Here is a 72089-nt window from a genome sequence, read left to right on the forward strand (position 1 = left end):
GAGCAGTAGGACGGCGGAGGCTCTGCTGGGGATGGCCTCCCAACGTAGGAGGGGTGCCAGTCGTCAATTGACCCTCCTGATGTCCCGGATCCTGGCGGTGGCCTACCCCGATTTGGATGGGCGCGTGAGGACATCACAGCAGACACAGGGGGGTGAGTACAGTCTCATTCTGGTGACTTTGCGTGCAGTGGAGGTGTCTGGGTGGGGGAGGAGGGCTGTGGGTCTCCCTAGGCCAGGGCGAATTCTGTAGGCTAGGCCCCTCCATAAGGCATGGCCCTGTGCCCCCGCCCCCCACCTCTGTAGGGTGCCAAGTTCAGGTATCCATGGCCCTGTGTCATCTATGTGTGCAGTTGTCGTCGATAGGCTTGTAGGCCATGTCCCACGGATTGCATAGTGGACCCCAAGTGCGCGGCATAGTGCAGGGGGCTTCTGTATCTGTCTTGTCCGCCAACGGTATCGGTAATCCATGCACTCAACATGTCTTTATTTCTCCCCCCCCCCCTTTTTTGTGGTCTTCCTGTTCATGTGTGCATCAGCATCATCAGGCGGAGGAGAAGTGGCATCGGAGCAGGAGGGAGCTGCATCTCACATGGCCATGGCGGGCCATGCAACTGAGTCGGATTTCACCAGTGAGACGGAGGGCGAGGGGAGCTCCACAGCGGGGACTCGTGCTGATATCAGTGGCAGCGACTCGTCCTCTGAAGGGAGCTCCCTTGTGGTGGCGGCAACATCCGTGCCCCCCGCAACAACAGGTACAGCCGCCACCCAGCGCACCAGCACCGCCCTCCCAGCAGCCCCTCAGCCTTCGCCCCGTGCCCGCTCACCCAGGAAGGTGGGCATCTCCTTCGCCCCAGGCACCTCAGGCCCTGCCCCAGTCACCCCTGCTGCCCTCAGTGAGGAGGTCATTGACCTCCTGAGGACCATCATTGTTGGGCAGTCTACCCTTTTGAATGCCATCCAGGGTGTAGAAAGGGAGGTGCACCGGAGTAATGCATACCTGGAGGGCATTCATTCGGGTCAGGCTGCCCATCAGCGATCGTTCAACGCTCTGGCCTCAGCACTGACGGCAGCAATTGTCCCGGTCTCCAGCCTCCCCCCTCCAACTTCCTCCACCCAGACCCAATCCCCAGTACCTCTGCCTATCCCAGACACACCATCAGACCAGCCTGCACACACCTCAACACCCAAGGGAAGCTCATCCAGACATAAGCACCACACATCACACAAGCATTCACACAAGCAACATCCACATGCAGACATACCAACAGCCACTGCCTCCACTGTGTCCCCCTCTCCTCGTCTCCCTCCTCCCTCCCTGTGACGTCTCCACTCACACTTGCATGCACAACATCTTCAGCCACTATGTCCACCACCAGCACACCCACCAGAACACTCCGCACACGTGCAGTCACCACCCCCACTCACATGTACACGTCCCCTGTGTCCTCTCCCAGTGTGTCTGTCACCCCCTCTTCCAAACCACACAAACGCAAGCAGCCACCCACCCAACAGCCATCCACCTCACGACAGCCTCCAGCCCAAGCAGCTGCACCCAAAGACACCAGACTTCACACTCCTACAACCACATCCTCTTCCTCCACTCCCATACCCACTACACCTACCCGTCACTCTCTTTCCAAATTGCTTTTCCTTGCCAACCTTAACCTCTTTCCAACAACTCCCCCACCCCGTCCATCTCATAAGACTGCAATCAGCACCTCAGCCACCACCAAACCAGGACCTATCAGGACTGTTGTCCAAGGACTGTGGCGTCCCCCACCCTCAAGGGCAACAACTCCGGCGAGGAGCCAAGGCACGCCCAGCCCACCCCCGGAAAAGCACCCAAAAGTGAGCAGTGCCCGGCACGAGAGGCCACGGACACCAGGGACCAAAATCCCTACCCTGGCTCCGTCTGGAAGTGGGGTGCCACCTGGCACACCGCCAAAGGTGTCAAAGGGCCACAGACGACCAGGGAAGGGTGGGAAGGGCAGCACGCCCGACAAGTCCGGCAGCAGGCCAGCTGCCCAGGAGTCCCCCACCAGCCCCCTCCCAGGTGTGCAGGAGGACACCCAGAGGCCCGGTACGGTAGCCCAGGAGGGCCCCGCAAGCCAACGGACAGATGGGCAGGAAGGCCCTGCCAGCCACATGCCAGGTGGCGAGTGACACCCATGCCTAGGTCGGAACCGCTCCGCTGGGCCCTTTCAAACAAGCACCTCTGAACTGGGCCCTTTCAATCAAGCACCGCTGAACTGGGCACCGCCGTCTCAAGCACCGCTGAACTGGGCCCTTCATCTCAAGCACCGCTGAACTGGGCCCTTTCAAACAAGCATCACTGAACTGGGCACCGCCATCTCAAGAACTGCTCCGCTGGGCACCGCCGTCTCAAGCACCGCTCCGCTGGGCCCTTCATCTCAAGCTCCGGTGAACTGGGCCCTTTCAAACAAGCACCGCTGAACTGGGCACCGCCATCTCAAGAACCGCTGAACAGGGCACCGCCGTCTCAAGCACCGCTGAACTGGGCACCGCCGTCTCAAGCACCGCTGAACTGGGCCCTTCATCTCAAGCACAGCTGAACTGGGCACCGCCGTCTCAAGCACCGCTGAACTGGGCACCGCCGGCTCAAGCACCGCTGAACAGGGCACCGCCATCTCAAGCACCGCTCCGCTGGGCCCTTCATCTCAAGCACCGCTGAACTGGGCCCTTTCAAACAAGCACCGCTGAACTGGGCACCGCCATCTCAAGAACCGCTCCGCTGGGCACCGCCGTCTCAAGCACCGCTCCGCTGGGCCCTTCATCTCAAGCACCGCTGAACTGGGCCCTTTCAAACAAGCACCGCTGAACTGGGCAACGCCATCTCAAGAACCTCTCCGCTGGGCCCTTCATCTCAAGCACCGCTCCGCTGGGCCCTTCATCTCAAGCACCGCTGAACTGGGCACCGCCGTCTCAAGCACCGCTGAACTGGGCACCGCCGTCTCAAGCACCGCTGAACTGGGCACTGCCGTCTCAAGCACCGCTGAACAGGGCACCGCCGTCTCAAGCACCGCTGAACTGGGCACCGCCGTCTCAAGCACCGCTGAACTGGGCACCGCCGTCTCAAGCACCGCTGAACTGGGCACCGCCGTCTCAAGCACCGCTGAACTGGGCACCGCCGTCTCAAGCACCGCTGAACTGGTCACCGCCATCTCAAGAACCGCTCCGCTGGGCACCGCCGTCTCAAGCACCGCTCCGCTGGGCCCTTCATCTCAAGCACCGCTGAACTGGACCCTTTCAAACAAGCACCGCTGAACTGGGCACCGCCATCTCAAGAACCGCTCCGCTGGGCCCTTCATCTCAAGCACCGCTCCGCTGGGCCCTTCATCTCAAGCACAGCTGAACTGGGCACCGCCGTCTCAAGCACCGCTAAACTGGGCACCGCCGTCTCAAGCACCGCTGAACAGGGCACCGCCGTCTCAAGCACCGCTGAACTGGGCACCGCTGTCTCAAGCACCGCTGAACTGGGCACCGCCATCTCAAGCACCGCTGAACTGGGCACGGCCATCTCAAGCACCGCTCCGCTGGGCCCTTCATCTCAAGCACCGCTCCGCTGGGCCCTTCATCTCAAGCACCGCTCCGCTGGGCACCGCCGTCTCAAGCACCGTCTCAAGCACCGCTGAACTGGGCCCTTCATCTCAAGCACCGCTGGCCCATTGGCGGAAGGGGCAGGCCCGCATCTGTGTCGGGCAGGGCTGCACGAGGCACTCTGGGCACTAGTCCCCCTCCAGTACCAGTGGAGACTGTTATCCACTTGTGAGACTGTGGCTTTGCACTCCCCAGGATGGCACAGTGGGCAACCTACCCACTGTAGAGACTTGTGAGACTGTGGCTTTGCACTCCCCAGCATGGGACAGTGGCCATGGAGGACCCTCGTGGATCTGGCGTCGTGTACTCATGTGGCTGAGGTGCCCCCCCTTCCCTTCCCCCTGAGGTGCCTGTAGTTTTTCTATCTGATGCCCCTGTAGTGTTCTCTCCGTTGGTGTCAGGTATCTTGTGTGGGCCTTGCCCATGTGATTTGGGCCCAGTGGTCCACAGACAATGACAGTTAGAATTATCGGACTTTTAATATTTATGGATATATTAGTTTTAAATGTGTGATATTTTTATAAGGCAATAATACAATATATTCGACTGTTTATGATCTATTCCTTTTGTCTTTGCATTCTTTCGGGGGGTTTGGGGGTTGTAACAGTGATGTATTGCTATGCATTGATGTGTGTGTTGTAGTGGGTGGGGGTGGGGGTGTCGCGTATGTGTGTCCCCGTAATATTTTCTCCTCCCCCCTCCCCTGTGTCGTAGGTGCAGTACTCACCGTTGTCTTCTGCGCCGGCGTTCGTGCTCCTGGTAGAGGAGCAGGAATACAATAGCTGGTAGGATGTGTAATTCGGGTTCCATGCTGTCCAGATTCCTCGTGGGGTGTATGGAGGTGAGCGTTTTCGGTTTGAAATGTCTGTTTCCGCCGTGTTTTTATCGGCGGGGCTACCGCCCCGGAAAAGGTGGCGGATTGGTGGGTTGTGATAGGGTGGGCGGTACATTGTCTCCCGCCTGTCTGTTGGCGGTGACCGCCGCGCTGTTTGTTAGTCCCGCCGTGGCGATCGGAGTGTTAAAGTGGCGGTCTCTGTTAGCGGTTTTAGCCAGGGTCAGAATTCCATTTTTTTAACCGCCAGCCTGTTGGCGGGTTAGCCACCGCTTTAACACCGACCGCCAGGGTTGGAATGACCACCTAAGTCTCTTCCTACAACTAGTTGTAACTGTTGTCCAAACCTTACCGGCTTACTAGCAGTACCTCACCAAAAACATAATAGTAAAAGGTGATTTGTAGCAGTCGCTTACGCATGGACTCAAAGTACAATATCTCAGGGTTGTCGTGGTTAAACGGAAATTACCCTTTTCTCACAGATTTATTATGTCTCATACAAACAAAGACAATAACACGGATGGAGTGAAGTTTATAATAGTTTTTATTCAACATAACTGCAATTTGTGATAAGTTGCATGAACTGCAATGATTATGATAATGAATATACCAAGCAACAGTATTGTGAAGAAGAGAGTCATTGTTATAAAGACTCCCACCATTGTGTAATATATGAAAGAAATATATGTATATGTATAAGATGGAATAAGCCCTAATACCCTAAGGAGAATAGGTCTAACCTCCTACCTAAAAGGAGAGCTTGGTTCGTTTAACCTAATCTGCCAAAGCCGTGTCCATGAGAGGAGCCCCCAACCCTCGTTACCTTGGAATGAGGTCTCTATCTCAGACTCCGCAGGGACACGAAGACTGGGTCAGCGTCAAGATGACTGCAGCATCGGTATCAGCGATGGTGGCGATGCCCTCTGGTCGGAATCCCTCTGATTATCTGTCTAAAGTGTGTTGTATTTATACAGATCTACAAGGTCCCCTGATATAAGTGTTATTCATAACAATAGATAACAGGCATGCTTGGGACGGCAATTAATATCAACAATCCCTCGAAAGTATAGAGAGGGAAAATCCCTAAGTGTGAATACCTACTGTATGTTTGTCTTTCGTGCTTGATCTTGACACCTTGGCGCAGTGACACTGATAATAGAACCCATAACAAGTGGCCTAACTATAAACAAGGCCGCCATCTTAAAGGAAATAAATAATTAAGTGGACTAAGACAGAGCAAGCTAAGTAGGTTAAAAGTCACTGGGTGACGGGGGCACGAGTTTACAAGCCTACGGCTAAGCTAACTCCTGTTATCCCGTTAAAACAAACTAGGATTCGCTACACTAGCGTGCTATCCATCAGCAATGCAATTTAGCATCTCATCCATGGTAGTAAGCCCTGTATCAGAGCCAGCTTTAGCAGTGGTGAACCCGGTGAGAATCTTTTTTGCGGCAAGCCCCCCCTACAACAGTGCCCCTGATGTCTCAATATCCCATCTCGCTAATGCATTTCATTTCTTTTTCAGGGCTATTCATGCCAGTGCAGGTTGTTAGAGCGCTTACCATTACAAATAAACTACACAGAGACAATTAATCATACTTGCTTAAATCAGTCTGGAGGAAATGACACATTAAACAATGAGTATTACAATGTGTAGGAATCACATAATCCATAATAGTAGGCAGCATATTTTCAGAGTATTTGGAGTACAAATTTAGGAATTAAAAAACATACCACAGAGGCTGCACTAGGCTTTACTAATAAGAATGCATTTCCTTCCAAACCAGCCCTTTTTGATCAAAAGTAGAGTAATCAAACACCGGGAAAAAACATAACTTTCCAAGCTATACCATGCAGATGGCATGCAGCTGTTTGTCAGTGCATAGGCATTGTGCTCTATTAGTATTTTATTACAAGACCCGAGGCTCATATTATGCCTTACTTTTCTTACTTTATTAAATAGCAGCCAAGAACTACAAATCCCAGAAACCCTGGGAAAAAAAACCTACAAAACGACTTTACAATGGGGCTGACCAATCCCATGACGAGCCCCTTCATAACAATCTTGACTGAGAGCACCAAGTCCTCTTTTCTTGCTGCTCGCAGTCAAGATAAGTACTCTGCTCGCCATTTTCTTTACATTTTATCTAGTTTATGGTTATCATTCATATGTATGTTTTTAGTGTTTATGTATTTTGCGCTTTGTTCTATTGCGCTTTTGTCTGCTCACCTTTACAATGCGCTCTCGTTATGCGTGCGTCCGGCCTCACTCGAACGTTCATTAACGTTTGTTTTCATTCTGCCTGAGGTATTCTTACCTCCTTTTTTTCCTCGCTCCTCCATGCCTTGTCAGGAGTGTCACAGAGCGGACCGGTGTCACCTGGCTGCTTCCTTCCTTTTATGCTGCTGATTTAATCAGTGAGGGCTTTCCTGTTTGCCCTTTGTTTCTCTGGGTTCCACCCAGAACACGCCCCCAGCCAGCCCCTCTCCTTTAGGCCCTCCCTTCCCTCATTCAGGCTGCATTTAACCCTATAGGTCAGGGGTTTTGCTTGTTGGCAGGTTTTTTTTCCTGTTTATTGTTATTTTAAACATCATATTTCCTTTTTTTCACATTCTAGCCTGATGTTATGTCTGGGGATGAACAGACACAGTCCATGAAGGACAATTTAAAATCCTTCATCAAGGATTCGGTGCAACATGCAGTTTCTGTATCCATGTTAGATATTTAAAAAAACTTAGAAGCCTCCATATCAGAATGCTGCAGAACTCCAAGGATAATCCTCCTAAGAGAGGAACGAAACGTGCGGCACCCACATGTGTACCTCCCAAAGGCGTTTCTGTCAAATTTGGGAATCCCTCTTGAGAGGCAAATTCTTCGGGGCTCCCTTCCACCCCCCTTAACATCTTACATATTAGAGACATGGACAGTGATGGGAATTATGTCTTGCAAGACTCCATGAATGACGATATCTATGATAATGGGCCTTTGGAGAAAAGGTGTAAAGTTTCTCCTTCTGTGAGTTCCCCTCACTTAGTGTCTGATGATCTGGTGGATCATGATGGTGAACCCATGTACGACCCTACGTCGATTCACCATCCTAATTCGTCGGAATGGTTTCCTTCCGATCATGTTTCGGACTACATCTCCTTTTATTTGAGGCATGTGCTTGATAAAGCATCTAGAAACAAGTTGAAGTCCGAACGTCCTAGAGTTTCCCTTCCCTTTAAGGTGGCCGATACCCCCTCTATTGATCCCAATATGTTATTGTTTTTTACTAAATTTGGGAAAGACCCCAAGAAAGGGGTTGATCGAGCCTGGTCAAATAGCCAGGACAGACTTCTTGACCTAGTCGAACCTCTGACTAGGATTTTTGATTTGGCCGAGGAGGCAAAGATGGAAGGCACTCTGGTGGATCCTGAGGTACTTTCAAATGGGGCTCAAAGAGTGATATGCATGTTAAGCAATGCCAATGCCTATATTTCCCAGGAGCGACGCAAAAGTCTTCTGCTCAGAATTGATCCCAAACTCAGTTCTTTGGCATCCAAAGAGGAAGGTCCCAATGCGGATGGCTTTCTCTTTGGTGATTCCTTTATAAAGGAAATGAGCAGATATGTCTTCGCATTTGCTTCGTTGGACAAGGCACATTTGACGATTAAAAGGATTTATTCCCCAACGTGTTTTTGGGGGGGCCGGCAAACAAAGGGGTTGATTTGCCGGCCGTTATTCTTCAAGACGGCAATCCCTCGGCAGAGCCTCCTCCATCCAAAGCATCCAACAAGACTTCTACCAGGCGTACAAGCCCTAATTCTGTCCCCGCCGGTTCTGCGGAGGCCGTGACAGGGGATACAGATCCAAAGGTGACCAGCTTGCAGGTAAGAACTTCCAGTTCTGGCCTTCCTCCAGTAGGAGGCAGACTGGGCTTGTGTTTAAACGCAACCTCAGATCCTTGGGTAATCCAGGCAGTTCACGGCTATTGCATAGAGTTGTACCAGGTACTTTGTCAGTCCCATCTGCCTCATCCTCTTCTTTTTTCCCCAAGACCAATTGTGTATGGTTCACGATGAAGTATAATCCTTACTAACAAAACAGGCCATCGAAGAAGTCGTTTGCGACCCCTCCTGGTTTCTCAGTACCATTTTTCTAGTTCAGAAGAAGAACAAAAAGCATCGCCCGGTTAGAAATCTCAAAGATTTCAACAACTTCGTAGTATACCATCATTTCAAGATGGAGACTATTTTCCATCTCAGAGATCTCCTTCTTCACTATGATTGGTTGGTCCGAATAGATCTTCAAGACGTCTATCTTTCAGTGCCTGTTCATCCCTCCTTCAGAAAGTTTCTTCATTTCCAGTGGGAGACTTCTTTCTTCCAGTTCAAAACTCTTCCCTTCAGCCTTTCATCGGCCCCTTGGTGTTTCACCAAGATCCTCAAACCAGTAGTGGCCTGTGACGGGCTGGTGACACTAGTCCCGTCCATTGCGGCGGCCTGTGCTGACGCTGCCACTTCTGACCCGGAAGGGGATGGACCGGGAGCCAATCCCCTTCAACTTCCGGGGTCAGGTGAGGAGCGACAGAAACGCCGTGCTTTCCATCCATTTAAACAATGGATAGTGCGGGCATCAGGGGAAAGAGGAGAAAGAGGAGCCGGCGAGAGGAGTGGTGTCAACAGAGGACGTGAGGAGCAACAGCGGAACAAAATAGAGACTAACGGAGTTGAGGTGCGAGAGGAAAGCGGCCCGGAGAAGTCCCAGGTGGTGTTGGTGGACTGCGGAATTCCCAGCTACACTTCAGGAGAAGCGTGGCCACTCCAGGTGCGTCCTCTTTGCGGAGTCAGGGAAGACAAGAGGGGCTGGGAGGAGGGTGCTGGCAGGACTGTAGGGAGGACTAGAGGGAGGAGGAGGGGGGAAAAAAAGAAGGGAGAAACGCTGTAAACCCAAGCCACAGAAGGGGTAGTCCCCAGAGTAAGGGACACAAACAAACATAAAGATAGGCAGAGGCCACTTAAAAGAAGGCTAACAGAAAGGAAAAACCAAACAACAATAGGGACCAGAGAAATGTAATCACGAAGGTCACCCAGGGCAGTACAGGAAAAGACATAACAGAAGCACAGGAAGACTAGGAAAATGAGTGAGGATAAAGAAGGGTAAACCAGAAAACAGGCAACTAGAAAAGAAGAAAGGAAAACAGGGGAAAGAAGGGTGGGAAAGAAAGAAAACAAAATCCCCAAGGAAGCAGGGAAAGGAAAAGGAAGAGAAAAGAGGAAGACAGACAAAAAGGGACAAAGGAAGACAGAAAGAGGGAGAAATGAGATAAAATAGGATAAGCAACTTACCGGTGCTTTATCTTGTGTTTTCTCCCATGCGCTTCCCGGGAGCCCTGGAAGAAACAAGAGACGGAAAGGAGAACTAAAGCGTAGCGGTTACCAAGAACCGAGCGGTATACCATCCAATACTCACCTTACGCACCAAGAACAAAAGAAAAATAAAACTCACCTGGACCAGCAATCCTCTGTCTGCATGTCCTCATTGAACCAACCCGGTCACATGGCCTTCCTCAGAGGTCAAGGGATAAGGCTCATCGTCTATCTCAACGACTTCCTTATGGCACAGGACAAGTCTTCCCTTATAGATCAATTAAATCTTTGTCGGGATCTCCTGTCACGACTGGGGTTTCTCATAAAATGTCAAAAGTCTGTCCTAATCCCTTCCCAACGTCTCAAGTTTCTCGGTTTCATAGTCAACGCTGTGGAGTCAGTACTTCAATTTCCTCAACACAAGGTGTCTTTGATAAAAAAAGTGACTCCTCACGCCTTATCTCTCCCTTGCTGTTCCCTCAGATCCCTAGCACATCTGGTAGGCCTTCTTTCTTCCTCCATTCAGGCAATCTTTCCCGGCCCTCTTCATTACAGGCCTCGTCAGAGGTTGAAAATCTGTCATCTTCACAAAGGCCTGGCCTGCTCAGATCCGGTCATTCTAGATTCAGAGTCCAGGGAAGAACTCTCATGGTGGATGAGTCATTTAGACACCTGGAATGGGAGAACACTTTTCTCTGCCGCCCCAGATCTTGTCTTAGGGCCAGATGCAAATCTGACATGTTGGGGCTCAAGATGTGGTCTACTCTCGACGGGGCGTCCATGGTCCGTTCAGGAGTCCTCACTGCACATCAACTGTTTAGAGATGCTTGCAGGTTCCTTTGCCATCCAATCCTTTACAAAAGACAGGGTCAATCAATCAATCAATCAATCAAAAAATGTATAGAGCACGCTACTCACCCGTAAGGGTCTCAAGGCCCTGGGTGGGGGGGAGCAGTAATTGGGGGGGAATGCCGTTTTACTGTTCAAAAAGCCATGTCTTGAGGTGTTTATTGAAGGACAGGAGGTCCTGGGTCTTGCGAAGGTTGGTGGGGAGGGAGTTCCAGATTTTGGGGGCGAGGTAGGAGAAGGATCGGCCTCCGGAGGTGGTGCGTTGGATGCGGGGGACTGTGGTGAGGGCGACGTCTGCAGAGCGGAGGTGACGATTGGGGGTGTGGAAGTTCACTCTTTCGTTGAGGTAGGCTGGTCCAGTGTGGTGGAGGGATTTGTGTGCGTGGATGAGGACTTTGAAGATGATCCTTTTGTTGATAGGAAGCCAATAAAGGGATCTGAGGTGGGAGGAGATGTGTTCATGGCGTGGAAGGTTCAGGATGAGGCGTGCGGCTGCGTTCTGGATCCTCTGGAGTTTCTGCTGAAGCTTGACAGTGGTGCCAGCATAGAGGGTGTTTCCGTAGTCTAGTCTGCTGCGGATGAGTGCATGGGTGACGGTCTTTCTGGTTTCTATGGGTATCCATTTCAAGGTTTTTCGAAGCATGCGGAGGGTGTTGAAACAGGAGGAGGTCATAGAGTTGATTTGCTGGGTCATGGAGAGAGAAGAATCTAAGATGACGCTGAGGTTACATGCGTGGGTGGCGGGTGTTAGGGGTGGTCCTAGGGTGGTGGGCCACCAGGAGTCGTCCCATATTGTTTTCTTGGGCCGAAGATTATGATTTCGGTTTTGTTGAAGTTTGGTTTGAGTTGGCTTGCTGTCATCCATTTGGCGGTGTCTAGAAGTCCGGCATGGTGGTTGGTCTTGGCTGTGGTGGGGTTCCTGGTGAGGGAGATGACGAGCTGGGTGTCGTCTGCATAGGATATGATGGTGATTCCGTGTGGGCGGAGGATGTTGGTGAGCGGGCCATATACATGTTGAAAAGGGTAGGGCTGAGGGAGGACCGTTGGGGAATTCCGCAGATGATCTTGGTTGCTGGGGACTGGAAGGGAGGGAGGCAAACTTTCTGGGTTCTTTCGGCGCGGAAGGAGGCGAGCCAGTCCAGGGCCTTGTGTCAGATTCCTGCGTTGTAGCGGCGTGTACGGTGTAGTTGGTGGCAGACAGTGTTGAAGGCTGCGGAGAGGTCCAGGAGGCTGAGTGCGATGGTCTCGCCCTTGTCGACTCTGGTTCTGATGTCGTCAGTGCAGGCGATGAGGGCGGTCACAGTGCTGTGGTTCTTGCTGAATCCAGACTGGGAGGCGTTGAGTGCGTTGTTTTCATCTAGGAAGTGAGACAGGTGGGCGTTCACTAACTTCTCAGCGACCTTGGCGGGGAAGGGGAGAAGAGAAATGGGGCGGTAGTTTGTGAGGTCATCAGGGTCTGCTTTGGTTTTTTTTAGGAGTGCGGTTACTTCTGCGTGCTTCCAGGGGTCTGGGAAGGTGGCGTTGTCGAAGGAGCTGTTGAAAACGGCGCGAAGCTTGGGAGCAATGGTTGGGCTGGCCTTGTTGAAGATGTGGTGGGGCGGGGATCCGAGGGGGAGCCTGAGTGGATGGAATTCATGTTTTTTTCAGTTTCGTCATCGTTGGTAGGGGCCAGGTGTGTAGTTGGTTGGGGAGGGGGGGTGTTGTTGTTGGTCGTGTCGGTGGTGGAGATGGTGGGTGCTGGTGGTTTGAAGCTGTTGTGTATGTCTAAAATTTTGAGGTGGAAGTGGTTGGAGAGGGAGTTGCAGAGGCTTTGTGTGTGAGTGGGGTCGATGTTGCAGGACTTGGGTTTGGTGAGCTGTTTGATGATGGTAAAGAGTTCCTTGCTGTTATATGAGTTACTGTCTATGCGTTCCTTGTAGTATGCCGTTTTGGTGGGCCGTATGAGTTGGTGATGTTTGCGTATGGTGGTTTTGAGGGTGGAGAAGTTGGTCATTGAGGGTTCCTTTCGCCAAGCTTTCTCGGTTTTGCGGCATTCCCGCTTGGAGGCTTGGAGTTCAGTGGTGAACCAGGGGGCGTTGTTGATGTTGCGGGAGGTGATGTTTCTTCTCAGAGGGGTGAGTGAGTCAGCGCAAGTTGTAATCCATTGTGTGAGGTTATGGGCAGCAATGTTGGGGTCGTTGGTGTGGGGGGTTTATGTGCGAGCTGGGCGTTCAGGTGTTCTGTGGGGATCTTGTGGGGCGTGTTAGTGTTGTTGTGGGGCGTGTTAGTGTTGTTGTGTGTTGCGTTAGTGTTGTTGTAAAACGTGCTAGTGTTGTTGTGGGGCGTGTTGGTGTTGGAGTAGGGCGTGTTGGGGTTGGCATGGAGCGTGTGGGTGTTTTTGGTGTTTGTGGGGGTGCTGGGGAACCGGCATGCATAGCATGTCAAGGGCCCATGTGTGTGCTTGGGGTCGCTTGGGCGCAGGCGGGGTGCAGACCTGGGTTGAGGGCATGTAGCGTGGTGGCGGAGTAGTGCAATAAGAGGGGGGGTGGGAGGGAGGAGCAGCTGAGAGGCGGGAGGCAAGGGACCAATGGGTGCGCGAGGGGGACGGGGATGCAGGGGACGCAGCGGCAGGGGCTGGGAGACCGGCGAGAGCCTTCTGAGCCGGGCGGGCTCTAAAAACAGGCACAGAAAACGAAACGGGCAAAAACAAAGGCACAAAGGCAATTCAAAACGGTACAGTAAACGAAATAACAATTCTAAACAACAAAAAAAGCTAAATGCAACGGTAGAGCACAACGACACAGTAAGCCTACCACTAGGCACCGGGGAAGAGGCGCAGGCGGGTGCCTGCGGGTGGTGGAGGGCCTCGATCTCAAATCCTGGTGGCAGACGGGGATCAGGGGCACGGAGGCGGCTGGTGGAGCCAAGTTGACTCCTGGCCAGAAACAGGTCAGGGGGTCACACCAGGGTAAAGTGTTCAAGTCTTCTGAGAATGGACAATCTGTCTGCAGTCAGGTACATGAACAAGTTAGGCGGAACTAGATCCAAACCTGTGGACCTTCTGGCCAAATGTTTGTGGGAGTTTTGTCTCCCCAGAAATATTTCGGTCAAGGCAGAATGCCTCCCAGGCAAGCTGAATGTAGTGGCAGATTGGTTTTCCAGACATACCCATGACTCAAGCGATTGGCATCTTCACCCTTCCATATTCAAGCTCCTTTCTTCACTCTTCAGAGCTATGTCTATAGACCTCTTCGCTTCAAGGATCAACTCTCAACTTCCTGCCTTCTTCAGGTTGGAATCCAGATCTGTTAGCTTTAGCCACAGACGCTTTCCTACAAGTATGGCCTCCCTCTCTCCTGTGCTCCTTTTCTCCCTTATTGTTTATTGCTCAAGTTCTAGCGCAGGCCCGCAGACAACATTCTTCCTTAGTTCTTATCACTCTATTCTGGCAATCTCAGCCTTGGTATCCAACCCTCTTGGAACTTTCCTCAGACCTTCCAGTATTGATACCTCTGTTTCCTGAGCTTCTCTTGAACCCTCAGGGCCAATCCCACAATCTCATTCTAGAGGGCTCACTTCATCTCATAGTGTGGAGAATTTCGGGGCTTCCTGGAGAACCCCAGGAATTTCGGAGGAGGCTGCCCAGTTCATTCAACAATCCTGGGCTCCGGGTACTTCAAGAGTCTACCGCTCCGCTTCGTCAGTGTGGTGTAGCTGGTGTGTGGACAGGAATTCCGATCCTGTTTCAGCAGATGTTACCTTAGTGGTAAATTTTTTGGCTTCCCTAGCTTCTCAAGGTAAAACGTACCGTATGGTGAATACTTATCGATCTGCAATCTCTTCAGAGCTTATCAGGGTGGATGGAAGACTGGTTGGGGAATACCCATTGGTTTGCCGACTTTTAAAGGGAGTACATTTTGCTAAAACTCCTGCCCCAAAATACAATGTCATGTGGGATGTTGACTCCATTCTTCGAATACTTCTCTCATGGCCGGATAATGCTGATTTATCCTTAAAACATTTGTCTGCTAAATTGACTATGCTCCTGTGTTTAGTCTCTATCAAACGTGTTTCAGATGTTAAAGCCCTGGATGTTTTCTCCTTTCATTTTTCTGCATAAGGTATTTGTTTCCAAGTGTTTAGACGTACCAAGACTAATTTGTCTTCTGTCCTTTATCCCTTTTTTCCTTCACAACCTAAATTATGTGTAAGTAATTGTTTGAAAACGTACGTTTCTCGAAGTGCAGATCTCAGGATTCCCTCCTTGTCTCAATTGCTTATTTCCTTTCAAAAGCCACACAAACCTGTCTCAGCTCCCACCTACCTTGGCTCGTTGGGTGAAATGGCTCATGTCCTTGGCTGGTGTTTCTACCCTGTCTTATGGTGCTCATTCGGTGAGAGGAGCTACAGCTTCTCGGGCCTTTTGGGCAGGGGCTAGTTTACAAGATATCCTCAGATCTGCAGATTGGTCAAACGTTAGTATGTTTAGATCCTTTTATTGTAAGCCTGTTGATTATCCACTGGACACTGTTATTTCATTGCTTTAAACAAGCATAATATGAGCCTTTGGTCTTGTAATACAATTTAGAATTTCCTAGCCTTGGTGTCAGAAAGGTTAGATTTTATTAAAGACACAGGAGGCAAGTATTATCCCATCACATTTCTTTAACCCTCCCTGTTGTTTTCCACAGTGGCCACGTCTGCAACCAATGCCACTGCTTCCGGTTGATCTGCTCCCAGTTTCTCCTGGTCTGGAAACTTTGTGTGGAAGTTCTTACTCTCCAGTTGGTTCCTCTCAGTTCTTCATGGGTCTCTGCAAGGATTTCCTCTCTGCTATCATGACTTTATATGTGGTTTTGTGGTTCCTCTTGGATTCTACTTTGGACTGACTTTGACAAGAAAAGAGGAATTGGTGCTCTCAGTCAAGATTGTTACGAGGGGGCTCATCATGGGATTGGTCAGCCCCATTGTGATGTTGTTTTTTAGTTTTTTCACAGGGTTTCTGGGATTTGTAGTTCATGGCTGCTTTTTCATAAAGTAAGAAAAGTGTCTTTAACTAAATCTAGCCTTTCTAACACCAAGGCTAGGAAAGTCTCAATTGTAACGTAGGCACTGCAAGTAACAAAAGGATCTCTGTTACAAACACAGTAACACACTGAGCTATCCACATGAATAGAGTCCTGCGATCTGCAAGGCACACCTTCTTTGCAGCAGGTGCATTAACTATCCTGTTACTTTATGGGGACTCAAAACTGCCACTAAACAAAACTCCACTCTCTCTCTAGCAGGAACGTTACTCACCAGTGTGATCTTGACATTTTTATTGCTGCCTGAAAACTGCTGTTACACAAGGCACGAATCAATATAAAAGCATATTCTGCAGATTTCCTGTCACTCTTCCCCTCTCCCACCTCATCGTCAAGCGCAGTTGCACCTATTGCACCGCCCTAAAGCCGGTCCTGCACAGTATAAATGCAATTGGACCTAACAACGAAGAGTTATGTGAACGCTGGTTTGAGGCCATGATTATACAGCGCTGTGCCCTTCTTATTCGTGTATTTGTTTATACAAAAATCAGTAGCCCTGCGGCTAAATAATATATAGAAAATAGCTCTTAAAGCCCTATAGTAACAAACGAGATACATGAGCAATCAATCTCCTTGAGCAAAGTAATTTGCAGAAGTGTGATCACTCGGGGACGCGCGTAGATCCATTAGTTCATATGTTTATACATTTGAAAATAACGTTCCGCTTGAATCAAAAAACACTTCAAGAATTTGCCATAAACCAACATCAGTTAAATTATAATCAGCCAGAAAAGCCATGAAATACAAACAGAAATTAATACCAATTAGCAGAGGATGGTTTCGATCCATCGACCTCTGGGTTATGGGCCCAGCACGCTTCCGCTGCGCCACTCTGCTGTGATACTCCTTCATGGTTAGCATTCTAAAAAACCCTGCTCTCTAGTGGTGACGTGATCTGTGGATATTTTTCTGCCAATGAAATTTAGAGAGGCACAACGTCATAGTCGAAAAGGGTGGGCGCTCAGATCTACAGAGAGTGTATCCAGCTCAGCTACAGATCTGCAATGCTTTCTAGGGGATGTGTGTGTCTTGACTTTCCTGTTAGGCTGTTGCCGAAGGTAACTATAAAGTTACAATAAGCCGATACTAGTTTGTAATTGAACGTAATTAATAACAATCATACCGTTTCCATTTTCCGCGAACGAATAAATAGGAAACGTTGTACTTAGTGTACGGATCTTTCACCCATTAAAGGTTTGCCAAAATATATTTAAAGTTATCAAAACAGCCGACGAGGGTGGGATTCGAACCCACGCGTGCAGAGCACAATGGATTAGCAGTCCATCGCCTTAACCACTCGGCCACCTCGTCTTCGGAGACTCCATTGGCATGATTCTGCTCCTAGAGGAGTTTTGTAGGGGTAGTGGTTTCCACAGAGGGAAAATATTTTTTAAAGAAAGAGAACAAACACAAAAGTTTGTAAATACACCTAATTTTTAAGTGTACTTCCCCAATGCTTGAAGACAACTCTCCTACACTGTCCCCTGGAGAAAATACCAGAGATTGTTGTGCACACATTTGTAAAACGCTGAAATGGTCCATAGGAAAGAAGGGTTTTGTTTCTGTGACTGAGTAGATGGGGTGGCAAGGTGGTTATCTGTAAAGTTGGCCATGGAAGCTGTGCTGGAGGTGGTAGATGGAGCACCAACAGCAATATATTTTGCTGCCGAGTTTCATTGTATTCCAACACGCCAATTGTCCCGATTCAGTCCGGAAACTCACGATTTTTAAAGCCAAAAAATAGATTTATTTTATCTACCCCCGAAACTGCTTCTGCAGAAATAAATAGAGGAAACATATTCTCCCGATTTTTTTTTTTAATCTCCCACTTTTCCCTTCTAAAATGTTGCCCTGTGTGTATTGGTCCCTGCTCCTGTGAGACGCATTGTCAGTCACAGTGGTCTCAAGGTTCCCAGCCTGTGTTTGACTGGCCTATCACAGGTGACCCGAGGGTTCATTTAAATGGCACTCCACTTTTTTGTTCCACAACATGGTTTATATGTGTTATTGTTAGCAGGTTTGCTACTCCAATTGTCAGAAATTGCTACTCAAATTGTCCGAAATTACAAACATGTGAAATGTGATGAAGGCATGCTTGCAAGTAGTCTATTCCCTGGCAATCGCTCAGGGTAGTATTCCAACTTACTGTATGTTTTTGCCCACCAAGCCTCTGCAGATTAGACCCAATCACATACAAATCAGCCTTGGTACTAGCCCAATAGAAAGAGTTGAGCCTAAATGGTCAGGTTAGGCCCTTCCTAAACCAGAAAACAAGCAACCCACACTTTTTTGTTTATGTCAGTGCAATGTCGTAAGTGCGACGAGTACGCCAGACGTGGGTTTCGTACTTACTGTGGCTACGGAAATAAGCAGCACCAGAACACAGTGGCCCAAATAGGATGAAACCAGTCTTGGGTTGCTTGTCAGTTCAGGCTGCAGTGTTCCTATTATAGCAGTTCAGGCTGGAATCTACCTATTGGAGGGGGACCGAGGCTGATTTGCAAACGGTTGAGTCTAATCTGAGGTGACATGGTGGGCAAAAAACGATGAACTAGCTTGCAACCCCGAATAATTACCAGCAGCTGAGATTATTTCAAGCATTCCACCCATCACATTTTGTTTTACTTCAGTGTGACACAGACGTGGTTCTTGGGCTCACTGTGTTACTGGAACAAAAACTGCACCTGCCTTTTGAGGCTTAAATAGTCTGAAACTAGTCTTGGGTTGCATGTTTTTTGGTTAAAAAAGGAACTGGCTTCGAAGTGCTGACTGAATTGTTCCCATTGGAGCAAGACCAAGGCTGATTTGCATATGGCTTGGCCTAATCTAGGGTGCATGGTGAGCAAAAATATGACAGACCAGGGTGCAGTCCAAGTAATTACCATTGCTGAGGTTAATGCGAACATCCCACCCATCACTTTGTTGTTTACTTCAATTATAATGAACCAAGACTAGTACGGTGTGCCCTGATATGTAAAAGCAGTCACTGTACAGAAAAGTGGTTTTCCGGAGACTTGGAACCATCAGATCACCATAGGACTGCCAGATGAGCTATCCTGAAAGGGCAAGCGTGTGGATCATTTTTTGATCCTGTCACAGGCCACAGAACAAAAAATATGTCACACATACGGATTCTTTCATGCTTGCCCTTCTGACAGTGCCAGAGTAACAGACTGCCAAAAAGGCCAGTCCAGCACTGGTCTAAGGTCCATCTTTGAGTTTCTTATCCAGTCCATTTTGTTTTCTCTGCATGCTGTAATGTGTAGTCCTGTAAATATAATTGTATAACCAGGACTACAAGTACCAGAAGGCAAGGGCCACAAACTACTAATGCATGGACTTGACACTGCTTCAGTCATGGTATTTCGCAAGCTGCTCTTTGCGTTCTTGGAAATGGAGGATCACGTTTGTAATGAGAGAGCAAAACTACTGGTTCCAGCACAAAAACAAGTATTGGCAACACCAATAGGAATTACTTTAGAAAGCCGTTTAACAAACCTTTAACATTGCCAGTGCTTTTTCCTAAACAGTATCAGAAAAAAGAACAAAAAAGTGGTTGCTGCTGATGCTGAACAAAAAAAGCTTAAAAATGGCTGCTCAAGTGTGAAAACATATATGAGTATTTATATCTCCACACATGCGCACATATGCATCATTATGCTATAGTGGGCATTCAATTTTACTTTTAATTTACTGTTCCAAAATGATGTACATCCATCTTGCAATGGTAAATTAAAAAATATAAAAAAAAGTGTGTAAAAAAGAAAGGAGAATCCCTCTAGTACATGGAAACTGATGGTCCCTTTAAAAAAAGAAAAATCATAGTAATAAAAAACAAACATTGACAAAGTCAATAGTTAACTCTTTTTCAAGGTATTACCGATGCATTTGCGATGCTATTCAGCCTCAGCAACATGAAGAGATCAATGAATTTTATGTCAAGACCGGAGGCTCCTATTATGCATTCTTTTCATGCTTTAATAATGTAGCAGCAGTCAAGAAACTACACTTCTCAAGAGGCTCAGCAACATGCTAACCAATGGGAACAAAAACATAGGCACAAACAGCACCAATAGCACAACACCAATGACCATAGAGTACCCTTTGGACTGAAAGCAGCCCTCTTTTCTTGCTGCTCGCAGTCAAGATAAGTACTCATATTTTGGTTGCTTCATTCATATTTTACTGTTTTATGGTATTTTTTTAGTTATGTCGATGTTGTTATTATAAGCGCTCGCTCCGTTTTTGGTTTTCAACCTTTACATATATACAGCTTCCAACCCGTCTCCTTCTCCCCCCACCCCCTCTTTTTCACAGCTTCGGCTTCCTCCTCGCACGAGCGCTGCAACGGTTATTCTAACCGTCATTCCAACTCGCATCTTCTCACCACATTGTGAGCGTGACCCTGCTCTCTACCTGAAGCGTTTCCTCTCACTTATTTGGACGGCTTCTCAGTTTTTTCACCCGACGCGCCATTCAAGCCGCTTCCACGACTTGCTGCTTTGTGGTTTCCAAGGGGCGCAGACCCAATCTCCGCCCCCAACTTCGTCTGAATCTCCTTTTACACGCCTCAGGGGAGTGTCAATTTTTCTCTTGTGCTCAAATTTAACTGTTTCCTACCAGTTTTTCCGTTCAGCACTGCTCTTATAATTTACCTAATTTTCTACCATGGAGTCTGATAGCTCCCCTTTGATGCCTGACATCAATGATGATGGAGAGACTTTTAAACAGGGTTTAAATGTTTTCATTCAGTCATCTGTTGAACAAGCCTTACAAGCTTCTATGGCTAAGATATAAAAAAATATCGAAAGTTCTGTTAAAAACATGACGTCCAATACCTTACTGGCCCATTCTGCGGGGCAAAAACAGAAAAAGGAAATTAACTCCTTTAATTATAAAGAAAACTCTTTCTTCTGGCGCACAAATGACAAGGGAGTCTTCCTCACACCAGACGGAGGACTTAGTTCCTCCCAGGCTTCCATGTAAGGAGGGGAATTCCTCAAAAAATGTAATTGATTCCTTGCCTTCTAAATGTAAATCAAAAACAAAAAATACAAAGGTTGCGCCACAACAGATTTTAAAATCTAATATATTGGACACTGATAATGATGAAGACAATGATGATGACATGGATGACTCACTTCAATATGAGTTGACTGGTGATAATTTTTCCTACTCTTCTCCTCCTCCCAAGAAGAGCAAACTTTCCTCTTTTGATTTAGCCACCACCATTGTGAATGCAGATGGAGTTTCCCTCCTTCTCCAAAGTTTTCTGCAGAAATTTCCGCTCTCATTACAACAGAAGTACAGTCTCTTATTCAGAAAAACACTATCCAACCTTCTCTTCCCGATCCTTTGGGATTCATAAATTCTTTATTCCTAGTCCAAAAGAAAAACAAAAAGGTAAGACCGGTAATCAATCTCAAATTGTTCAATCAATTCGTGACTTATTGCCATTTCAAAATGGAAACTATTATTCATCTCAGGGATATTTTACTTCAAAACGATTGGTTAGTAAGGCTGGATCTTCAGGACGCTTACCTTACCTTTCCTATCCACCCTTCCCACAGGAAATGTTTACAATTTCAATGGCTCTGAAAAACCTATCTCTTTTCTTCTCTTCAGTTCCGGCTTTCTTCAGAACCCTGGTGCTTTACAAAGGTAATGAAACCAATTGTTGCCCATCTCAGTTCTCTAGGTATCAGACTGACAATCTATCTCAACGATATCCTACTTATGCGCCAAAATGTAGATTCTCTCCACTCCCATCTTCAGTTAACAAGCTCTCTTCTTTCAGATCTTGGTTTTACCATAAACCTGGAAAAATCTGTGGTGATTCCCACCCAACAAATAGAATTCTTGGGTTTCCTCATAAATTCCACCACAGCTACTCTCCACCTTCCACCTTCAAAGGTGGCTTCGATCAAAAGAGAACTCATTCACACTCTCCACAAAGAGTGCATTTCCCTCAGATCCCTAGCAAGAGTGGTAGGTCTTCTTTCTTTCTCCATTCAGGCGATATTCCCAGGACCTCTTCATTACCGAGCTCTTCAACGTTTAAAAATTCTTCATCTTCGCAAAGGTCTTGCCTTCTCCGATCTTATTTCTCTAGATTCAGAATCTCGTCTAGCGATTCAATGGTGGATGCATCATTTAGACACTTGGAACAGCAGGACTATCTTCCCCTCTGCGTCCGATCTTGTATTAGAATCAGATGAAAGTCTCACATGCTGGGGCGCCCGTTGTGGACCAATATCGACTGGCGGTACATGATCCGCAGAGGAGTCCAAATTGCACATGAACTGTTTGGAGATGCTTGTAGGCTCCTTTGCGATCAAAAGTTTCTCAAAAGACAAGGTCCAATGTTCTTTCCTCCTTCGCATGGACAATGTTTTGGCGGTTCAATACATAAACCATCTTGGAGAACCAAATCAAAACCTCTGGCCCTTCTAGCAAAAAGTCTTTGGGAGTTCTGCCTCGTCCACAAGTTTTCTCTTCTAGCAGAATATTTCCCAGGATCCCAGAATTCCATTGCAGACTGGCACTCCCGCCATCTCAAGGATTACAGCGACTGGAAACTCCATCCTTTGGTATTTCAGATACTTCTGAACAAATGGGGTCCTTTCCATATTGATCTGTTTGCTTCACATCTCAATTCTCAATTAGCCTTCTTTTTCAGCTGGCGTCCAGATCCACTGGCGATGGCAACAGACGCGTTTCAGCAAGATTGGTCCCGACAACCAACTATGCTTTACCTCCTTTCATTTTAATCAACAGAGTATTAACTCAAGCCAGACGCCAGAAAGCCTCCTTAGTCACTGTCACCCCCTTCTGGCAGTCTCAGGTCTGGTTCCCCCCCTTCTCGAGTTATCCACAGATTTTCCTCTGCTTCTACCTTCGTTCCCTTCTCTTCTTTTAGACCCTTTGGGATCTCCTCACAACCTAATTCTCAACAAATCCCTAACTCTCTCAGCTTGGAGGGTCTAGGGCTGTCCCAACAAACCGCTTCTATTTCGACAGAAGCTACAGAATTCATTAACAACGCTTCGGCTCCCGGCACAAGAAAAGCGTATAAATCAGCTTGGTCTCTTTGGGCAAGCTGGTGTGTGTGAAAATGTATCAATCCCTTTTCAACAGATCTAAATTTTATTAATTTCTTGGCGGCTGAAGCCAGTGCGGGTAAATCGTATAGAACTATAAACCTCTATAGATCTGATATCTCTATGCATCATCAACATATCAATGGCAAGCCTGTTGGAAAGCATCCCCTAATCTAGATCAGCTACTTCTTTGGTGGTTGATATGCTTTAAACTAGCATAACAGGAGCCTCCGGTCTTGACATAAAATGTAGATTTTCCTAGTAATTTATGAAGGAAAGTCCTAATTTTATTAAAGACACGGAGGCGAGTATTATCCCACTGCTCTCTACTAATATGTTTCTTTTTCCCTCCCACCCAATCCAGCACTACCTCCTGCCTCTGGATGATGCCAGACTTTCTTAATTCACTTCTCCCTTTTCTGGACCACTGGCCTCCCGGAATTCTTTCCTCCACGACCCTAGGATTTCCTCAAGTTATGCCTGAATTGTTTCCTGTTGCCAAGACTTGTTATCCTTTATCCTCGTAATTGCTATTATTGGCTCTATTTTTCCTTTGTTTCATGACTCTATCTGAACTGCTCACTCAAGAAAAGAGGGCTGCTTGCAGTCAAGAGGGTACTCTATGGTCCTTGGTGTCGTGCTATTGGTGCTGTTTGTGCCTACTTTTTCATTCCCATTGGTTAGGAAAGTGCTAAGCCTCTTTGGAAGTGTAGTTTCTTGAATGCTGCTATATTATTAAAGCATGAAAAGAATGCATAATACTCACCTCTGTGTCTTTAATAAAATTAAAACTTTCCTTCATAAATTACTAGGAAAATCTACATTGTCCACGTGTATGCATTATCATGCATAAGTGCATATGTATAAAGTTGCAACAACATCCAAGCATGATAAGGCATGTTTACGCGCATGACATAGCCTTCGTTTTGGTTTATTTATTTTTGTATCTATCATTCTAAATGTCAGAAGGTAATCTTGGAGAAGTAAATAAACAATATATGTGCGCCAAATGTCCTTTTAAGAATGGAGTCGCCGGGCTGCAAATTGCAGCTGCCGTGCACCCCCAACCAATTTAAAAAGAAGATTGCTATTTTTTAAAAGACCATGACACGAGGCCTGGAGCGTCGTGAATAATAGAAGTCAACCTTAGGGGGAACAGCAGGGAGTGAGCAGAGCGGTGGGGGAGCTACAAAGGAGCTCCAGCTGGCTGGGTGGGAAAGTAAATTAGAAACCAAAAAGGCCAGGGAGGGACAAGCTAGTTGGGTGGGAGGGAGCAACACAGAGCATTCGGTATGCCTGGTGTTTTTGAGGGAAGCAGCACACAAGGGACACTGCGTTAAAACACAATCCCATTGATTGGAAGGATACAGGTTATCCAATCAAAAATACAGTAAAGAAGCTACAATCCAGTGGAGGGACAAAAACAAGAAAAGGAAGGAAAGCATTAATATGAAGCAAGCAGAGCATATTAACCAGGAAGCAGGGGCGTGGCCCAAAGCGGACTGTAATTTCACGTATTTTCCACAAAAGGTCTCTATTGCAACAGACAGTGAATAGCTGTTTCCAGGCTAATAGCTGGTTCTTGGTGGGACCTAAATCCAGGTGAGGATGGACGCGGAGCAACAATGGAGAGTGGAGATGTGGGGAGGTGCTCAATACCATTAATCATCAAGGTGCGCCTGTGAGCTGGGAGGATTGTGGTAGAACAACAAAAAAGAAAAAAAAAGAAAAGAAATCCGAAAAATACCATGGGTGGGGGAAACAATGAGTGAGCTCGGAGGGAGGGACAACTTAGAAAGCGTGGGGTGTAAGAGGTGTGAGGAGCGAAGCAGCGCATTGGCAAGAGAACAATAAAGCCATGACCTGCTCAAAACAGCCATGGAAGGAAAGAAGTTATCCAAGTAAAAGGATGGTAAATAAGAAAACTATGCTCTAGGGGATGGACATATCTTAGAAGGTGAACAAAAGCCATATTATAAGAGTCAAGCAAACAAAACTAATAAGAAAGCCAAGGGAATATGCAATGGGCTGACCCAAAACCACTTTAAATATTGATATTGCATGCAACAGTTCTGTAGATGAGACATAAAAGTACCATTGGTTAAAAAGTTAGCAGTGATAAAGCTGTTGTCCTTGATATGAAGCTCTCATTATATCATGTATGCCTTCATGTTTGATGTAAACATTTCTGAAAAAAGGTTTACTGTAAAGAAAAGGCACAAAGTGAGCCATACAGTGGTTTTGGATCCAAAATCCACATATTTGCTGTGAGTTCTCATTACTGGGTGCAAAGGACTAAGTTATCATACCTCATATGCAGGGACACTTGAATGATGCAATTTTGCGGTTGCTGCATTGCCACATAGGGCCATATGTACGAACACTTTTTCCCATAGACACAGAATGGGTAAAAACCTTTGCTACATCTGACCCATAATTATGATTTTCCTGCATCTGCCACTTCATCTGCTGCATAATGTGGAGACATTAACATAAAAAATAATGCTATCACAAAATATGTTGCATTACGCCTCATAATTTGCCTTTTCTTGCTGCATAATTTAGTAAACCCTGTTGCATAATTTGGTTCCTTCCCCCTCATAATTCAAATGGCAATGCTCATATGCATGAATTTCGGCTAGTCCTGGCTTTTAAAAGATCAGCATTTTAGTTGTGGTGTTTATTCCAGTTCACGTTATGGGTTTCTAAATTCCAGAATTGAAACATATTAGTTTTAAAGTCTAGGCCTGCTAAAGGTGTCACACATGACATGGGTAAATTGACACCAGGCCACTGGAATTACGCAATTGTGCAGCCGCTGCCATTTCCTCATAGCTATAGATTTGTCGCATTTGTCACATAATCCATCATCTACTGCATTCTCTGCAGATATTAACAAAAAAATAGTTTCTAGCTCAAATGTTGAAAAGTTACTAAAACCCAGTGGCGCATGTTTCCCGACAGTGAAAGGACGTTTGAAAGGCCTTTCACTGTCAGTCAACTTTCTGTTGCTTATTGCTGAATTTGGGTGTTGAACTGGTACTAATGAGATGCACCCAATGCCCAACAGTGTTAACAAGTTTAACAAGCATTTGCAATGCAATGGGTCTCGCATTTGCTCGACGTAGACCTATTAGCTTTGTAAAGTACTAATCAAACTTTTTTTGCCACATAAATTGAAAATGAAAAGTAATAAGCGAGACGATTTAAAGCGCATGGCATGAGCATGAAGGAATACACAAAAGGAAACAGAAGTTCGCTCGTCATCAAACGTATCAGCAAATGTGCAATTATCCATGTAACAAGGTTGATGTAATTCAAAGAGTTCGACTACTGCCCAGCGAGATCGCACTGCATAGGAAATGAAAAAAAAGTAGTCCAGAAGCCATACGGAAAACATGGAGGCTAGTATGTTTTCAGTAGTTGGTCGGTGCGCTCGAGGAGCGCTAAACACCAGAAAAGGCATGACGTATGTACGCCTTTCACAAATGAAAGCAAGCGATTGTTAAAAAGCAAGCCCATAAACCAACCAAACTGATGGTCGTGGTTAAAAGAGAGATTACAGCTGGCTAGAGTGCTTGTGTGCTTCACCCTAAAAAGTACAAATTAATGAAGTAATACTATTTAAAAAATGTGCCACATTACGCCACATAATGTACCTTTTCTTGGCACATAATTTACTTAACCCTGCCACATAATTTGGCCTTCTCCTCCCATATCATTTCAACGGCCCTGTTTGACACGTTTGGTGCATAGATGTTTTGCTACAGAAACTCAACTATGGTGAATGGGCTGTGCATAAAGTTGAGGAGTAGGGTATTGAAAGTTATGCATCAAGTAGTCGTGGCCGAGCGGTTAAGGCGATGGACTTGAAATCCATTGGGGTTTCCCCGCGCAGGTTCGAATCCTGCCGACTACGAAATTTATTTTGCTGCGAATTATTTTAGAAAATATGACATGATAATGTGGGAAGTTATTGTGTGAAATAAGCAGCGCTTCCATCCTCTGCACACAAACTGTTGCATCAAAATTTCCTTCCTACGAATGATGACGTGTTATTGCCATATTTCTCCAGTCCCAACTTCTTTACTTCGTTAGGTGTGTGCTTTTTGCCCTTCTGACAATGGTTCTCACCGGACATCCTTTGTTTCGGCCTCCCCTCTCCGTTTCACTACACCCGTGGACCTATATTATGATCTATTTTTGTTCCTATTTCCTTCTTGCCCTACTTATTTGGTAAAATAAATTCATATTCTCTTTCCGAAAACCTGCTGTTCCGAGGCCACGTGCCATGGCTCTTTATACAACACACACTGCACGAAGGGATTCAATAATGATATCATTTTCAGAGAAAATACAAGTCCCAGAATGCAAAGGGCCCGCCAATGGCCAAGACATGGAGCCACTTGCCAATCTATTCTGGCATTTTTATTTTTTACAGCTATTTAAGAATTTAAGAACTCTAAGCCCGTCAGAGGGAAGGGGCTGGCCATGATGATAGAGGCTCCGTCTAGCAGTTGTTAGGGGGAGCCGTGTGCTTGTGCGGGTAACTTTGGTACTGACTGTATGGTATTAAGTTCCGTTTTACTTCATATCTTACTTACACAGACGGGAGTCGAACCTTTGACATGTGTTTACCAAACTAGAACCAGTAAAAGAATAAAATATGTGCGATCAGGTTTTGAGTGTAAAGCACGGTCTCCATTTGTATCTAAGAATATTTCATACATAAAAAATAAAAAGAATGGCAGCGGTGGGATTCGAACCCACGCCTCCAGAGAGACTGGAGCCTAAATCCAGCGCCTTAGACCGCTCGGCCACGCTACCACATAAGTGTATCCTTTCTGTGCACTTGGAAGTGTCGGTGAGCAGTGTGTAAAGCTGTCATTCTGTTAAAAATGTATGGGCGGAACAAAACACTGGCGACAACTATGGAAGACTTGATTAATTAAGAGTGTAGAAACGTAGTTTATGTCAAGACCGAAGACGGAAAGGTATAACCCACTGGTTTGAATCAGAAAATACATCATGTATTAATAGTGGAAGACATTTAAAGGAAATGGTGTATGAAGTGACATATTTCTATTTTGTACTCAAAATTAAGACACTAGTTCTCAAAACAAAAATAGAGGGACTAATTATGGCAAATGATGTATGTAGGCATCACAAAGAGTCACGACACAGAAATTGATGCCACAGTCCTATAAAACCCTTTCTTTTAAAGAGAATCGACATTTTCCCCCTCCTTGTTTGCCACAGCCACTTTCTGTGACAGTCATCCAAGCTTCATTGACGCAAAACTTGTCTAGGTTATGGCTATGGCACACCACCAGGCTGGAATTGCGTGGTCCCGAGGCATTCAAAACCATTTTGAAGATGCTGGCAGGTGAAAGCCTGACTTTAGGCTAGTTGACTTGCAGGTGGCTGAGTTCCTACAAATAATCCCGACCTGATGTAGCAAACGAACACCAGTCTAGTGCTCGTTGCGGTCTGTCATGACCTGGATGCGCAGGGGTGCTTCTGAGGTCATGGCAGAGCGTGCTTATTATATAAAGAGGCGGGTGAAGTGACTTCTTGTACTCAGTACCTGGATGCGCAGACTGCTTATACTCAGTACTTGCACTGTCCAATAAATACTCCACTCAGGAATGTAGTAATCTTTCTTTATTCCAAAGTACAGTGGTACAGTACACAGGGCCACCGCACTCCTCAGGCACCGAGACTCAACTGTCACCTAGGCCAGTATCAATGTGTCATAGAGGAACGTGGAACCTACCATGTCACAATACTCCTTCTAAGTAACACACAACACATCCTTCCCCTTTTTATTGAAATGAAAACAAGTTCAATAACACACAATGAAACATAGAAAAACTAGGAATTAAATAAAAAGAAAATAAAACAAATAGAACATATAACCCAAAATAAAACATAATCAAATTCCTGTAGGTTATCCTTTGAACTACCATCACACTAACACTACCCTCGTGGTCAGTGCCAGCTGCACTATTTCCTGTAGACATATCATTCATGCTACCCTCGAGATTAGTGCCAGGTGCACTACTTTCTGTAGACATATAGGGGGCCGCCGGGGCCGGGGATGCGGGAGCACCGCCAACAGGCTGGCGGTGCTCCTCAGCACATTCTGACCGCGGCGGTTCAGCCGCGGTCAGAACAGGAAAATCGGCGGTCTCCCGCCGGTTTTCCGCTGTCCTGCAGAATCCTCCATGGCGGCGCAGCTTGCTGCGCCGCCATGGGGATTCTGACACCCCATACCGCCATCCTGTTCCTGGCGGGTCGCCCGCCAGGAACAGGATGGCGGTATGGGGTGTTGTGGAGCCCCTGGGGGCCCCTGCAGTGCCCATGCCAATGGCATGGGCACTGCAGGGGCCCCCGTAAGAGGGCCCCACTTTGTATTTCAGTGTCTGCTTTGCAGACACTGAAATACGCGACGGGTGCCACTGCACCCGTCGCACATACCCACTCCGCCGGCTCCATTCGGAGCCGGCTTCCTCGTGGGGAGGGGTTTCCCGCTGGGCTGGCGGGCGGCCTTCTGGCGGTCGCCCGCCAGCCCAGCGGGAAAGCCAGAATGGCCTCCGCGGTCTTTCGACCGCGGAGCGGCCATATGGCGGCTCCCTCCAGGCGGGCGGCTCCCGCCGCCCGCGGGGGTCGGAATGACCCCCATAATGTCTATTCACTGGTTCAACTTCATCCTCTAACCAATCAAAGGTCTTCCCCTCATTTACTGCCTCTACTTGCTCAGGCTCAAAATACTGACTCCCTTCTTGACTCAAATTTCTTTACTCAAACCCAAATACCAACTACAATATTGGCAGGTTTAACACAGTTTTATCATAATACGTTTTTATTTTTTCTTGTGTTCTTTCCAAACTATTCTTTACCAAGTCAGGAGACCAATGTTTTATTTCAGCATTCACTAACCATGCAGAACTAAATTTACTTCTTGGTATCCGCCCTCTCATTATCACAAAAGGACTCAACCCTGTCGCATCATTCTCAGTAATTCTGTATGTCCAGACAGCCTTAAGTACGGCAGTATGCCAATCACTACGTTCCCCCACAGCACCCTGAATAACTCCCTTGATGACTATTAAATATTTTTACTGTGCCATTCCCACTGGGATTACACAGAGATGTGGTTTTGTGTTTGACATCCACTCTCTCAAAATATGTCTTAGCTGCATTAGAGACAAACTGGACACCATTGTCACTCAATAGAACCAAAACGTCCGGTCAAGACATTCTAAAACTGTAGTGGTGTCAGCCTTCTCCACTATCTCAACCACCGGCCACTTAGAATACAAATCCATTAACACAATCACATACTCTTGTGATTCTCCCACAGGACCAAACAAATCCACCACTAGACGTTCCCAAGGCTGTTTGGGCAAACGGTTTTGATCCATAGGTGGTCTTAAGGTATGTAAACTCTTATCAGCCGTAGAACATACTCCACAAGACCTAAAATCTTTCTGCTGCCTTATCAACACCCAGCCACCAAAATAAATCCTTTACAATAGACTTGATCCTGACAATACCTCTTCCAACTCTTTTGCCCAATACTCCTTTACGGAAGGTGTAGGAAACTGGTACATGTTGCAGTTACCCCCCACTTTTTGCCTGATATTGATGCTGACTTGACAGAGTGTGCTGGGATCCTGCTAACCATGCCCCAGCACCAGTGTTCCTTCCCTACAAATGTACCATTGTTTCCACAATTGGCACAACTTTGGCATACAGATAAGTCCCTTGTAAAAGGTACCAGTGGTACCAAGGGCCCTGTGACCAGGGAGGGTCCCTGAGGGCTGCAGCATGTGTTGTGCCACCCAAGTCACCCCTTACCTAACACATGCACACTGCCATTGCGGATTGTGTGTGTTGGTGGGGAGAAAAAGGCAAAGTCGACATGGCATCCCCTCAGGGTGCCATGCCCACAAAATACTGCCTCTGGCAGAGGTAAGTCACCCCTCTAGCAGGTCTTACAGCCCTAAGGCAGGGTGCACTACACCACAGGTGAGGGCATAGCTGCTTGAGCAATATGCCCCTACACTGTAGAACACAATAGAATGCAATAGGAGACAATAGGCCTAGGGGCAACACAAACCACATACCCCAAAAGTGGAATGCAAACCACGAATGGACCCCAGGCCTAGTGTAGTGTGTAGAGGGTCGCTGGGAGTGTAAGAAAACACTAAGGGTGTCCAAGATACCCCACCCCAAGACCCTGTAAAGTAGGAGTAAAGTTACCCTACTACCCCAGAAAGACAGCAAAGTCAAGATAGGGGATTCTGAAAGACAACAACTGACTGCAAAACACTGAAGACGGATTCCTGGACCTGAGTACCGGCAAAGGAAGGGGACCAAGTCCAAGAGTCACGCAAGTGTCCAGGGGGGGCAGGAGTCCACTAAACCTCGGATGAAGGTGAAAAAGGGCTGCCTCCGGGTGGAAGAAGCAGAAGACTCTGCAACAACGGAAGGTACCAGGAACTTCTCCTTTAGTCAGAGGATGTCCCACAGCCTGCTGGAGGATGCAGAGTTGTTTGCACGCAGAAAGACTGCAAACAAGCCTTGCTAGCTGCAAGAGTCACAGTTGAAGATTATGAGTGCTGCCAGAGCCCAGAAAGGACAAGGAGGTCGCCCCTTGGAGGAGGAGACAGTAGGGGCGCTCAGAAACAGAGAGAGCCCACACAGAAGCAGGCAGCACCCGCAGAAGTACTCCACGCATTCAAGATGGCAGAGGTCTGGAACACACTGGAGGAGCTCTGGGCACCACCCCTGGGGTGGTGATGGACAGGGGAGTGGTCACTCTCCTTTCCTTTGTCCAGTTTCACACCAGAGCAGGGGCTGGGGGATCCCTGAACCGGTGTAAACTGGTTTATGCAAGGAGGGCACCATCTGTGCCCTTCAAAGCATTCCCAGAGGCCAGGAGAGGCTACTCCTCTCAGGCCCTTAACACCTATTTCCAAAGGGAGAGGGTGTAACACCCTCTCTCAGAGGAAATCCTTTGTTCTGCCTTCCTGGGACTGGGCTGCCCAGGCCCCAGGGGGGCAGAAACCTGTCTGAGGGTTGGCAGCAGCGGTAGCTGCAGAGAAAACCCCAGCAAGCTAGTTTGGCAGTACCCGGGGTACATGTTGGAGCCCCGGGGATGCATGGGATTGGCACCCCAATACCAAATTTGGCTTGGGGGGTCAATTCCATGATCTTAGACATGCTACATGGCCATGTTTGCAGTTACCATTGTGAAGCTACATATAGGTACTGACCTATAAGTAGTGAACGCGTGTAATGGTGTCCCTGCACTCACAAAGTCTTGGGAAATTGCCCTGAACAATGTGGGGGCACCTTGGCTAGTGCCAGGGTGCCCTCACACTTAGTAACTTTGCACCTAACCTTCACCAAGTGAGGGTTAGACATATAGGTGACTTATAAGTTACTTAGATGCAGTGTAAAATGGCTGTGAAATAACGTGGACATTATTTCACTCAGGCTGCAGTGGCAGTCCTGTGTAGGATTTGTCTGAGCTCCCTATGGGTGGCAAAAGAAATGCTGCAGCCCATAGGGATCTCCTGGAACCCCAATACCCTCGGTATCTAGGTATCATATACTAAGGAATTATAAGGGTGTTCCAGTGTGCCAATCAGAATTGGTGAAAATAGTCACTAGCCTGCAGTGACAATTTTAACCCCTTCGCTGCCAGGCATTACCCCTCCTGTGCCAAGCCTTTTTTTGGCTATTTGGGGCAGTTTGCGCTCAGGCCCTCATAACTTTTTCTCCACATAAGCTACCCATGACAAAGTTACGTCCCTTTTTTCCAACATCCTAGGGATTCTAGAGGTACCCAGACTTTGTGGTTTTCCTGGAAGGAGACCAAGAAATTAGCCAAAATACAGCAAACGTTTCGTTTTTTTCCGTAAAAATGGGAAAAAAGGGCTGCAGAAGAAGGTTTGTGTTTTTTTCCCTGAGAATGGCATAAACAAAGAATTTGTGGTGCTAAAATCACCATCTTTCCAGCTTTCAGTAACAGGCAGACTTGAATCACAAAACCCCATTTTTCAACACAATTTTGGCATTTTTCTGGGACATACCCCATTTTTACTATTTTTTGTGCTTTCAGTCTCCTTCCAGTTAGTGACCGACATTGGGTGTGAAGCCAATGCTGGATCCCAGAAAGCTAAACATTTCTAAAAAGTAGATAAAATTCTGAGTTCAGCAAGGGGTAATTTGTGTAGATCCTACAAGGGTTTCCTACAGAAAATAACAGTTGAAATAAAAAAATACTGAAATTGAGGCGAAAAAAAACAGAAATTTTTCTCCACGTTTTACTCTGTAACTTTTTCCTGCGATGTCAGATTTCTTAAAGCAATATACCGTTACGGCAGCTGAACTCTTCCGGTTGCGGGGATATATAGGGCTTGTAGGTTCATCAAGAACCCTAGGTACCCAGAGCCAATAAATGAGCTGCACCTTGCAATGGGTTTTCATTCTATACCGGGTATACAGCAATTCATTTGCTGAAATATAAAATGTGAAAAATAGGTATCAAGAAAACCTTTGTATTTCCAAAATGGCCACAAGATAAGGTGTGGAGAAGCAGTGGTTATTTGCACATCTCTGAATTCTGGGGTCCCCATACTAGCATGTGAATTACAGGACATTTCTCAAAAAGACGTTTTTTTTACACACTGTCTAACATTTGGAAGGAAAAAATGTAGAGAAAGACAAGGGGCAATAACACTTGTTTTGCTATTCTGTGTTCCCCTAAGTCTCCCGATAAAAATGGTACCTCACTTGCGTGGGTAGGCCTAGCGCCTGCGACAGGAAACACAAAATGGACACATCACATTTTCAGAAAGAAAACAGAGCTGTTTTTTACAAAGTGCCTAGCTGTGGATTTTGGCCTCTAGCTCAGCCGGCACCAGGGGAAACCTAGCAAACCTGTGCATTTTTTAAAACTAGACACCTAGGGGAATCCAAGATAGGGTGACTTGTGGGGCTCTGACCAGGTTCTGTTACCCAGAATCCTTTGCAAACCTCAAAATGTGGCCAAAAAAACACTTTTTCCTGTCATTTCGGTGAAAGAAAGTTCTGGAATCTGAGTGGAGCCACAAATATCCTTCCACCCAGCATTCCCCCAAATCTCCTGATAAAAATGGTACCTCACTTGTGTGAGTAGGCCTAGCGCCCGGGACAGGAAATGCCCCAGAACACAACGTGGACACATCACATTTTTTCACAGAAAACAGTGCTTACCTGTGGATTTTGGCCTCTAGCTCAGCCGGCACCTAGGGAAACCTAGCAAACCTGCGCATTTTTTCAAACTAGACACCTAGGGGAATTCTAAGATAGGGTGACTTGTGGGGCTTTGATCAGGTTCTGTTACCCAGAATCCTTTGCAAACCTCAAAATGTGGCCAAAAAAACACTTTTTCCTCACATTTCGGTGACAGAAAGTTCTGGAATCTGAGAGGAGCCATAAATATCCTTCCACCCAGCGTTCCACCAAGTCTCTTGATAAAAATGGTACCCCACTTGTGTGGGTAGGCCTAGCGTCTGCGACAGGATATGCCCCAAAACACAACGTGGACACATCACATTTTCCAAAAGAAAACAGACCTGTTTATTGCAAAGTGCCTAGCTGTGGATTTTGGCCTCTAGCTCAGCTGGCACCTAGGAAAACCTACCAAACCTGTGCATTTTTTAAACTTAGACACCTAGGGGAATCCAAGATGGGGTGACTTGTGGAGCTCTCACTAGGTTCTGTTGCCCAGAATCCTTTGCAAACCTCACAATTTGGCCAAAAAAGCACCTTTTCCTCACATTTCGGTGACAGAAAGTTCTGGAATCTGAGAGGAGCCACAAATTTCCTTCCACACAGCATTCCGCCAAGTCTCCCGATAAAAATGGTATCTCACTTGTGTAGGTGGGCCAAGTGTTTGTGACAGGGAAGAGCCAAAAGCATGTCAAAATTGAGGAGGGAACCAAAGCGGGTCCAAAAGGGTAGTTTGAGAAAAAAACATTTTTAGGCTCACAAGTGCAGCAGAATTTTTATCAGTATAGATGAGACAATGCTGGGTGGTAGGAATTTTGTGGATTCCTGCAGATTCTGGAAGGTTCCATCACAAAAATGTGTGATTTCCAGCAAAGTTGGAGGTTTGCAGGGCATTGTGGGTAAAAAAATGGTGCGGGTGCCTGTGAAGCACACCACCCTGGAATCACCCAGATGTTTAGTTTTCAGATGTGTCTAGGTCTTGTGGATTTTTCTACATGGCAGCATCCTAAAGTCCATAAAGTGCAGCCCTCACCATTCCAAGTGGGACGATTTTGAGAGTTAGCCAAGCTCTCATGGCCCAAATGTAAAACGAAAACCCAAACTAATCAAATGTCCTCTTGCTTGCCGTGGGATAAGATGTTTTAGTGTGCGGGGGAGAGCTGAAAGACTGTTACCCCCTTCAGTTGGGGTGGGGGCATAACCAGGCCCATACTGGTTGGTAACCACCAGCCCACTATTTTGTGTTTTGTTTAAATTCCGTGGCATCTAGTAGACTTTCTGCCACCCCCAGGGTGTGGATCAGGGGTAATTGCCCTATCAGCCCACTGGTGGGCAGAACAACTTTGTCCCCATTTATTTGGGGTGGGGGTATGGCCAGACCCCCACCATCTTATTTAAAAAATCTTCCCTGGTCTCTGGTGAGCCTTCCAAAAATAAGCTGGCCAACAGCCAACAGTAATGTGCCACCATGGAGAGCGACCCTTGCCCTAGGGGCTACCCCCCCAAACAAAACACACACATACACACACACCAATCCCTGGTGCCTAAGTGGTTTCTGCCCCCCCCGGGGGCAGATCGGCCTAATAGAAATAGGCCGATCTGCCTCCAAGGGGAGGAGAAATGGCCTAAATACAATTTGCCTAAGGGGTCGCTCCCCATCTGTAAAACAAGAACAACAAAAAAAATCCCCAGTGCCTAGTAGTTTCTGCCCCCCTGGGGCTGGCAGAAATGGCCTAAAATAAATTTGTCCCCCAGGGGAGCGACCCTTGCCTAAGGGGTCGCTCCCCTTGCGTGAAATTCACGTAAAAAAAAACAACCTGGTGTCTAGTGGTTTCTGTCCCCCTTGGGGGCAGATTGAAATGGCCTAAATATATTTTGCCCCCTTCGGCAGCGACCCTTGCATAAGGGGTCGCTCCCCACCTCTAAAAAAAATAAAAAAAATAAATGATCCCTGGCGCCTAGAGGTTTCTGCTCCCCCCCCCCCCCACCCGAGGGCCGAAAAGGCCTTAAAAAAAATCCCCCCCTGGGGAGCGACCCTTGCCCAAGGGGTCACTCACTTTATGAACATTTCTTATAAAAAATAAATCCCTGGTGTCTAGTGGGCATTTTAGAAGCTGGATCGCTTCGCAATCCGGCTGCTAAAATGCTCAGAGAGACTTCAACGGGAAGGAAATTCATTTCCTTCCCTTTGAAGCCTCTCAGGCCTCCTCCACCTGATCGGAAGAGAAATGCTGAGCAGAAGTAGAGAAATACAAAGAAAATAAATAAAAATATCAGAACCTCAGAGAGCTAAAATCACACAAGCAGTGAACATCTCACAGGTAGGACATGCTTACCAAACAACCCCCAGCCAACCGCATAAGCTGGCGATCCCACTGGCACCATGGCAGATGACCAGGTGCAGGTGGCTGGGCCCGCTCAAGTGCAGCCACAACCCAACATGGTGGGTGCCCTACCACCGTTCAGTGAGCTGGCGGACCCCGCGACTGCCTCGCCACGGTGGAAGGTCTGGATTGCCAGGCTGGAGAACTACATTATAGCCACCGTAGTCTGTGATGGAGCTGTGAAGTGGTCGTTGTTACTCCATTTTGGTGGTGATGAGGTCTACAAGCTGTTCAAGCACTTGCCCAACACTGAAGCAATGGACGACTATGATGCTGTGATGCGTGCCCTCAATGCGCACTTTGATCAGCAACTCAACCTGTGCGATTCAAGCTTCGACAAGCACGCCAAAGAGAGAGTGAGACGATAGATCAGTTCTACGCGCGACTACGAGAACTTGCAAGCACCTGCACAGCGGACATCCAACACAAAGAAATTTGTGTGCAGATCCTCCAGGAGCAAAGTTCTCAGGGGCCTTAAACTAAGACAACCCAACATCACTCTGGAAGATTTCCTCATTATGGCAAGATCGTATAGTCTGTCAGCAGCCAGGGCAAAGTAGATGGACCTCGCCAACACACAAGCAGATGCAAAACAGGCCATAAAGGTGGAACAGGCTGATCTGGTCAAGACCGAGCAGCTGAGAAAGACTAACCACTATCTCCCTGTGGCGAGGCCAGGTAGATGATGTGCCTACTGTGGCATGGAGGAACACTCCCTGAAGGACTGCCCAGCATGTGGGAGAACATGCTCTAGTTGTGGGCGACCAAACCACTTCATTGCTGTATACAGGGGAGGTTATCGAGGTAGAGGGTCAAGGGGTCAAAAGGAGTGGTGCAAAGCGATCAAGCAACTGACAATAGTATACCCACGACCACACGACAAACGGACCGAGGCCAGCCGGGACTGGGTTGAGGACGCCTCGGAAGAGGACAAGGAGGAAGAAGCATTCATAATATCCTTCACTGAAAACCTAAAGTGACACAGAAGACTGCAGCTGACCTGCGAGATTGACACTGAGGGATCCACAGTGATAGCACTCAGACACCGGTCCCTCGATCAATGTGATGGGAATACAGCAATACCAATGCCTCCGACAATGTCCACTGTTGGCGACATCCAAAACCAAAATCTTCACGTATGGAAGCACACCCCTCCCCAGCCACTGAAAGAGAAAATGTCTGTGGTAGTCAAGGCAGGCTGCCAGGAAATCCGGACCACGTTCCATGTCATAGATGTGAAGCAGACATTTTGCTCGGCAGTCAGTCTGCTGAAGACCTGGGCTTGATTTCTTTTGCACGATGTGTGAGGGACATCCATGTCAACGATCTACTGAAGCAAATTCCGAGCTGACCACCAGCCTGGGCCACTGATGGCCCCTCCAATCAGTCTTCATTTAGATAAAATAGTCAAGCCTATCACCCTCAGACACCGCCTCATCCCATTTCATCTTCACCCACTGGTGAAGCAGGAACTCCAGAAACAGGAAGATCTTGGGGTAAATCGAATGGGTGACGGGACCCACACCATAGGTTTCTCCCCTGGTAATAACTGAGAAACCGAAACAAACGGGGAGGATAAGACTCTGCATTGACATGAGACTTCCTAACGTTGCCATCAAGCATGAGAGGCACATCACACCGGCCATTGAGAACATCATTGTGGCTTTAAACTGGTCAAAGTGATTTTCCAAACTTGATCTCAACGCTGGCTATCACCAGCTGGAGGTGGTGGAAGAAAGCCACTACATAACAACCTTCTCCACATACCTTGGTCTGAGACGATACAAAAGACTCAGCTTTGGCATATCCTCGGCAGCTGAGATCTTTCTAAATGCCATCAGGAAGACCCTATCAGGGCTGCCCGGAGTCATGAATGTGAGTGATGACATTCTGTTCTATTCGGCCATGGCTGAAGATTACCATCGACACCTGGAAGCAACACTCCGGCGGCTGTCAGAGCACTGCCTCATGCCCAGTAGACAAAAGTGGTCATTCTTCAAGTTGACCATTGAATTCTTCAGATATGTATTTAATTAAAAGTGTGTTAACTTGGACCCGGGGAAATCGCTAGCAGTGAAACAAGCTAGGAACGTGACGGAGTTGAGAGGGTTCCTCTGGATGGTCACATACTGTGGAAGGTTCATTCCCAACTTGGCATCTATATAAGAACCCCCTTTAACCCCTCACAAAGACTGACAACCTATGGCAATGGGACGCCTGAGAGGAGAAAGCGTTAAGGGCCATAAAATCGGCACTTCTGGATGACACCACTATGGTCTACTTTGACCAAATGTGGAAGACAAAGTTGATTGTCAACGCCAGCCCAGTGGACTTAGGTTCAGTGCTGACTCAAGAGTCTGACCCCAAATAGTGGGCACCCCTTGCATATGCCAGTAGGGCTCTTGCCGACATAACAGAGGTATGCACAAATTGAAAGAGAAGCCCAGGCGATAAAGCGGGCATGGCAACATTTTCATATGTATTTGTGTGGGAGGCAGTTCGCCGTGGTCACTGACCATCAGCCCCTCGTACCACTGTTCAGAGGTACAGCTCCTCACCCACCCCAAGGATAAAACAATGGGCTGTACAACTGCAGCCATACTGTGTGGAAGTCATACAGGCCAGGAGCAAGGAATCCAGTGGATTTTCTGTCTCGACACCCAGTGAACTCAGATGATGATTGTCTTGAAGCAGACAATGACACCAAGTAGGTCCATATCAGCGCTATTGCAAGCCACAGCTGCCCAAAATATATATGTCTGGAAAATATCACCGAAGCCATTGGAGACAATGTGATGCTGATGAGAGTAAAAGAGGCCCTAAGAAAAGGACCGTGGTCAGACTTCTTGAAAAGAATCAGTAGGTGGACAGAGGCTGAACAAGAGAGACTGAAGAAAATATGGAGAATTCGCAGTGAGCTTAGCTCCACAAAGAAGGGCTGATACTCCGGGGATACCGGCTGGTGATCCCCAAAAGCTTGCAACTCCAGGTTACTCAGCTTGCTTGTGATGGCCACCAAGGTATAGCCAAGATGAAAGCCCGCTTGTGAGAAAAAGTGTGGTTCCCGGATCTTGAGCAAGAAGTGGAGAACCTTGTGAAACAGTGTCCTTGGTGCCCGCTCCCATTGAGACAGTGGATTCCTGTGATCAACCGTGGTTGAAACTCAGTCTCGATTTTGGCAGCTTTCCAGACGGTCGTGTCACCATGGTGTTGATGGATGGGTACTCTAAGTATCCGATAGTAGAGATCATTAACTCCACCACTTATACCAACGTAGCGCATGTGCTTGAAAAAGTCTTTGCCATGTTCGGGCGGCCTGGAGAAATAAAGACGGACAATGGACCCCCCACTTCCAAGGAACTGATTTTCAATCATTGAAGGAGGATATGGGAATACACCATTGGCGTATCACGCCCCAGTGGCCCCAAGCTAATGGGGAAGTGGAGTGGTTCATGCGGACTCTGAACAAAATGTTACAGATATCCATCCTTGAGGTCCATGACCCAGAGACGAGTCTTCACCGCTTCCTTCGAAACACTCCCCACCGCACCACGGAACAAGCACCGTGGATGCTAATGTTTAACTGTGAGAGGCGAGATGTGCTGCCTACACCCCCTGGATGGCAGCCACCCCTGTTTCAATGCGAACAGGCCCAATACCGGCATTGGAGAAGGAATGAGAGCAGAAGTCAAAAGAGGGGCGCCGCAGTCCTACACCTGCTGGTTGGTGACAAGGTGATTCTGAGAGACCTCAAACCGGGCTGAAAGTCTTGTACGCTGTACAAACCTGGAGTCTGGAGAGTCAGCCAAGTACAAATGACAATGATAACCGCCATCAAGGAACATGAAGAATTGACGAAGAACATTTCAGGGTTTCACATGATTAGCATCACCGAAGAGCCAGAGGTACTAGCAGATGTGGACGACTCTGTGGGCAACAGAGATGCAGCCGTACCCCTCCGGTGTGCGCGGATCAGGGTACTGGTGGCAGGGCAAGAGATCGGGATCAGCTGGGGCCCTCGGCAAGCCGTGAACAACCAGAAGCGGTGCCACCTAGGTCTCAGCCATATCACCTGAAACTGAATCTGCAGCCCAGCCAGAAACTGAGGGACTTTGCATGCTGATGGAGTGACTGTAAGTTGTGATCCAGTTGGAGATGGATGTAGTAAACAAACACCGGTCTAGTGTTCATCACAGTCTGTCATGAGGAAATGAAAGAAGAGTTTGAGAGAATGTGTAAGGGGGGGGGGGTGAGGCACGAGCAAAACGCGAGCAGAGGTGAGGCAGAGTAGAGGTTAAAAAGAGTTAAAGTGTGACAACATGTAGAAGGGAGTGATTGAGAGAAATGACAGCAGAGGAAGTGAACACACGAGTGCAATACAATGAAGGAAGAAAAAGAGGAGGCGGCAAGAGTGTTAGAAACACATAGAGAGATGGAAATCAGGAGACGAGGTGGAAGTAATATAAAATAAGGGCGGTACAGAAGCTAATTTTAAATTTTTTACACTTGGAAATATTTTGGCTCGAAATTTCCCGCTATTCTTTCACTGTAGCCCCTTTCATGTTCCCAATATGGAAGGTCTTTCTAAGGGTGTAGCGAAGAGTCCAGCCTGTTGTAGCTTAAGATCATCAAAAATAAGCATTTGCAAGGCCAATAGGTTTCGTACATGTGGGAGACGTGTTTAGACATGTTGTACCAGCGTGGTTGCTGTTCAGCGTGACTCAAAGTTATTGGTGTGACAGAGGAGATTGGTGTAAAGGAGAGTGGGGAGTGGCATAGAATGGTTTATAGTGGCAGAGAGTAGAGTTGGCGCAGAGTAGCGTGGCATAAACTGGAGTAGCATGGAGTGGTGTAGAGTGGACTGCATGGAGTGGCATACAGTGGAGTGGCATAGAGTGGAGTTGCATAGAGTGGAGTTGCATAGAGTGGAGTGGCGTAGAGTGGAGTGGCGTAGAGTGGAGTGGCGTAGAGTAGAGTGGCGTAGAGTGCCATAGAGTGTTGTTAAGTGGAGTGGTGCAGAGTGCCGTAGAGTGGCATATAGTGGAGTGATGTAGAATGGAACAGCAAAGAGTGGAGTGGCATAGGGTAAAGCGGCATAGGTTAGAGTGACATACACTGTTGCAGAGTAAAGTGCTATAGAATACAGTAGGTGAACTGGAGTAGAGCGATGTAGAATAGAGGAGTGACAGTAGAGTGGGGTAAAGTGGTGTAGAGTGGAGTGGACTGGCATAGAGTGGTGTAGAGACAATTGGCGCTGAATAGAGTAGAGTGTCATAGAATAGAATGGAGTAGAGTGGAGTAAAGTGCTGTTGCATAGAGTAGCATAGAGTATAGTGGCATTGTGTGGACTGGGGTAGAGTGGAGTGGGGTAGAGTAGAATGGAGTGAAGCATAGTAAAGTACTGTAAAGTGGAATGGCAGAGTGGCAAGGTATGCAGTGGAGTGGAGTAGAGTGTCATGGAGTGGAGTGACAGAGGTGTACAGTGGAGTAGAGTACAGTGGAATGTGTAAAGTAGAGTGGAGTGGCATAGAGTGAAGTAAAGTGGGTGTAATATTGGTGAAAAGTACAGTGGCACAGAGTGGAGTGGAATGTCGCAAAATGTAGTGGTGTGGATTGGCGTAGAGTAGCACAGTTGTGAGTATAAGTAACAAAAGCGTCAATAGAGATGGCAGATAGGGTCAAAGCAACATAAATAAGAAGACGTATGGCTGTGCTAAAAGTAGGAAAGTGCATTGGCGGTCCAGAAGTAATACCAAAACGCTTCTAAAATATAGTGCATTGCAAAAAGTCAAGGAAGACCAAAGAGGAAAAACACATGTATATGGTGTATGCTCGAGGTAGGAGTAAACACAGGAAGGGAAGGAAAGCCTACAGGAGCTAAGCAATCAAGAGACTGCAAATGAGATTGACAATGGTGTGCTGTGGATGGGTTGTAAGTCCACTGAATTGTAAACAATAGGTGTAGTATTATGAAGGTAAATCGAATTCTATATTTAAAATAATCCTACTATCAGCTGAGCTTGTTTTAGGGAGACACTAAAATTTCTTTTTAAAGGCCGATCTTATTTGATAGAGTTCATTACATAGGCATAGTTTTATTTTTTCAAAACGCTGGCAGTTTTGGTCATGTTTAAGAAGAGACCTACGAAGCCTGCATAGAAAAGTACTATAACTAAAAAAATGCATTGCTTTTAAATAAAGATAGGTATAATACTAGTATTAATAGAAAACTGTTTTTTTAATGCATTGTAATGTTAAATGGCTTGCAAGCCTTTGGCAGAGTCAGTAAATTTAGAAATAGTTTTTTTCTACCTTATACCTACTTCTAGTGACTTAACAAATATAGTAATACCTGCAACCTCATCATAAAGGCCTTCTCTGTGTAAATATTTTTTGTGAAAACTCTGTTGAAATTAACTACCATTGAGTGAAAACCCCCTATGTGCGCTGTTGTTAAGGGAGAGCGCTTAAGTTGCTATGAATTAAAAACATGATGGATTGTATTTCCATTAAACTAAAATAAACGAAAACCAACAAAAAAGAAAAGAGAGCTGTTATGATATTTCTGAAAAAAGTACTAAAGATGATATCACATCGCATATCACATCCACAAGGGCTTTTAAAAATATAACTACAAGTCCACATTTGAAAAAAAAACTCCCATTCTCTAATCGAATTTTAATGTGAAAAGGATGTTAGGGTTAGAGCTGAATCAGTTATTGTTGAAATCAGTAGATGCACATATGGATCACCACTTATACTGAAGCAGCCTGTCTTAGGTCTCATTACAACTTTGGCGGTCCCACCACAGGACCACCAAAGCCGCAGCGAGGATGCCACCATCATGCCGGTGGTGCCCTCCCTCCCTCATTGTATAACAATGTTCCTGCCGGGCTGACCGGAGGGAACATTGTACAACGACGTTCCCGCTGGGCTGACTGGCGAGAACAGTGCTACGGTACTGGCCTCGGCTCTGTTAAGGGAGCCGAGGCCAATAGAGTAGCACCCCAGTACTCTCAGAATGCACACTTTCTGCAAAGCTCATTTCAACAGAGCTGAACAAGGGGCCCCCGGCACTGGTTTACTACCAGCCTTTCCATAGTGGGATTGCGATCAACACGGCGGCACTGACTTTAGTGCCACTGTGAGTGAGCACAATCCCGACCGCCGTAAGCCCATTGGGTACCATGTTCCCGGCAGTGACAGCGGTCCTCTGGTGGTCTGACCACCAGGTTTGTAATGTGGTGGTCAGACCGCCTGGAGTGCCAGACTCGTAATGACCACCTTAGAGTGAATATAGAAGAAAACGTGTTTTTTTTTAAAAGTGTAAAGCGAGAACCTGTAGGGCATCTGACTAACAATTACAACCCAGTGGTCTGTCTGCAGTGGCCCATAGTTCGAAGACTTCAGAGTCATTGTCTTTCCTGGCCGGAGCCGAGTGATTCATATGTAAGCTAAACGGCGTTTCACAAGTACCAGTAAAAAGGAGCAAGCATAAACAATTATGAGAAAAATGATTTTCACATCAGCTGATAAGGCCGAGTCAGACTTGGCAAGTGATATTTCTTTCAAAGACAATTGTTGCTAGTTTGGAAGAAGCGTTTGTTGACAGAGAATTACTTTATTGCTTAACTATTCTTTTTGGGTTCAAACTGGGAAGGCTGCCTTGTTTAGATATTTATGAGGCACGTGATGGAAAGCAGCCAGTGATAGAGTTTGCGGGTAATTGTCTTTAAGAAGACAATTAAACGTATGTTAGATGTTAGTGGAAAACCTATGGCCGATAGCTTTGCTTACGTTGAAATGGTCATACGTGCGACAGCAGCCAAGGAATGTTTTTACTGTAAATATACCTACTGAAAATACTTTGCTGCGATCAACAGAGATTGTGTGAATTCACATATGCGCACTAATGTTCCGAGAGAGCACTCATCCCCTCTCCCCTACCATACACCAAATACCAGTGTTTGGGAAAGACCTATCAGCAATACAATGCTGAAAGGTCCTCATAGAATGTCCAAGGGCAGCCCTGAGTCTATCTTCCCTCATTTCATTGTTTGAGTCTCCACTTTTCAACTTCAGGATGTACCTCTTTAAAGAACACTACATGATAATCCATTAACAATCCACATACCAGCTGCCTACCCTATCATTGATCGACTTTATGCTTTTCTTTGATATTGTACGTTGTTCAAATAAATTTTTGCTAGGTTCACACTATAGAACTACCTATGCATACATACAGGAATGCAGACAATACACTTCCGCTGTCTGCAGACATTGCATTCACCCTCCATCTATTGCCATGCTAAACCAGAGGTAATCCAAAATATATCTCAGTCGTCCCAGCAATCATACTCTCCTCACATATGGAGTCGCACTATCATAATATCACCACACATGCAAAAACACACTCAGAACATCAGTGAAAGATTCTGTGTATTACAACTAAGCAGAACTTTACATGAGTGGACTCGAAAGGCTGCACTCCCCCTGTATAAGAAAGAGATCTATCCTGGACTATTATTCACAAAAATCAGTATTCTCCTATGACTACTTCATGTCTAAAGCCAGGACATAAACATTAATCCCATGTCACTAAAAGGGGGCAATCTTGGTGCGCCCCTCCAGATCACCTAACAGATTTTGGACCTTGGATTTACCCTGGGCAGGCCAATACCTCACCTCACATGTGAGATTAGTGTGTTAGCTAGGCCAACCAAAAGTCAGGGTAACAGAGTCACATACAGTTGGATAGCTCAGGGCAGTCCCCAGAATCTTCCCCAGGAGAGTCTTATAGCAGCGACAGTGCTCTTGAGTGCATTTGGACCCGAAGGCATGGATCAAACTTTTGCCTGGTGCTGTGTACTGCGGCGGGGTGGCACAACCTCCAGAATTCTTCTCTGGAGTCCAGAGGAGGGGATCACAGCAGCGAGAGCGTTGTTAAGCTCATTTGGACCTGCAGGGGTGGGATGCACCTGGATCATCCAAGGATAGGCCCATCTGTGCCTGTCGGAGCCCAGAGGAGGCTGAGCTGGGCCACCTCTCTTGGTTCATCCTGAAGGTATGTTTTGGCCTTTGTTCTTCTGTGTCTGTGTGCCGTGAGTTATGCATTCTGATTTTGCCAAAAGAGGTTATCTATTTTCTTTCAAAATGGGCAAAAGGAAAGCCAACGGTGTCCTTTCTCCTTTGGCTCCCCCCTCCCCTCGTGAAAGGTACCTCCATTGATAGGATGCTGGAAGGGTCCTTGGGAGTCATTAGAACAGAAATTGCTTTCACAGAAAGAAGACTCTCTTTACGTTTGGTTTCCGTGCATCAGTGCACGCTTTGCCCCCTGGAACAACGTTATCCTCTTCCCTTTGCTCCTCTGTTGTGGGTGCCATGCAAATGACTGATGCAGCCATAACTGACACTGCAGTTAACTTTAAAAGTGCAAATTGGAAGAACCACAAACTTAGAGAGGATGCTAGCCAAACATCTCATCCTTGGCCCCAGGGGCAATTTTATACTCCTTCTGCAATCATGGTGGGAACGTAGAGTGTTCCAACTTTAAGTTGTCTTAGCATTGAGCAATTATCGGAGGGCTGTTTCACTAAGTTTATGGAGCTTCTTCAGGCGGAGCTGTCTCCCCTTATGAATTGCATAAATGCTATTGAATCTAAGCTAACTATTATTATATGGCAGCAACCTCCAGTTGCCACTGTTACTAACTTGGCACTTGAGGATAATCAAGCTATAGATGCTGGTCAGCCTAACTCTCTCAGCTCCATTTCTTTTACAGGCACCCATGAGGACATCCCTCTGTAGGAGCTGCCTCAACCCTGTCCCTCACTCTTCTGCTGGGTCCCAATCCTTTCCTCTGAGCAAGGACATGCTTAACACAAGGGGAGCTAACCCCCTAGCAAATACTCATTTGGCTGGCAATGTGTCCAGGGGGCCTGCCCTTGCCCCAAGTTGGTCAGTCATTAACCTTCCCCCTGCTGCTTGCCATTATGTGGCCATTCTTACTGGAATTCCCCCTTTACGCAAGGATCAGATGGAGACACATGAAGAACTTTAAAACAAAGTTTTGGACTTGCTTGTGTACCACAGGGGCTTTCCACTTTAATTTCCCAATGACATTTTATTAACCCGAAGGATTGGATGGATTGGATCTGGCCCTGCTGAAAGCCAGAGGGCTGTATCATTAAAAACTTTAGATCCCCTTATTTGGTGCAAAGTTTGCTGCTTGGGAGCTTGAGTAAAGCTCGTGCCAGGAGCAATATAATTCTAGTTCCGCCAGGCTATTTTTATAAACCTTGCCCTTTCCAGCTGTTGGCTCACAATCATCAGTCATTTAAGATCCATGTCAAGGGCAATAGTACTCAAGTGAATGTAACATCTGAGGATTGTGTTTCTTCTCATGCCTTTCCTTCTCGCAACATGGATGACACTGGGAGACCTTCCTTTTAAGCGCTGCTTATTAAAGATACCCTGAGTTCTTTATACTTCTATTCGGTACATTTTAAAATAATGATTTTACAAATTCTGTATGTGTCTATTCTATGCAGCTGTTTTCCTCCCCCGCTCTTGAAGCCAATTGAGAAGGGTGTTTGTTCTCAAGCGAATTATCTCCTATGTGGGGATTTTGATGCTAAATTAGTGGCCAATCCTGAGAAGCAGGGGATTGAGGACCACGTTTTATTATAGTCAGCCTGACTTTAGAGGAAAGGAGTTAGGCTCCTACCTTGCCGCACATGACCTTGTTGATATACTTTGTAGTAGAGCTGGACCCCCTCTGGCCTTTTTCAGAGGGTGGTGACAGGATTCAGTTACTGATTATATATTTGTAACTAGGGCTTTTCATTGTGGTTCTCACAGAGCTACATAAAGGAGACAGAGTGGGGGGATCATAATGCTCTAATTGCTTTAGGGAACCGGCTGGTGATAATGGTTAAAACGCCTGCTGCCTCTATAGTGATCACCCAGCATTCTAATGATGGCCTCAAACTAGTTTGGTTATTAAAGGAACCCACAACCGCTCTTGGTTTGCTTTTAAGGAATCATCAGGCAACATTTCAGGGCTTCCATGAAGAAGAGAGTAGTGGTGTTCTGTTAGCCCATTATGAACATCAACGTTTACGCATTAGGAAGCACTTACTGAAGCCAAGCGCCTTGTTCAAGGAGTGTCCCCTTTGGTTTGACAGGCATTGCTTTGTAGCTGACCACCCCAAAAGATCCCCAGGAGATATGGGCAACTAGGAAGCACTATAAAAGTACCTTGAAACATAGGAAGGAGGCCTTGTATAAAAGGGATTGGGACCATTTGGAAACCGCAGCTACGAGGAACAGCAGCAACGTGTTTCGGGATATGGTGAACAGGATCAGGCACAGGGATTCTTCGGTAAATCCCCTTTTGCCTTGCAATGTGTCTGGTTCCGAATGGGTTAATCATTTTAGCACAATATGTTATATTGCCGAAGATAAGGTATTGGGGGATCTCCTTTGGGATAAATTGAGCAGCTCCCCCTCTCTGTCTATTACTTTACAGGAAGTAGCACCTGTTATAAAGCAAAATCCTGGTGGCAAAGCCCCAGGGCCAGACAGGGTACCCATGAACATTATTAAATGTAACATTGATCTATGGGGCCCCATGATCACCAATATTTAGTAACCCCTTGTGTAATAAGATCCTAATCTCTTAGGCAATTTCCATTAATGTTACTATTTTTTTTTTTAAAGGGGATTGGAAATCACCCAAATCTTATTGCCTGATCTCTCTTTTAGATAGTACTGTTTAGATTGTAGGAAGGGTAATTTTTAACCATTTAACATGGGTAAATCAAAATAATATTCTCTGTCCCCACCAATATGGTTTCCGATCGGGGCTCAGTATGGTGGAATAGTGCTTGAATTTGCACCCGATTGTTGGCAAATACACCATTGCTAAGCAGTACTCACTGAACCTGGCATTTCTGGACCTATCCACAGTATTTGATTGTGTCAAAAGAACCAGGTTATGGTTTATGCTCTTGGACTTGGGGTTTGAACGTGCATTAGTGAACTTGACTTGACTTGACCTTTCAGTATATTCTTTATGAGAACTTAATTGCCAAAGTGAGATATGGTTCCACAGGTGAAGTGTAATATAGCTTCTCCCTTGCCGGACAGGTGTGTTGTTTATTATTTATATAAACAATTTGAATTTGCATTTGCCCAATTTAACCACTGATGTTCCAAGAATAGTGAATCTGTTCATTCCTGTGTTACTCTACGCAGAGGGTGCAGTTCTCTTGGCCCGGACCCCAAGAGCTTTGCATATTCTGGTGGAGTCATTTGTGACTTTCATGAGTTGCCTTGATTTAATCACTAATTTTGTTAAGTCCCATAAAATGATGTGTGGGCCAGGTGAGAAAGGGGCTCCCTCTTTGCTAATTAGCATTCAATCCTTGCACAGTGTGAGTAATTTCTGAAATCTTTGTGTTGCTTTTGATTCAACAGGTTCCTGGCAGCCCAGGTCACCTCTGCATATCTGAAAATTATCAGGTTGGCCAGTACACCTTTTAACCATCCTCAGACTATAGGCAAGGGAACGATCGTATTGTACCTAAAATATACATAACATGCAGGACCAGATTCTGATAGGTGTCATGCAGCACAGTGCAGCATCCAAAAAAGCTGTGCTGCGCTGCATGACAAGGAGAGAGCAGGAGAGCGCCATATTCACATAGAAATGGCACTCACCTACCCTCTTTCTAGCGCCAGCACTGATTTCATGTATCAGTGTACAAAAGTTGTATAGCTCTTAATAGGGAAGGGGGGATTTCTGAGCTTTGCAGCTTGGACCAAATGATGTTATGAGGCAATGCATCAAAAGCTGAACAAACGTCGACATTGCATAGATGTAGATTGGATGAACGACGCCTGGCTTGTTCCATTAACAAAGGAAGCATAGAGATGTCTCTAGTAGTGCCTGTTTTCTTTATGAACCCAGTCTGATTAACTGGCACTAAGGACCCTTCATTGGCCCACACTATCAGGTCAGCAAGCAAACACTTTTCAGAATAGTTTGCCTCCAGATTCATTCCAGCAATCAGCCAATACTTGGCAGGGGACGTTGCCTTCCCTGCTTTATACATTGGGGCCAAGATTGAAAAAGGCCAACTATCCAGCATTACTTGATTTGAAAGGACTTGATTATTTAAGATGGTCAGTTATGTAGCCCAGTAGTGGGGGGTTCTGCTAATACATTGCTTGCAGTATACAGTTAGGTCCTCAGGCACCATCCCGACAACTAGTTGTAATTACTTTCTCCACGCCCCCCATGGATGTACATCTTACAGGGCTACTTAAGTCCATGATTATAGATTCTTCTTCTCGATACCCCGTGGCACTCTCAGACCCCCATACATTTCCTAGAGAAATGTAGCCCAGCTAGCTTCCGAGATGTTCCAAGTAAGGGGGGGCATCCGTGAGCCTGTGGCATGATTCACCAATTGCCAGAATCCTCTGGCATCATTTTTCCTAGAAGCTGCAAGTAGTTTACACCAATACAAGTCCTCCTCAGCCTTTACTTCCATGTGGCTTTTTTATATAGCGATCTCAGATTTGTGAGAGTCAGAGCCTGCAAGAGCTGATTATAGCCATTCCTCAGTAATTGTAGAGCTCGATTCAGTTTCTTCTTTGCATTTATTAGTAGGGCAGAGGCTTTTTTGGGTTGAACTACTAGTGAAACCGGGGTGCTGGAGGCTCCTCTGATCAAGAGTAGTACCCACTGCTCCAACGGGTCACTGATCTCTTCACCAACCTGCTCCCATTTATACCTAGCTTTATGTTCTACCCTTTCATTGGATCCTATTGACTAGAAAAGCGTTCCATTGTTAATCGTGAAAATTGAACCTATCTCTGGTTGGGCTTCATCTTCAATTGGACAGTCTGCGTTTGATGATCACTTTCAATCTGGGATCCCTGCTCATAACGTTTAACCGTTTGTGAAGCAGGGCTAAGGACACAAAGGTGCAATCAAGTATTGAGTCAGAGATTGCTGAGTGGTAGGTTGGCTGGGCTGGAATGTACAGGCTAATGTGACCATTGGTAGCTCTCAAGCCTAAGTGCTCCACTTCAGTTCCAAATTGTCATCCCCTGTGATCCTTACTCTGCCCGGGTGACTGAAATGTAGGTATATGCCAAGTCTGATTGAATGTATCCAAAATGTGATCCCTTGTTGTGGTCTGCAATAAGTTCATATTAAAATCTCCTGTCATCATAATGAGCGGAGCTGGATTTAGAGCTGTCTGGGCAGAGATAAAGGCCAATAAAATTTTAATTGTTTCTTGCCTTTTTTTCTAGGCGAGGGATAGATATAAACATTGATGATCAAAAGGGGTAAAGCACTGTACATCTGGGATTCCAAAAGTTTACCACTTGCAGATTATATTAATCTTCTCTATCCTTACTTTAAGTTCGTCCACAACATAAATGACTAGGCCCCCAGCGAGAGGGCCGAACATATGGGATTTAACTGCTGGCTTTCCATAGCCCAAATATGATTGAAGATTTAAAGGTTCTATGGACACAGTTTCTTGAAAAATCACCAGATGAAATGAATTGATATAGACGAAGTGCTCATCCTTCAGCTTACTAGAAAGCCCCTCTATTTCCATACAAATGTTGAAAAACTTTCCTTAAAGAGGCCATCGACAGGACTTCCACTCTGTCAACACTTCTTGCGCCTGCGTCGTGAATCCGATAACAGCATGCCTGGAAGCCAAGCCCAGTCCGCTACGGAATTTTCGGATGAACGGTGTATCCCATCTAATTCTTCACTACTGTGTGTTTCAGTGGCTTGTTCTCTTGCCTTTGAGACCGAAAGACTCCAAGCCCCTCTTAGGACCGACTTTGGCCAGTGTTGCTCAATAATTGCTAGCCCCTTAGATTGTTCTTCTTGTTTGGTCTGTCTTCCTGCATGTGTTTAGGAGATGTGAGATTTCCCAGAGTTTGAAAGCCATAAAAATTGTGGAAATGCTTCAACTGTTTCTCGGGTGATCTCAGCTCCCTATTTTGCAAATTCCTGCCTCTCGACCCACACCTGCTCCAGAAGCCTTTCAGTTGCCCAAGTAATTACTGTGGCTTCAACTCTGTCAGTGTTTAGGGAACTTAAAAAGGATACTGAATTAATGTCAGGTGATATAATATACCTTAGAGATGGCATTTCCTGCACCATCCATAGCGTTGGACCTCTGCTAATTATGTCATGTCCACCCCTCGTTTTATATTTTGGGATGAAAGTGAGGCTACAGGATTTGCTGTCATGGTAAGCCAGTTTTGACATTGTATTCTTTGTGGGATGCAAACAAACATCAGCAGATTGTTGGTCTGCATTGGCCTCCAAAGAAGGGCTTGTGTCATAATTGGTAACCACAAAGGGGGTCAGTGCTGGATAAGTTGATTGCTGGCTGGGTGCCTGGCTTTCCTTACTATATAACCAAGTACTGTATGTATTTATGGCCCCAGCTGCCTCCACAGTGATTGTCGGTTGCTCTGATAGAGCTAGTTGAACAGGCTGGGTGACTATTTCACTTATTGCCAGATTATTGACTTGATTGCAAGTACCCCATCTTGTTCCTCCATCATGAGCATGGCTATTCAATGGTTAGATAATCGAAGGTTGATGCCTTCCTGTGGACTTCGATCCTGTCTCAGCCTTAGATGAGCTTTTGGAGAGGACTTCTTTATTGTCATTTACTTCTTTGTTAATATTAGCTCCTTTGGCACCCCCTCCTTCTCTAGAGTCACTATTGGCTTCTTGACGTTTGCTTGAAGATCTGAAGATAGAATAACATTTTTCAATCTGTGACATTGCATTGCTATTGGCCATTTCCTTATTATGAGATTTCCTGAGCCTCTTGCACTGCCTTTTCATCAGTTGCATATTACCTGCAGCATGATCACTTGTTGCTTCATGACTTAAGAGCGAGTTATTCAGCAGGGAATGTTGAAAAGCCTGTATAGTTGTAAATATTACATAATTGCGAGAGACGACAGTTTGTACAGCTGAAGAATCAGATTTGAAATTAGCTTTTATATCTTATAGCACCAAGTTTAATGCATCTGGAAAACTTGCCAACTTGTCAAGAATCGAGTTGCGTGCACAGGATGGAACTGGTAAAGTTGCATCAGCTTGAGCACTCTGGATCAATGAATTTAAAGTTCCAATTTGTTAATCAATAGCAGTAACGTAAATTGCCACTGTATTAAGGAGATCCACCTGCAGGTCTAACTTATTGGTGGTGTGTTAGAGCGTTTACTACTGACTGGAATGCACAGAGCAGAATGTCTAAGGTATTACTTGTCTCGCCTTCCTGCTGGGGCATAGAATATTGGGAAAGATATGATCTACAGCTGTGGAAGGATATGTCAGGATTTGCTGATAGATGTGAGCCTGTTGAAAGCCTCCTTCTGATTGTCAAAGTCATGATCTCTGCCTGGTATACAGGAAAATTCTCATCATCTACTAGTTCCAAGGAAGGTGATCTACTTCTTGAACGGGCTTGAGCTACCATGTTTTGAGCAATTGACTGAACTGTAAGCCACAGAGTTTTCTGTAACCTGGATTCGCCGATTTTATGCTTATTCGGGGATGAAGTTAATTGATCTCCAAACGGTGGTTGATGCACCGCCACATTAACCTGCATACTCTTACTCTTATTTAAGGACTCATTTACATCCACAATAGCAACGGGGTCTCTATTTCGGCATTGCTCTGTACACAGTCCTCTTTGCCCATTGATTCTATAAGCTGCATAGCACCTGATTTCTTTGCTTCTGAACTTTTTTTAACCAAGTCCCCCAATGAAAAGAAGCCTTCCGCTTGACTGCAGCACAGTCATGTTTTTCTGCTGACCGTGCATTGACCATACTGGGAGGTTGCGGCTAAATATGCGTTTGTAAACCATTCATGTTTCTATTTTGTAGGAGCAGCACATCCATTGGTTTTTTTTAAAAAAAGCAAGTTTATTCCATGCAGCACCTTCATTGTTTGTGGGGGGGAGCAGGCATCATTGATGGTAAAAGCTGGGGCCCTACGTCCTATTTCAGATTACCTGTCGCCAGGCCCATCGCCGAAGACTCAGTAGTGGCACTATTGTTTTAAGGCAGATTGGGTGAATTTGGGCGTCTCTGTTTGCACCTTCTAGTTGCCAGGGTTGCCCTTGTCTTGCCTGAATGCATGATAGTTATTAATGATAATGAAGAATTCCAACTTCAAGGTTTTCGTCCAAATTGAACAAAGAGGTAATCTGCACAAAGCAAGCCACACTACAGTCCTAGAAGGACTGCTTCTACACCCCACTGGCTCTTCCTTCTTCATTCGCTCTACGCAACCTACTGCCTCCTTTAAAAGTAGGAACAGCAACTGTCATGGACAACAAGTAAACAGCAAAACAGTAAAATAGGCAGCTTCTTTAACGATGCCGTGAGTAGGTTAACAGCAGCCCCCAGGGCACACAGATGCAGCCCCTGTGCACCACATATCCTAGGGCCTGTTTCTCCAGGGCACGTAGCGGGAATCGCGGGATGTGGTCCCTCCGCTGAAGCAAGCCGCACCGGCCTAACGCCAGCCACTTTTGCGCTAGAGCCTTACATGCCCTTCACCACTGCTGTCTGGGACAACAAGCTCAAGTTCACCCGCTCCATTTTGGTTCTCAGGGCCACTCCCAGAAGGACTACAGGCCCCAGGCATCTCCTGTTACTGCCATTGACTCCCACAGGCCTTAAATTGGCCTCCCCAGTTGCCACTGTAGGCCTCAGGCAGGTCATCGCTAATTTCCAAGCAGCAGCAATCCACGCTCGTTTGCCACATCTTACAGCAGATCCCAACGGCTCCCAGCAACGTGGAGTGTTACTTCAGATAAAGAGGGAGTTAATGTGGTTGCCATACGACCTTAAGGTGTTATTGTGGAGGGCTATGGAGGCTCTCTGGACGTTTTTTGGGGTGCAATTACCCAGGTGGACAGGCGGGTGGGCGGTTTCCCAGGAGGAATCTCGTCCGTGGCGTAGCTCAGTGGCCAGGGGCCCTCTGGCAGCGTTGCAAGGTTTACGGGCACAAGGAGGGCACCTTACCCCCAACGGCCGCAGCTGCGGCACCCATTCCTCAGGAACCAACATTCGGCCTGCCCGACGGCCCGACCTACGGCCCGCTGCCAGCCGATTCTCTACTCCTCCGCCTTCCTCTCTCAACAGGCAGCAGACTTCAAATGTGAAGGTGTATCCTCACACTCAGCCAGGCAACCCCAGAGGTGTTTTTTCAGGCAAGAATCCAAGGTCACTGGATTTGGCACAGCAGGCAGAAAGCACTGCTTTTCTGCTGAGCTCACAGCACTGAGAAATGTTGCTATATCTGCAAATGTAACTAATGCATATAACTATTATTTGTATGGGTGGCGCTTGCGCTGAGCTACAACTACTGTATCCATTCTTCGTGAGGAGGGGCCAGCGTGGAGACAGTAGCAGCGTTTCTTGTGCTCGTTCCTTCCACTCCCTACTTGCAGCTTTTTGTACCTGCCTGGGAGAATGATGTCTATATAGTGGCATCTGTGCCATGATGGTGGCAGCCCATGTGTGTGCAGTTATTAAACTGAACGCCTGCTTGCCTCTCACATCACCCAGGCAGCACAGGAGCATGAGAAGGGAACCAGGATCCTGCAGCAAGCTCTCATCACTTAAGGAAGGTTTAGTACATAGCCCTATGAAAGTAGAGTTAAAGTTTTGAAGATGATCTGGTAATTTGTGAGACTACCTGTGTGGCAAAGGTGCCTGGGCAGAGGTTTCCCAACTTTTTTGTGCCTCCTTTTTCTGCTATCCCCATCGGCCCTGGTGATCTGGACCCACGCCTGACCTCACAGCAACATCATGCCTGTTTCATCTCATACCTCAAGGTTAGTTTTGCTGTAGGAGGGAACTTCCTATACCCACATTTTTCTGTGCTTGCTGTTTTGATTTGTTAATATGTTCTTTAAGTGAGCCAAATTGCTGTTGGTGCCAACATCTTTTCCTACATCCCTGTTGGGATTGTAGCAATAATAGCAGGAGGGAATAATGAAGCACAATTGCCTAGCACTTCTTTAGCTAAAACAAATACAATGTGCCAGTCACATTATGTCAGAAGATGTACACCTGGCCCGGTAATCACTTCTCACTTCATAAAGGGGGTTGGGTTGGTCAAACGCAAGCTGAAGGAGCTAAATAGGTGTGATTTGCCCCCTGTTTTACTGTCACTAGGTCTGTTTTCTTTGTTCATCAATGAGCCTCAGCCACTTTCTCTGTAATAATAACACATCAGTCTCACACACTAGAGTGTTGTGGAGTAGAGGTTGTCTTGTATTCCTAAGTGAACCAATATCCCTACTGACTACCACCGATTTTCCCTTCCAGTTACCATGCATCCATTTCTCAATCTATATTGTTTCCCTCTAATTACGCAAGATGCATGTGTTCATGCTTGCTGTTTTTTTACCATTTTACATTGCCACTTTTCATTGCCCTATTCTGTCCCATGCTGGCTGATGTGCTAAATGTGTTCTTTTCTATGCAGAATTCTTCCCCCGCCTTATTTTACTTATTTCCCCAAGACTATTACTAGGGCCACGGTCATCGCCTTTCTTCTGCTACTTTTATTTGAACTATAAGTCATTTACTTGAATCAGCTTGACATAGCCCATGCTCCCTATGTTCATGTCCAAACTGATGTTTCCTGATCAGTGAGATTTGCCCCAAAGTATCTATGAACTTCCCTTCGTCCACTCTGCACTCTGGATGTACAACTAACTTATCCCACTGAACAAGTGCTCTGTTACCTCTATGTCCTATGCAGTTACTGGAGATCACTGCGGCTCAAAGATCAGTATATGTTGGGCGGGAGTTAGCACACTAGCTGCTCACACGTAGAATATTATGAAAATGTGATGCAGGCATGGACGCACAGCTCGTAGGCAGCCAAATAAGTGACAGTTTGCTTTTAATGTGCAGGTGGCAGTTTGTTTTAAATACAAAAGTTTTAACTCCTGGGTTTAATTTTTGGGTGTTTTAATGTGTTAAAAATGGGGTTTCTGGTTGTCTAGTGTATGCACCTAAACCAGGCAGAACCCCACCACTCTAGTAAGGGAGAGGGAGTTACACTCGCAAGATAACCCCTACTCACCCCGTTGGTAGTCAGGCCTATCCCAGAGGCAATCTGTTAACTATTTGTACCAACACATACAGTAAGACAGTGAAAATGCAACAAAATGGACACCACACCAAGTTTAAAAAATAGGTCATATTTATCTAAATCAAACAAGACCAAATCGGCAAAAATCCAACATACACAAGTCAAGATATGAATTTTCAAAAGAATAAGAGTCTTAATCCATAGAAAACAATGGAAACGTTGATTTTACACAAAGTACCTGGTTTGCGTCAAAATTAAAGCTGCACGTCGGATAGGCGATGCGTCGCTTTTCTCCCTCGTAAGAGAGCGATGCGTCGATTTCCAGACAGGACACCTCAGATCCGCGCAGGTTCATGATGACTTTGATGCCCAGGAATGATGCGTGAGAAATCCTGTTGCATGATGTTAGAAAACCGCGCTGCATGGGGTTTGCATTGTTATCAGCAGCTGCAAGTGGGTGTTGTGTAATTTCTCCAGCCGTGATGCGTCGATCTCCCAGCCGCAATGCAGGTGGAGCGTTGATTCTTGCCATGAAGCGGGTGCCGCTTCTTTTATCAGCTGCATTGCAGCTGGTGCACCAAAATTTCCCTGCATGGCGTTCTGTGCATAGATTTCAGCTCTTGTTCTGCCAACTTCACCTTTCAAGGGCCCAGAGATTGGATAGGGCACCACTTGGCAGGGCAGGAGTCTCAGCAAAGAGTCCAGGTGCTGGCAGATGAAGTCCTTGATGGCCCTGAGACTTCAAATCAAGGGGCAAGCTTAGTTCTAGCTCTTGGAGATTCTTCTGAAGCAGGAATGCACAACAAAGTCCAGTCTTTGTCCCCTTTCGCAGGCAGAAGCAGCAACTGCAGGATAGCCCAACAAAGCACTCTCAGGCAGGGGCAGCACTTATCCTCAGCTCTTCAGCTCTTCTCCTTGGCAGAAGTTCCTCTTGATTCCAGAAGCAAATCTTGAAGAAATCTAAAGTCCGGGGTTTTTGGTCCACTACTTATACCCCTTTCTGCCTTTGAAGTAGGCAAAGTTCAAAGGAAAGTCTCTGTTGTTCACAAGATCCTGCCTTGCCCAGGCCAGGCCCCAGACATACACCAGGGGGTTTGGAGAATGCTTGGTGTGAGGGCAGGCACAGCCAATTCAGGTGTAAGGGACCACCCCTTCCTCCATTCTAGCCCACATGGCTCATCAGGATATGCAGGCTACACCCCAGCTCCCCTTGTGTCACTGTCTAGAGGGAATTCACAACAGCCCAACTGTCAATCTGACCCAGACAGGGAATCCACAAACAGGCAGAGCAACAGAATGGCTTAAAGCTAGAAAATGCCCACTTTCTAAAAGTGGTATTTTCAAACAAACAATTTAAAAACCAACTTTACCAAAAGATGTATTTATAAAATGTGAGTTCAGAGACACCAAACTCCAGATTTCTATCTGCTCTCAAAGGGAAACTACACTTTAAGAACATTAAAAGACAACCACCATGTTAACCTATGAGAGAAATAGGCCTTGCAACAGTGAATCCCAAATTGGCAGTTTAAAACTGGACACATAGACACTGCGGTGGAGGGTCTGAGCCATGTTTACAGGGCTACTCATGTAGGTGGCACAACCAGTGCTGCAGCCCACTAGTAGCATTTAATTTACAGGCCCTGGGCACCTCTAGTGCACTTTACTAGGGACTTACTAGTAAATCAAATATGCCAATCATGGAAAAGCCAATTACACATACACTTTACACAGGAGCACTTGCACTTTGGCACTGGTTAGCAGTGGTAAAGTGCCCAGAGTACTAAAACCAGTCCAAACAGAGTCCAGCACACAGTCAAAACATGGGAAGCAGAGACAAAAAAAAGACAGGGGAGACCATGCCAAGGATGCCAGGTCTAACATAAGATGTGCTCTATTTTTACAGCTTTGCTTTCCGGTCCACCACGGCAATTTTCCTATTGTTGTGGAGAGAGTGGCTTTCTTTTAAAAGACCTACTTCCTGTTTGGGCGGGAGTTAGCAGACCAGCTGCTCATTCGTAGAATACTATACAAGTGTGATGCATGAGTGGACGTGTGCAGCGGGAGCACCGAAGGCACGCCAGAGACAGGCCTGCCTGCACCCTCCTTGAAATTATGTGAGAAGATGTGGCTTGCGTGAATACTTTCCCAATCAAATCAGCGGGCCCGGTTACCTGCCACTGTTGTAAATGGCAGAGTTTAAGTGAAATGCCTTGAGCATTTCCTAGAAGGAATGAACAATTAGTCAGCCCCTTGACACAACCTCAAGTTGTGGTGTCGGCTATGCCAAATTCAGCTTTTTCTACAATTAGTCATTTGGAGAGTTTGCCTATTAAATGCTTGCTGTTAAATGTTAGATCCATGCCAAAACACTCATGTGAACTATGGGACTTATTCCAAGCCTTCGTATCTGACATTGGTTTCCTAACAGAAACCTGCCTTAACCCCGCTGCAACACAAACTATTGCCATAGCTCTCCCTGATAATTATCAAATGATTAGAATAGACAGGGAAGTTAGAGGGGGGTGATTTAGCAATTGTATTCAAGAACTCCATTAAGTTATTTCTAATTGATTCTTTTGTGACTGATTGGATAGAAATATGCCTTTTCAAATTTGAATTCCCAGCCAAGGACTTTGGACGTGGGGCTCCTATTTATCATCCACCTGGCTCTAAAAAGCAATTTAGCCAGAAACGTGTGCGATAATTGCCCCTCATGTCCTAGCTTCTCAGCAGTTTATCCTCTTGGGAGACATTAATTATCACAAGGAAAAATCTCCAGGATTTGGAGGTAACTCAGCTTTTATCTGATTTTGCTGCACTAGGCTTAGCTCAAAAGTCAGGGGCCCTACTCATACAGCAGGCCAGAATCTGGACCTGATTTTTTCCAACTCCACTCTTCTGACTTGTAATAACCCACATTCGCTGGTAGGGTCTGATCACGCGGCCATTTTCTTTCAAATTCAGTTGTCCCATAAGCCAAATGGGATCATACACACCGAAACCAGATAATTAAGACGACGGTCCAAAATCTCACTTTCAGATTTTGCAGAAGTCTACCACCCATTCAAATTTAGAAAATATGGCTGATGTTGAGTCAGGACTTGTTCAACCTAATAGTGCGCTAATGTTAGCCTTTGATAAGTTATCCCCCTTAAAATCTCGGTTTGTTAGACCACATTCCAACAGGCACTCACCTTGGTTTACTTTGGCGCTGCTAGAAAAAAAAGCCTCCTGCAAAAAGCTAGACCGTCACTGGCATCACTGCAATAAACCAGGGACCAAGGAATTATTTCGCTCAGCCTTGAATGAATACTACCCTAATTTAAAAAAAAGCGAAAAAAATATACTTAGCCAACCAAATGAACTCTCCCGGCAGTTCATCAAAAGAGATATATAAAGTTCTCAACTCTTTTCTCAAACCATCAGCCTGTACTAAAAATATTCAGGCCTGTCAAGCCTTATGTGTCTCTTTTGCTTCACACTTTCAGAATAAAATTTTTTAAATGTACCAAATTTTTACTAATTCTGATTAGCCAAGTTCCTAGAGTTAAAGGAGGATAAGCCAGCTTGTAAATACTGTTTTGGAACAGTTCTCTCCACCTTCCCTAGAACAAATCTAGCTGGCTCTTATTTCAGCCACATCGCTATCTCCCTTAGACATCTGCCCTCCGAAGGTTACAGCTTCCTTAGCCAACACACCAGCACCAGCTGTGATCTCTCTTTTCAAACTATCTATTACAACGGGGAAATCCCTGAAGCTTGGAAAGCTGCATCAGTGATTCTAATCCAGAAGAAAGCCAATTTACCACCTGATGATTTGAACAATTATCATCTGATCTCATTACTTCCTCTACCGGGCAAATTAATGGAAGGCTGAATAAATAAACAGATTATGGAATATCTGGAAACCAATCAGCTCTTTGATCCATCACAGTCCAGATTTCGTCCTTTCCATAGTACTGAGACCACCTTAGTAACTGTGGTGCACCATATTAGACTCCATGGACTCTAATAGTCCTATCATGCTAGTACATTGGATCTGTCTGCGGCCTTAGACACACTGGCACACTCCCAACTTCTGCCAAGACTGAGGGAGTGTGGCATTGGGGGTTAACACTACAGTGGTGTTGCAGGATGGGCGCTAATAATCACTCAGTACTCGTCAGATATACAGGTACGTGGTATTTTATTGATTGTACAATATATAAAAGTTTGTGATGGGCGGTGGATGTATTTTTGCATTCTTGTTCTCCGTATCTTTCCTCCTGGCTGCGATTTATGGACTTCTTCTTCTTCTTCTTTCCTTTTTCTCTAGGACTCTCGGGAAGCACATGTGGGAAGAAGAATAATAATCCTGGTAAGTGATTCGTGTTTTCTTCTATGTCTCTTCCTGCCTCTGTCTTTCCCTTTTCCTCACTCCGCTATGTCCTGGTCTTTGTGTTTACTTTTCTCTTTTCCTCGTTTGTCTGTTAACCACTATCTTTCTTTCCTCTTCTTTTTCCTAAGAGTGGTGACTTCTTGGTCTCTTCTCTGTCCCTTGTCTTTTGTTTCTTCGGCCTCAGTACCTCGTTATCCTGTTTCTGCATGATATGCCGGTTACTTGTTTCTATTACTCCATGGACATCTCTCTTTTCTTTACTATTTACCTCCTCTTTTCCTTTTTTTGCTTTCTTTGTCTATTTCGCTCACTCGTTTTCTCTCTTGTCCTCTCGTCTTCATGCTCCTCACCCTTCCCTCTCCGTTTTTCCCTTTCTTTTCCCCATTCACCCTCACTCATGCAATCTTGTGTTAAATGTGCCCTTCAACCCCTTTTCCCCAACTCCCGTCCTTTTCCGTCAACTCCCGTCCTTCCTAACCCTGCTCAGGAAGGCCCCCCGCACCTGCTTCTGCCACGCTTCTCCTGAAGCGTGGCGGGTACTCGCGGCTTGCTCCCCGGAGTCTGTCTCCTTCGCTCGGAAGACTCCTATTGTCCTCGTCTTCTTCCTTCGTCTCGTCGGTCGTCTTCCTCCTCTCCTCATCACTCCCGATTGCGCTTTCTTCAGGAAGCGACGGCAGGCCCTTTAAACGCCCAAGTTCCAGCTGGGAGGGCCATGGGATGCCACTATTGGATGAACGAGCAGGTCCATCCCGGTCAGGAGGGGAAGCGGCAGAACAAGCAGGTGCATTGTGCGGGTCGGCCCAGTCCGGCCTGTCACAAGTGGCTAGAGGATTTGCTCTACAATAGAACTCAAATGATTTCCATAGGCTCCTTTAAGTCACTCACTCTATACCTGGGTAAAGGACAATCTCATTGCTCTTGTCTTAGCCCTACATTATTCAATATTTATGTGGCACCTCTGGTGAAGCTGGTTAGACAATATGGATTAGAAATCTATTTTTATTCAGATCATACTCAATTACTGCTGACTTATGATGGTGAGTCATCTAAAGTGAAGGAGCTCTTTGGCTTGGGCCTTAGGAAAATTGCGGATTGGATGACGATGAACTGAATCCAGCTTACCACAAGTAAAACAGAGATCCTGCTATTTGGAAAGGCAGCTAATCTCTGGAACTCAAGTTGGTGGCACCTGGAACTTGGCATTCCCCCAACCTGACAACCGTTGTAAAGAATCTAGGAGTTTATTTGGATCAATCTCTCTCTGTGGTAGACCATGTTCAGAAAACCACAGGTTTCTGCTTACACCTGCTCTGCCTGTTAAGATGGGTTTTCCCTCTTCTTCTTGGACGACACTCGTCCAGGCACTGGTTATGAGTCGCATGGATTATGAAAATGCATTGTTTGCTTCCATAAATGAGTCTTTACTGACAAAGATACACGTAGTTCAGAATACGGACACTCGCCTGGTGCACAATGCTCCAGCTAGAACATCAGCCACTCCTTTATTGCATGCCCTCCATTGGATTCCGGTCATTAAAAGGATTACCTTTAAATCTGTTGTATCACACACAAGGCCCTCAATGGTAAGGGACCACCTTATTTATCCTCAAGACTTGTCTCCTATTGTCCTAACAGAAATCTGCGCTCTTGTGATAAAAAAATTCTAACTGTTCCAAGAGTTAATAAGATTAGGACAGGAGGAAGATCCTTCTCACATGTGGCCCTGCTATATTGGAATGCCCTTCCAATTTGTCTTCATCAGTACTCTGATCATTTCAGATTTAGGAAATTACTTTAAACTTTTCTGTTTTAATGGTGCTGCTGCATCTGCCATGTTATAGCTGCTGAGCTTACGCGGTGAGATACCCCTTTCGGGGTGAAGAACACGTGATAGAAGAAATTTTAACAATACATATAGTGGAGAGAAGAAGTGATGAATGCTTCAGTTTTTTTGTTGAAATAGCTCACAAACCAGAAGAAATACTCAGTATTCCGCTCACCGTATACTGGACACCCCTCTTCTACTCTGACTTTCCCCACATATTCTCCATCAATCAATGCCCAGACAACCAGTTGTGTCATACATTTTTTAGACTCTACCCTGAAACTCTTGTTTTTTTCAGCCTTTGTTCAACATTGTGCATATTCTATTCTTTCTGTTGCAGTAATACCCATGGTTGAACTTCATCTCTCCTTTATTCATTTTGGACATTTTTCTCGAAAAGACACTGATGAATTGAATAAAATATAATTTAAATTGAAAGTGCCTGGGTGAGCCTTGCACAGAAGACGTCCATACTGCAACCACAGTTGCCAAGTGGCCCCATGTCATGGGTTTCAGTCACAAGAACAAAAACATCATGGTCTCTGTCTAAAGTGGCATGGTGAGTGAAAGATGAGGATGGTCTGGAATACAGCTCTGAGTAACTACCAGTGGCCGAAATTAAAGCATTCCACCCATCGATTTTGTACCCTGTGTTATGTACAACACTTTCAACTATAGCTGGGTGAACTGGTAATTTAAGAGAGAGAATGCTGAAACACTGGAGCCAAAGCACTAGCTTAGTCCTTCAAAGTTCAGGCAGATAAATGACAACAAACATCACACAAAGGTTAGTCCTTAATCACACATTTCACTTTAGTACTTCAGAATGAATCCCTGCAATGCCATGTGTTAAACGTAGCATTTAAATATGATCCCCTCCTCCCCAACCCAAATGCTTTGAAAACACCGCCACTGAGTGAATTAAGAGATACCTTTTCGTTATGGGTACCGAGTATGTGGTCATTAGCGGTATTATGTGTGGCATTACATCATTGTCTATTAAATGATACACAGGTGATGTTTTTGCATATAACTTATCCTGAACTGAGTTTAGGTGCATTTAGAATTGACACTGTCAAATGAGGCACTGCGAAGTAAAGAATTTGTGCAGGATCACGCAATTTGCTGAAGTGGACAAGATCCAAGTTTTAAAATGGATTCGCTGGTTACGCATTGTGCACTTTACCCAGTGGGTGAGTATCTCCTGCTCTGACCTTGAATTATTTCATGGTCTAAATTAGTGTACTATTCCACAAATATAAGTAAGTCATTTTAATACAATATGATATGTTAGGAAACTTACAAGCTATGCAAAGACCTTGATGCGCTCTTTATGGTGAGCGGTTTTCACCAGGACACGTTCTCCTGTCCAGAACTTTCCACTGACAAGTTTCTAGGTGCGTTAATCTACTCAGCTTAATGGAAGCAAAACACGACCGTCTTCGGCGGTCCCCGAGCTTGAATCACAGGTGCATCTATTTGGACTCCATTTGGGCTATAAGTTACATTAATCTAAAAGACAAGTATTATGCATACATTTGAAGGATACACACGTAGTTAGAGAGGCAGTGTATTTGCTGGTTAGACTCTACTAATGTAGGCAGGATTGTCGAATTAAACATGGCACCCTCACTACATAAAATCGAGTTCGAGTTGAAAAAGATGGATCGCCTGCATTTGACGATTTTTTGGCGGGCTAATGTACTGAAAATGAGCATCCTTCCTAAACTTTCATATTTTTTTAGAACAATTACATTAGAATTCAATAAATATTGGTTGTCTCGCTTGGATAGTATTTGTAGTAGGTTTCTGTGGGGGTATAATAGGCCTAGGAGAGCTGGAAAGTGGCTGGTTTTACCCCGCATCTGGGGGGAAATGGGCGGTCCCCAGCTTTAAATTATATTATTGGTCTTGCATGCTCCAACATATGGCTATTTTGCTCTCTGACACTTTGAAGAGGGTTAGACCTGCTGAATCACTTACGATTTATTAGGTCAGTCTTTGGAACCTAGCCAGTGGTTATTTTGGGCGCGATCTTGAAGCCAGCTATTATAAAAAGATCAGATTTAAAATTGTAGAAGCTGCATTCGGAGTATGATGGCAGGTCAAGCGATGTGTATGTATTCCAAAGTTTAACTTAAATACTTCTATGACTGCTGACCCTCTATTTCCACCGCGTTTCCAAGGCTTTATTGACATTAAATGGTGGCGGTCTGGCCTGACGTAATTGGAGGACTTCTACAGTAATGGCCAAATGTGTACGTTTATAGATCTTCAGGAGCGGTTTAATCTCCCTAAGGCTGAGTTTTTTAAATTCTTACAGCTTCGGGATTTTCTGTTGAAACATCTGAGAGTACAAAGATACCCTTTTTGGAAGCTATCCAACAGAAATCTAGGATTGGTGTTATTTATAATGACCTTCTACAGGTATTTCCTGACGATCTTGAAGCACAAAACTCCAAGTGGGAGTCTCGGTTAGGGATAGAAAGTCCTTTGCTACAAGAATCTTTGGAGTTGGGGAATGGATCATTGTTAACTGCAAATTTAAGAAGTCAACACTATATGACATTTTTTAAACTTTATTACACCCCAGCAAAGGTGGCTAAATTGGGGTAGCAGGTTTAAGGGCAAAGTTGATAGTTGTAGTAGATATGGTGCCCAGGAGGCAGATTCCTTTCCCGTGTTTTATGCCTGCTCTAAATTGAAGGATTTTTAGACTGATATTGGAACCTTCTTGAGTGACATTTTGGAGGCCTGTACCAGTATTACCCCAGCTCTGATGATTCTCTGGGTGGTTGAACCCGCTGAGGAGAAGGAGATTGAAATCCAACCAGGGCTTTTGTTTGTGACTATAGCAGTTGCTTGTTTATGCATCACCTCTCAAAGGCTCAGTGCTGAGCCCCCCGCACCCCCCCCCCCCACACACCATTGTTGCTCTCCAGGAGGGCCAGGTTTTTGGCTGTCTATTATATGGAGACTTCACTATATGAATGTAAAGGGGCTCACAAAAAGCGTTGGGGTCTTAGATCATAGGACCCTGTCTCCAGCTGGCGCTGGCTATTGAGATCTTCAAGGTAGCATTTTTTTATTGAATGAGCTTTTCGCTGATATTTAATGGTGATGAATTATGTTATTCATCTGTATATGTTTCTTTTAATCTTTGAGCCATAGCTTTGTTAATTACGACTGGGTTGAAATCAATATTTTTCTCAGGAAGCCTTCATGGAGTATTTGATATTCTCTTTGATTAAATATGTCTGTATGTGTTGTATATATAAATATATTTCTCTTTTTGTACGTCATGATGCATTGCTAAGCTGATCTTAATGTGATTACTATTTGTTAGATACATTTGATGATATTTCTGGTACGGTACAATTAAAAAAATTTAAAAAAGGAAACAAAACACGACTACAACACCCAGAATGCATTCAGTAACCACACAAATGGCCAGGGCTAGAAACAGTGCCTGAAAACAGACCTAGAGGAATATGACCATGCTAGTGTTGGTGCACTTGATTCAATGTATCTGGGATATTTGCTTCTTAGACAGGGGTCTAAATATAGGTGATGATCAGGAATGCCAAGTTTCTAGCCCGCTTTTGTGGGACATTTTCAAGGTTGCAGATCAGCAGTGGGTTACATCACCAAGGTTCATGTGTGACATTTGAGTGACACTTTTTCTCAAATATAGTCATTGACCAAAAGGTGAGAAATCTACACAATTAAGAGGGTTCACTTTCTCCTGTATGATCCATCTGCTACAAAAGATCATTAGCAGGATCCTGGCATATCCTGGATATTTTGTAGGATCCTCAATCACAGGTATTACTTCTGGCATGCTTCACCATTGGATCCTCACGCAGTGCACCTAGTGTGGGTGGGTTCAACACAATTTGTTAGTGGAGCACTTTACTTAGAGGGAGGAATTGTATCAATATTAAAATTTAAATTGCCTTCTGGGCTCTCTTGTGTATTAATCTGAGGTCCTTTGGCAAGGTTAAAAACAGAATGATGTAACTGGGTATTATGACCCAAAACATCCATGGGTCGACATGTTTCAGCCTCTAAGAGTCAGCTGGCTTTCTTCAAGACCCATGTGAATCAAATCCCTACAATATAGTATTACAAATTCATTGGTGGTGTGATCCTATCACACATACACGTATGAAGCACAGTAATGCAGACTAATAATTTCCTCTGTATTATCTACAATTAAAGAAGATATACTTTAAAACTTCACATAGGGCTTATAATCATGCCCCTTTCGCAATGTTGCATAATACTTTATATGTGCATCAACACATGCATACAAGTGAGGTCACCCTACTTTCACGTTCATCACACTGTCTTTTGGGACCATTTAAAATGGAACACAAAGTAAGAAAACAAATTAAACAAACCTTGGTTTCACACGTACACAACTGCCCCATAAAGGTCCATCATGTGACCTACACTCTGTGTTGATTATTTTAGATCCGCGATCCCTGTAGTCACACAGTAAGGAAATAAATGCTGCAATGGTTAATAAGTGATTCATTGGTTGTCCGTGACGTCCGTAACGGTCCCTCCTCACATATGCCTCAGAGACTTCTTTCATCAAGGGACGTTGTTCTGCTACTGACCTACTTGATTTCCCTGAGCCTTGTATGTAGCCGGCGCTGAGTCATGCTTACTTTTAAGTAGCATTCAAGTTGTGATGTGGTCTCGGTGCCACAACACACCTCCTCAGCGTGCGTCAAGGACCATAGTATTCCCTTGGGAGTCCTGGAAAAGTAGTCCCAAGCTGTGGGTGCGTAATACACAGCAGACACATTGCACAGGAGAAGGATCATGAGTCATCAATGTCCCCGAGAAATCCTTCACTAGAACTTTGCAGATAGAACTCACTTTGATCTGTGTGGACAGTTACCTATTACATTCTGACACCTGAAGCCCTGCGCCTGTGATGAGAAAAGCAAAATTACAAGTACCACGAGGCAAAGAAAAAAATACAGAACTCATACCTGGCAACATGCATCTTGAGATGGCTGCTTTACAGCACAAAGGCTTCAAATTAGGAACTTCACAATTCAATTCATTAATGCTTTTTGTGTCAACCAAAAATAATTTGATTTATTCATTTAGCTTTGAGTTTGGTGAAAAGGGAGTGATTACAAAGAATTTAGTAAAGCTGCTCACAGGGACACACTATTGCTAAAAAATTTAGTCCAGCAGCCTCCAAATATTGTCATATTCCTGCTGACAAATATTCATTTATAAATAGCATGCGAGTGGGAAATAAAAGCCCTCCCTGTTACTGCTGTTTTCCTAAATGTTTTTCTAAAGTATTTAGAAATGCATACTACTTAGCAACACTCAATCAATTTGAAGTTGCTCTATTATATTGTCTCCAACATGAATCACAATTTATTTTGAATACACATGTTGAAGAATGCTTAGGGGCCAAGTGGCCTCCTATTGTGTATGCACCTTCTGTCTCTGGGTCTTTAGTCAACAACCCATTGCATTTGAGGTTGTGTGGTTTCACTTTTAGAGTTATGATTGAAATTACCTCAACATGTAAGATATTGGTTGGCTAAAAAGCTGCACCGAGGAATGGGTGAAGTTGTCAGAGGTGACATGTGTACCTGTAAACTACTCATTCTGCGTTATAGAGAGGTCAGTTGAGCCGAGGGCCTTACCCTGACCTGCAGCTGCTCCTGGTCACAAATGTTGGCTTAGTGCCAGCTCACCTCTGATGTGCTGCCCCTTTAGAGGTTATGATGATGCTGCCTGTAGCCTGGGCTGGCGGAGGATGGGGAGGGGGTTCATGCCATGTGGGGCAAAGACCTGATCTTCCTCCAGTGTCTGCACAGAGCAGGAGCCTTTCAACTGCATCATTGCACCTAAGGTGTCATTTACTGTTAAAGAGTGCTTAAAGGCATTGTTTAAATCCCAACATAAACTATAATAAACAATAATGAGCTACTGTTATTAATTTGTAGATATAGCTGTCTATACCGGCTCTGCAGGGCTGACCTTCAGGGTCCGAATTCAACAAAACTCAAAAGTCTTAACCAGAGATTGAACACAGAGGTCTGTGAATTGAAGGTCAGTTGACCTCCCTGGCCAGTGACCACTTCCTGGGAAGGTAATGAGACAAGAAGTGGCTGGACAAGAATTAGACTTTTTTCGAATGTAAGGACAGCCGTGGGTGTGCCTGGGTGGAGACCAGCCTACCCATATGTAGAAGAACAGGTTGCATCCTGTGTGTTGTAGTTGTGGTTTGCTTCCTTGAACTAAGTAGACCAACACCTGAAAAACATGATTTGTTGGTGGAAAACTCAGGACTGGAGACAACTAATGACTGCAATGCCCTGGACTGAGGTGGTCACTACAAACAGCAAATTAAGGTCTTCGCATTGCTGCTAGGTTTCCCGGGTTCATTCATAATGTGCTGCTACGTCTAGATTTTTTCTTTACATTCTTGGACTTGTAGTCTTGTTTTATAAAGGAGTACCAGTCCCAGAATTCCAAGAAAAAAATCTTGACTTGGGCCGTGCAGCATGGCTGTAGCTGGGAAAGTGGCAGAACTGCTTCAACAAATTTCTTAGGAGTGCCTTCACTTCCTTAAAATAGGTAACGATAGTTAATTATGTCTGCTTATCTGTAATCTTGGGTTAGTCCTTATTACACTTACCAGAGGTTGTGGCGTTGTGTATAGACTTGCATGTGCTTCCGATGAGGCCCAGATAAATGTGTTCAACACCGGCATAATTTAGGTAATTTCGTGTTACTTCCGTTATGAGAAACCCCTGCAATTATGCTATTACACCACACTGCGTAATTATTCGCCCTTTTGCGGAATAATTTCACAAAGGCACACGAGCAGGTGTTGTTCGCTGACCTTTTTCACTTCTTTAAGGTATAAAATTCATCTTTATATCACTTTGGGACATGCTAAAATGCAGCGCCAATGCCAGTTTGGTGTTTTGTTTAGTTTTGCATAATTTTACAAAAATGTTGGTTAATTATGCAAAAGCATGTTATCCGAATTTCACACATCTCTTAATGGGGCACTCCAAATGTTTTTTCCAAGTGTGTGTACTATGGTGGGATCTCACTTGTCCATGACGTCACGTCCCCGATAATGGCCGCGGGCCTGGCTCATCACGCTGTCCCTTCCGGACCGATGGACCTCTCAAGCCGAGTAAGAATCTGTAGGTTGGGTGGAATACAGCAGCTCGCTTGATCCTGGGTATCTGGGTGAGTGAGTCTTCGGAAACTTAAACAATGATTCTGCCTATTCAGTGGACCAGGTGAAGGGGACCCGGGTTCCAGAGGTACTCAGGGATCTACTGTGCCAAATTATTGCTGTCTCGGACTTTCCAGCTGGAGGACTAGGGACTCAGTTTCCTTGATTGTGGGAGCCGGCCTTTGCTGAGATAGCGCCCGGGGCGTGGGCGGAGAGATATTTGGCGCCCTTGCTGATTATACTGTTTTAAATGAGGCCGCGGGGGTCCCCTGTGTGTCCAATGATCAGTATGTGGATGAGCCAGGACTGGCCCCTGAACATCCCCGGACCTCCCCCATGCTCAGCTAAATCATCCATAGATCAGCTCCTCACATGGATAATGGTTTGTTGACCTGTGTCAGCAGGGGCGAGGGGTGAAGGGAGGGCAAGGAAGGGGTAAATGGCTGTTAAAAACATCACACGCAGTATGACAATGAAGGACTAAAACCACTTTAAACTGGCAAATCAGACAGGAACAGGCAGGGACAAGATGACAAGGGCGCTGCTGTTGGCATAACCTGAATGCACGGAGCTCCATGCGCTCCACAGAATATTGGCACCCTGGGCAAAGGCCGCCCCGATTGTGACAATGCCCACTGTACGCTCGCTAAGTCACTGCGCTTCTTCAAGGCTTGGACAAGCAGACTAGTGGAACGACCAATAAACATCCCAGGTGTGCGCCAATCACGCGACAATGAAAGTCAAGTTCAATGTAGCACAGGTCTTGCCACGTACAGCTCATCAGATCCTTAAACCTTAAAGGAGCTCGACGCTGTACTTCCTATCTGTACATGGCGTCAGGATACTGAATTCGGGACATACTCCAGTGACACCAGTCGTTAGTGTAAAAGGTCATTTATTAGGACAGGATTGTAACAATAATACATATTTAAACTTAAAACGCATGCACCCCAACTTTAACAGATCCCACCCTTTAACCTTTCCCGCTCATCTTTTTACTTCAAACCCCCCCCTTTTCCGCTGAGCACTCCCCTTTTCTTTTCATGCCCTAGTTGTTTCGTGCATCCCCCACGCTGTGATCATTTTCCTGGTTATTTTTCTCCTGGAAGCGTGGCCAAGCCCGCATCTGACTCTCCACCCTCCCTTATCTACTGCTCCCACTCTTCTGTCTTACAACCTGCCCTAACTGACTTCTTTCAAACTCCCTAACAGCCCAAAAATTGCCCCCGCCGATCCAAACCCTAACTACCTCCTTGTGAATCTTGCCGGGTGGGTGGGTGGCCAAACTTCTCACCTAACTAGTTTTGGCACGGAAGAGGCAGAGCCCTCCCCTGCGCCCCTTTTTATCCCCTACCTAAGACCCACCCCCGCTTACCTAACATCCTGCCCTACTCCCCTATGCCACTTCCCTTCTGTCCCGAATATGCCCGCGGAGACTAGAGCGTGTCTCATCTCCGCGGGCCCCTCCATCGGGACATACTCCAGTGACACCAGTCGTTAGTGTAAAAGGTCATTTATTAGGACAGGATTGTAACAATAATACATATTTAAACTTAAAACGCATACACCCCAACTTTAACAGATCCCACCCTTTAACCTTTCCCGCTCATCTTTTTACTTCAAACCCCCCCCTTTTCCGCTAAGCACTCCCCTTTTCTTTTCATGCCCTAGTTGTTTCGTGCATCCCCCACGCTGTGATCCTTTTCCTGGTTATTTTTCTCCTGGAAGGGTGGCCAAGCCCGCATCTGACTCTCCACCCTCCCTTATCTACTGCCATCCAGCACAAACCCACTTGGCGTTTTGCTGCCCCACCAATCTCAATCTTCCTTGTGTTTTTTTTATTTATTTTTATTTGCTGCTTGCCCTTATCCCTTTCTCTGTCCTTCTAGCCACATCTCCCCTCCCCACAGATCTACTACCAGCAATCTCAGCTCTGTCAAATAGTAAGCATTCCCCAACTGTGATAAATGC

General features: G+C 45.9%; 3 non-coding genes across 3 annotated transcripts; 1 reads left to right on the forward strand and 2 right to left on the reverse strand.

Moving 5' to 3' along the window:
• Positions 1 to 16946: 16946 nt before the first annotated feature.
• On the reverse strand, positions 16947 to 17028 carry TRNAS-GCU (transfer RNA serine (anticodon GCU)). The gene has a single exon. It is a non-coding gene; the product is annotated as a tRNA-Ser (tRNA).
• Positions 17029 to 26654: 9626 nt separating this feature from the next.
• On the forward strand, positions 26655 to 26736 carry TRNAS-UGA (transfer RNA serine (anticodon UGA)). The gene has a single exon. It is a non-coding gene; the product is annotated as a tRNA-Ser (tRNA).
• An 826-nt stretch (positions 26737 to 27562) lies between these two features.
• TRNAL-UAG (transfer RNA leucine (anticodon UAG)) lies at positions 27563 to 27644 on the reverse strand. Its single transcript has one exon. It is a non-coding gene; the product is annotated as a tRNA-Leu (tRNA).
• Between the last annotated feature and the right edge of the window lie 44445 nt (positions 27645 to 72089).

The sequence above is a fragment of the Pleurodeles waltl genome, chromosome 12 (assembly GCF_031143425.1).
Source record: "Pleurodeles waltl isolate 20211129_DDA chromosome 12, aPleWal1.hap1.20221129, whole genome shotgun sequence".
NCBI lineage: Eukaryota > Metazoa > Chordata > Amphibia > Caudata > Salamandridae > Pleurodeles > Pleurodeles waltl.